At 63.6% G+C, this 60,948-nt stretch overlaps 4 protein-coding genes across 4 annotated transcripts; 1 reads left to right on the plus strand and 3 right to left on the minus strand.

Annotated features, from left to right (window-relative positions):
• The first annotated feature begins 19,913 nt into the window (after positions 1-19,913).
• On the plus strand, positions 19,914-30,521 carry TTLL10 (tubulin tyrosine ligase like 10). The gene is made up of 13 exons (XM_065891544.1): positions 19,914-20,031; positions 20,511-20,595; positions 20,676-20,804; positions 20,920-21,038; positions 21,120-21,249; positions 21,939-22,010; positions 22,508-22,593; positions 22,945-23,116; positions 24,037-24,208; positions 24,725-24,865; positions 29,249-29,365; positions 29,720-29,813; positions 30,106-30,521. Exons 1-13 carry the CDS (start codon positions 19,995-19,997, stop codon positions 30,519-30,521), a joined length of 1,770 nt encoding a protein of 589 aa, XP_065747616.1. The 5' UTR covers positions 19,914-19,994.
• A 5,841-nt stretch (positions 30,522-36,362) lies between these two features.
• Positions 36,363-38,978, minus strand: TNFRSF18 (TNF receptor superfamily member 18). Its single transcript, XM_065895507.1, has 5 exons — positions 38,822-38,978; positions 37,861-37,983; positions 36,937-37,024; positions 36,557-36,756; positions 36,363-36,490 (listed from the first exon to the last, which is right to left on the minus strand). Exons 1-5 carry the CDS (start codon positions 38,976-38,978, stop codon positions 36,363-36,365), a joined length of 696 nt encoding a protein of 231 aa, XP_065751579.1.
• A 4,505-nt stretch (positions 38,979-43,483) lies between these two features.
• On the minus strand, positions 43,484-47,039 carry TNFRSF4 (TNF receptor superfamily member 4). The gene is made up of 7 exons (XM_065896247.1): positions 46,898-47,039; positions 46,526-46,648; positions 45,975-46,082; positions 45,652-45,718; positions 43,945-44,141; positions 43,654-43,782; positions 43,484-43,554 (listed from the first exon to the last, which is right to left on the minus strand). Exons 1-7 carry the CDS (start codon positions 47,037-47,039, stop codon positions 43,484-43,486), a joined length of 837 nt encoding a protein of 278 aa, XP_065752319.1.
• Positions 47,040-50,564: 3,525 nt separating this feature from the next.
• Positions 50,565-59,633, minus strand: SDF4 (stromal cell derived factor 4). Its single transcript, XM_065886522.1, has 6 exons — positions 59,329-59,633; positions 56,416-56,552; positions 55,821-55,934; positions 51,562-51,720; positions 51,183-51,358; positions 50,565-50,741 (listed from the first exon to the last, which is right to left on the minus strand). The coding sequence occupies exons 1-6, from the start codon at positions 59,631-59,633 to the stop codon at positions 50,565-50,567; spliced, it is 1,068 nt and encodes a 355-aa protein (XP_065742594.1).
• Between the last annotated feature and the right edge of the window lie 1,315 nt (positions 59,634-60,948).

A 60,948-nucleotide genomic window follows, 5' to 3' on the forward strand; every position in this document is an offset into this window, starting at 1 on the left:
GGGCGGGGTGATGGGACCTCCTGGGCTCAGCGGCTGTGTTTTGGGGGGGTCCTTGTTCATCGGACAAAGACACAAGTGTCAGGGGTGAGGGGTGTCCGGCTAGCAACTCTCTCTCGAATGTCCTAGCAGAAAGAAACGGTATTTGCTGTGGGCTGTGCCCCCCGAATCCTTGTGTCGAAGCCCTGACCCCCAGCGTGATGTTGTCTGCAGGTGGGGCCTCGGGGAGGTGATCAGGGTGAGGGGGGCGCGTGAGGGGATCGGTGCCCTGATAACAAGAGGAAGACGGAGACCCCCCTCCCTGCTCACACACCAGGCAAGGCCAGGAGGACCGCGAGAAGGCGGCCGTCTGCAGGCCGGGAAGGGCCCTCACCAGAGGCCGGATCTGCCGGCACCCGGACCTTGGGCCTCCCAGCCCCGGTTCTGTGAGGAACAGTGTCTGTCTACACTGCCCGGGCTGTGGCCATTGGCTACAGTCACCCAAGCTGACTGATTTGTATTGTACTTGCCACTTTTCTGTAAGGGTAAAAATGCCAGGAAGGAAAGACTGAACAAAACAAGACCCCAAACAGTGCTGGGCCCTCCCCGGGGCTCAGCAGGCCTGGGCCCGGTGGGGTGGGGAGGTGGGGCGGCGGGGAGCTGCAGGGAGCTCTGAGGTCATCGTCGCCCAGGTAAGGCGTCAGGACCCTTGGCAGGAAGCAGGGAGTGAGAGGTCACCACTGACACCATCCAGGAGTTAAGACCGCGTGGCCGCGAAGGCGCAATGTTCAGTCTGGGCTAAAGGCAACCAGAGATCCGGGGGCGGGCGTGACCCGAGGGCCCCAGAAGCTGAATGGGAGGGGGGAGGGAGGCCCAGGCAGGAGAGGGCCTTGGCGGCTGGGGGGCCGGGCTGCCATGTTGGGGGTCAGGCTGCGGGTGGCCAGGGAGTCTGGGGCTCCGTGTGAAAGAATAAAGACGTTGCTTTGGGGGCTGCAGTGGCCCCCAGGCTGTGAGAAGGGCACCTGGCACTCCCCCACCTGGAACAAGGACGAGGCCTGGGGCCTGGTCTGAGATCCCGAAGGAGGCCAAGCGTGTGCCGGACGGCTGGCGATGGAGCTGGGGCTGCAGGGGCAACCCCCCACCCCCTGCTGCTCCAGGCCCTGCTGAATGGTGGAGAAACAGGGGCCTCGGTGGATCTGTCGAGTGGGAGGGCTGTGGCCCTTCTCCAGAGGGCTCCTGCAGGGCCGGCAGAGGGATATCGGCGGAGGCCTGGGGCTCCCCAGCCAGGCCACCCCTGGGTCTGAGGCCCCTGTTGCACCCGGCAGATGGGGGTCGCTTTCAGTGCCAGCCCCTGGGGAGGGGCTGAGTGGAAAGGGCCACCCCTCCTTTCTTGAGTGCTGGGCTTGGGACTGACACCCATGGAAGTGGGCTCTCTGAGAGACAGTGACGTTCGGAATCTCTGGCTTTGGCCGAGGCTGGGGCAGCTGGGGCTGAGCTTCCGGTCTCCTGAGGCGAGGGCGTGACCTCAGGCTGGCCACACCCGATGGGCAGCGAATGCAGGTGCCCAGGTCATTCCAGCCCCAGCGCCAAGGGCCCCGCTGCCCCCAGGCTCTTTGTTTCTTCCTGGGGTCTGCTGAGTCGCTGGGCCTGCCGCCGCTCTGAGGGCTGGACCCCAGGCCAGGGCGGGCCAAGCATGGGCCCCGCAGGCCAGGAGAGGGCAGGCGGCTGCCTGCCAGGTTCCTGGCATCAGCCTGAAGCCACTCAGTGCTGGCAGGGCAGGCTCGAGCCGTGCCTGTCCCCCCAGGGCCCTGCGCGGCCGTCACCACCCTGCGCGGTCAGGGCCAGAGGAGCCGGAAGGAGGCGTCACTGAGGGCCCAGCAGCCCCTCAGCTTGGCTCCACTTGGGGCCCTCAGTGCCCGGGGCCTGCTGGACACAGCCTTGCCAGACAATGAGAGGCCTCTGGTAGAGGTGGATCTCCCACCTGGCCAGCCAAGCCAGCAGGCAGTTAGAAACAGGGGCCAAGCAGAGAGGAGGCTGGGAAGGGCTGGACGTCACGAGGCTGGGGTCAGCTGGTCTTCCCAGCCGCGGCGTCGGGCCCCACCCCGCCAGGGCCCTGCCCCAGCCTCTCTGGCCTGGGGGCTCCTAGGGGTCCTGAGCTGTGGGGCTATGGGGAAGGTGGGTAGGACGCCCCTTGCCACCCCACCAGCGGGTCCAGACAAGGCCCCAGCTCTGTAGTCAGCTCTCCCAGGACAAAAGGGCCACCCGCAGGCCCTCAGGCCCTGGGCCAGGCTTTGCCCGGAGCCTCTGGGCGAGGGGTGCATGGGAGCCCGTAGGCAGCTGCCCGCATCAGGCCTCGTCTCCAGAGTCCCCTCTGGACCTCCCAGAGGTCAGAGGTGAGAGGAGGCATGCAGGGACCAGGCGGCTGCAGGGGCAGCACTGCCCGTGGAGTTTGCCTGAGTCATTTCCCTCTGTGCCGAGGTTGCCCTGCCAGAGCCCACCCTGCAGCTCTGCTTCTGGCCGGAGCCCCTCAAATGGATGCCTGTGAACCCCTGTGGCCCAGGAGCATTGGCACGCGGCTCTTACTAAGTGCCCACGGCCCTGAGGTCCCTGCGCATCCTTGGACGGGCCCTTGGTTTGGTGTGCAGGTGCCCTGGTCCAGATCCTCATAGCTCACGATGTGTTGGAGGATGGGGCCTGTGGCACCTGGGGTGGGTCCCGGCCCGTCTGCTCCACCGGAATCTGTAGGCAACACCTGTGCGCTCAGCCTGACACCTGGGGCGCCCGGCTGAAGGGCCTTCCGGCTCCCCAGATCTGTCCCCTCCAGGGCCTGCTCCCAGGGCTGGCCCTCCTGCCTGGCCAGCTTTATTTCCAATAGTTTCAGATGTGCAGAGCCACTGCAAATTCCCGTAGGCCTACAGCCAGCTTTCCCCACTGTCAGCGTCACAGTGATCCCACGTACGCACGTTTCCACGAGCTCGAGCCCCACCTCACTTGGGATTCCTCAGTTTGCCCCCGTGTCCTCTTCCCACCCGGGACCCCACATGACATTCAGTCGTCACGTGTCCTCGGGCTCCTCTGGCTGCGACAGGCCTCCGATGCCTTTGGTTTTTGTGACCTCGGCCGTGTGCAGGAGTGCTGGCCAGGTGTGGGTCGACTGCCCCTCTTGTCTGATGTTTGTCTGATGTTTTTCTCACACTTAGACTGGGGTCAGGGGCTTGGGGAGGAGCCACGGAGGCGCCGCCCTTCTCATCACGTCACGTCGGGGCACCTGCTCTCACATCACCAGGTGACGTGGCCTCGCTCACCCGGCTGAGGTTTCTCCACCAGTGGAACTTTTTTATTGCCTTATATTTTAATTTCAAATATTTCTGAACTCCACAGTTCTGGGTCCTCCCTAGCTGTAGACCCCAACAGGGTATACCTGCTCCCTCCATCCCCACAGCACCAGAACCCCACCCACTGGCTCCCAGGGTGCCTTGGTCTCAGGTGGCCGAGTCAGACAGAGGCTCTACGAGCAGAGTGGCCAGCTGCTGACAAGCTGGCCAGGGAGGTCCAAGGGGCTGACCGCTAGATTGGGCCCCTAGCGGCCTCTGGGGGCCTCAATACGTCTAAGAATAATGGACGCAGGGCTTCGGACTTCTGGCCCAGCGTTTTCTGGACACGGTGACCAGGTGTGTGCCTCAGGGAGACAGGCCTTGAGACGACACAGATGCTTCCAGGTCTCAGGCACAGGGGGTCAAGGTCAAGGCCGAATCCGGGTGCGGGAGCGTGCCACAGCATTGGCACGGCCTGCAGGTGTTGCCACCAGGCCCTGCCTGAGCGCTGGGGTCTGAGAGCGTGGCCCAGGGCGGGAACGGGGGGACGAGGCGGCCAGGACACGTCCAGGAGGGCCAGAGAGAAGTCCCAGCACTGGGCTAACCCTAACCCCGCCCGTGGGCACCACCAGGCCCCCAGGGCAGCCCGGCGCAGCTGAGGAGGGACCTGCAGTGAGAGTGGGCCGAGCTTCCTGGCGTGAACCCTCTCGCCCTGAGCTGGGGGCGGCCAACCCTTGGGCCAGGTGGGAGGAGCTGAGGCCAGAAGGGGTGGAGAGATCAAAAGGCCGGTGAAAGAGGGTCCCCCCTCTGTGCAGCAGTTCGTCACGGCAGGGCCCAACCTCCTGCACCAGGCCCAGGCTGTGCTCACCTGTCAGCACAGTGGGAGGGAGCGGCCTGGGCAAGGAGACACCTGGCCCCGCAGATCAGGGGCAGGAAGCGACCGGAGAGCAGGTCCAGGGGTGCAGGTGCTGCAGCCCCACCCCCACCCTGGAGCACAGCGGCCCCTGCACGGCCTTCCTGCCGAGGTGGGAGGGGGTCTCTGCTGCATCAGACCGCTCAGTGTGGGCAGGGGTGGCAACGGGTGCCCCCGAGGAGACAGAGAGGGTGCCCCACGGGGAGAGCCCTTTTCCTGGGCAGAACCTCCAAGTCCGAACCCCGAACACCAGGGTCCTGCCCTGCTGGGCCTGTGACTAGACCATTCTCCCAGTTTCCTGACACGAAGCTGCCTGTCATCTAGGGCAGTGCCAACTGCAGTGGCCAAAGGCAAAATTAGCCACGGCCCCTTCCCAGTCCAGGGCAACACGCTTGACTCGGTGGAGGGCCAAGGACGGGTGAGCGACAGAGCTTGTCCCCCGTCATGGGGGGTGCTGACCCCAGGGACAGCCGCCCAAGCAGGCCCATGTGGGGCTAACAGGCAGCCCCAGCGTCTAGCCACACCTGCCCCAGGTGTTTGCTCTGCTTGCAAGGAGGTGGGCCTGAGGAGCCTGCAGAAAACTCACAGCCTGTCCCAACTGGAAGTGCAGGGACCGGTGAGGCGACTCGGAGCTTGTGTCCCCTAGGAGCCCGGAGCTGGCTGAGAGCTAAGTCCAAGGCTAGGGCGGGATGTGGGGGGGGCAGGGGGCGCTCCAGGGCCCTCCCCCTGCCCCAGCACTGTCCCAGCAGGAAGACCATCCCTTGGCACCGAAGCCTGGCTTCCAGGCCGAGGCTGAACCCTGGGGGGTGTGGAGAGCCTGTGCCCAGATGGCCACCATGCCGGAAGTAGCCGGGAGCCACAGCACAATGGCCCTTTGTCTCGCCTGCCCCGCCCAGGGAGGCCTCAGCCCCAGGCAGGGCTGAGGGGCTGGGGGTTAGCTCACCACGAGCTCTACCACCAGCGTGACTGTGTCTCCAAGTGTGTGTGGGGGGCTTTTGGCACCCCTCCCTGTTCGGGCCTCCCTGTCCCTGGAGAGCCTGTCTCGCTGGCCCCGCACCCTCCTGCTGCCATGACAACATCTGCACCCAGCAGGCGGGCTGGGCTGGTGGCCACCGGTTTCTCTAGTGATCCTGGCACCCAGTGCAGCTGCTGCCCACTGGGCTGGGATGACATGGGCCTGGTGTGCTGCGGGGACAGCCCCACGCTGACCCTTCGGGGCTTGAGTGCCTGCCTCTCCCCAGCCAGTAGGACCAGCACACCTCTCCCCTTGGAGGAGGCCAGAGGCCCCGCCCCGCTGACCCCCTTGACCACATCTATCCTTGCAGGGTCAGGGTGCTGCCTCAGAGGGACCAGGGCCTCTGCACAGGGCAGGAGCCAGGTCCTGCCGCAGCCACAGCTGCTCCGCTAGGAGTGACCCCCCCAGCTCAGGGCCTCGAGGTGGCCATCATCAGAGCTCAGAGGCGCCAGAGCGTCCTTGTACCCAGCCTGGGTGGCAGGGGCTGCCTGCAATGACTATAGGGGCAAAGGGAAGATCTCAACTGACCATTTGCTGGAAACCAAGGGGTGGGACGCATGCAAACCCTGCCAAGACCCCCTCGGTCATCCTTCCGGCACAGGGCCCAGCCTTGCTCTGGCTCATTTTTCTCCTACTCGAGACTTAGGCAGAACAGGCAAGGAGAGTGCTGAGTGGTCACTGCAAGGGCAGGGGTGGGCGGTCAGCCAGACCAGAATCGTCCTCTTCAAAGTGATGCACCAGAGGAGACCGTCAAGATGGCTTTCGCAGGCTTCCCTGGTGGCGCAGTGGTTGGGAGTCCGCCTGCCGATGCAGGGGATGCAGGTTCAGGCCCCGGTCCGGGAGGATCCCACATGCCGCGGAGCGGCTGGGCCCGTGAGCCATGGCCGCTGGGTCTGCGCGTCCGGAGCCTGTGCTCTGCAACGGGAGAGGCCACAGCAGTGAGAGGCCCGTGTACCGCGAAAAAAAAAAAAAAAAAAAAGGCTTTTGCTTCCTGGGGGCACTCGCTCCCGAGCCACGCTGCACATGGGCAAAGCTCAGATGCTTCCTGACCTTTCTGACCCTGGGCTAAGAGCAGGCAGCTTTGGTCAGCTGGGGTGGCCTCCCGCCGGGACCTCAAGTTTCCCGAAATAATTGTCTATGACAGAGGGGTCTCCCTTGCCCCAGGGCGGCTGCCTGGTAGAGCAGTCTTGAGAAAACTCCCACAGAAAACTGTGTGGTCTTTTAACTCTGAGTGAGACAGACACAGACTGTGCCCAGGTGTCTCTGAGTCTGTGTGGAGCGTCTGAACTGGTGGGAAAGTGTCCCCACCTGGTGACAACAGGATCAGAGCCACAGGCAGCCCACGCAGGCCAGAAACTCAGAGGAGGTTTACTTCTGCCTCAGGCCAGGCGATCGGTCAGTTGGCCCCTCGGCCGCCCCCTTCCAGGGGCGGGGCTCCTCCCGCATCCGTCCCCCTTCCTGGCAGAGCTGAGCAGGGCCCCTTTGGTCCCCACCGCATCCCGGCCCTCGGGGCTCAGTGGCCACTGGCCACGGCTCCCTCTGGTGGCCCCTCGTCCTCCTGGGAGCTTCTGAAGTCTGGCGACACTGCGCCCATCAGTCCCAGCCTGACATCTCTGGGCTAAGCCCCGTGGTTCGGATGTGTGCCCCTGCTCCCGCCGGCCCAGGCAGCACGAGGGGGGCAGGGTGTGAGCCTGAGGAGGGGGTCAGCGCCAGCAGCCCCTCTTCCACTCCCAGCCAATGGCAATGCCTCAGGCTGCCCGCAATGTGGCCCCCACCGGAGGCCTGTGCCCTGCCCCACCCCCACACAAATGGGGACACCTGAGTGGGCATTGGGGTGGGTGGGCGTCCTAACAATCCCAAGGAGGGGCTGGGGGCTGGAGGGTTGGGTTAGGGTTAGAGGTCACCGATGCTCCCAGGACTGGCTGCCAGATGCCCTGGCCCTCTCCAGGGGCTCGCGGTGGATTTCTGGTTCCCCCACCGTGACCACAGTGATCCAGGCCCACGGAGGCTCCTGGGGGCCGTACCCTCCTCTGGGTCCCCCATGTGGTGGGCACGGCGCCCCTTGCAGTTGTGCGGCTGCACCCCCCGGAGATTTCTGCAGCGGTGACTCAGCCATCTGGCCTTGTCCATCCTTGGAGGACAGCCTCTGGGTCACAGAGCCCAGCTCCCAGGGTGGAGTGAGGCCAAGTGCCGGGAGCCCAGGGACAGCCCTTGGCGCTGTGAGTTTCCAGCACAGCCGCCGGCTTCGTTACGGAAAGTAGTTGGGCCTTTGGGATCTCTCTGCTGGTCGGGCTAATTACTGGGATCACAGTTATTTCATTACAGGCCCTTTTGTCAGGAGCTGGGAACAAGCATGAAATCCTCAGCATGTGTCCTGCTGGACTGGGGCCCTGTCCCTCCCACCCTGTGGCCACGGGCCCCCAGGCCCTTCCAAACCCCATCACAAAACCTTGCATCCCTAGTCCAGGGATTCCAAAATGGGGGTCCCAGGGGCTGCCAAGGCCTCGGTCGCCAGGCAGGCCCCCAACCCTGCAGCGGGGCCGCCTTCCCAGCAGCCTGGCTCCCCCAGTGCGTGGGTCAGTGTGGCGCACGGCCTGATTTGGGGGCCACCTGCCCATAGGGGCGGGGCTGGGGGCCTCAAGCTGAGGGGTCAGGTCCAGCCTCTGCCCTTTGTCAAGGGGAGGCTGCAGCCCCAAGGGGCAGGGGCGTCGCTGGGGCCACCGGGCGGAAAGCAGGGGTGCAGGGCGTGACCCCATTCCACTCCGTCCCTGGTCCAGCGAGGCCGTGCCCAGCACCTGGACAGGAGCTGCTGCCGGCTGTCCTGGCCAGTGGCTCACACGCTCCACTGCAGCCCCTGCAGACGCTCCCTGCCCTGGTTTTTGTTCAACCTGGCCCGGCGGGCGGGCGAGTCGGGCGAGGCGGGGGCAGGAATGTGTGCAGGCCCGGCGCCCGCCCTGCCGCTGCGTCACCAGCTGCCTCCCTCCCGGCCTATGGGAGCCCGGGGGACACACCTGTCGGCCGCCAGGAGTGGAGATTGGTCGGGCCCAGAGCAGACACCTGCGTGGGGAGGGGGGAGGCCCTACATGTAAGGCGAGCCGGGGCCTCGCTGTCTCTTCCCTGCCCTGCCCCGCACCACCTCCATTGTTCCCAGTCGCTCTCAGAACTTTCCCCAAAGGCCCGGCGAGCCGTCCACTGCACACGCGTGGACCTCGGGTTCCTTTGTGCGGAGCCTCCGAAGAGGGCGGCAGGCCGCGGGTCTTTCCAGGCAGCAGGTGTCCCACCTTGGTTGTGGGCAGGTCGGGCCGAAGCCAGACCTGGGCGCCCAGGCCACGGACCAGGGGCTGACAGGTACTCGGGGCGACCAGCACCAAGGCTTCCCTGGCGTCTGCGCAGAGGCCCGGTGGGTCCCAGGTGCAGGGAAGGGGCTGGGCTCGGGCCGGAGGCAGGGGTGGGAGCGGCCTCCCACCCTCGTCCTGCAGGCCCAGATCCTGTCGGGGCAGGTCAGTGCGGGAGGTGGAGGTGGGGGAGCCTGAGGGCGCCGCCCTGGGCCGAGGGCCTCCCCCGGCACCAGCACCGCGGGCCCCTGCGCCGCCCACCCAGGGAGGACAAGGGCGAGCGATGGTGGCAGTGGCCCATCGGGCCACAGCGTCCGGCGGGGCCAGGGCTCGGGAAAGGGGGGCCCTTCCTCTGTGCGAACGTGGGCCCCGGGGCCGGGTGCGCCAGGGATGCAGGGCGTGGAGCCGCCCCGCGGCCCAGGACGGTCAGGGTGCACAGGCCACGTCCGCAGGGCCAGCACCGGCCGGTGGGGGTCTTCTCACCCGGCCAGAGGGCAGCCTGGGCTTGCCAGCTGAAGGTTCCCGCCTTCCGCCCGCCACAGGACGTTCTGGAAAGCCCTTTCCCGGGTCGGCCACTGAAGTGCCGGGGCTGAGGCGTCTCTTCGCCCGGAGCCGGCTGCCGGGAAGGCCTGAGACGCAGGAGCTCTGGCCGTGGGTCTCCGTGCGTCTGCTCCCGGGCAGGGCTCGGTTTCGCCAGTGGCCACGCTGGTGCCGGCCGGAGCGCGGGCCGGAGCCGGTCTGGCCCGGATTCGCGCTCTTCCTCACCTGCCCCCGTCTGAGGAGGTGCAGGCTGGCCCCCGCCCACGACTTGGCGACTGGGGTCAGGTCCAAAGTCTGTTCTAAAGATCCTCCACCTAAGCTCGAAATAGCAGCCTCTGCAGCAGCCACGCGAGCACCGTCCCAGAAGGGCGGCCGCGCTGCCCTGGCCGAGCACACCCAGCGCTGAGCGAGGTGGCGTGCGAGCTGCTCTCCCAGCCGTCGTTGGCTTTCTTCCGCAGTTTTGAAGCTTAGGAGATGATAACCGCGATGTGACAGAAGGCTAGCTCTCTCTGAGGCATAATATAGGGTTCATTGTTCCTGATGCACGAAGCTTCTAGGGCAGAAGCATAGGCTGTTTTAATTAATCCACTGGGAGCATTTTAGGCCTTTTTAGGCTGAGCATCTAGAAAAATAGGTCGGTTTGGTTTTCTTTTACTTTTGTCTAGTAACTCAGATGAAATGCTTCAAAGTTAGAGCCATTGGCAGCATGCTGAATTAGGCAAAAGAAGTTTTGCATTTATGAAAATGCAAAGCACCGTAAAATATGGACGCAGTCCACTGTGCATTTTCAGACACGTTGATCATCTGCAAATACCTTCTTTGCAAAATCTGTGTGGTGAACCTAGGAGACGGCAAAACAGCCCGTGGAAGCCGCCAGCCTCCTGAGGAGCCTGCTCTGGCCTCCGGTGTGGGGAGGGCGCCCCGAAGGGCCGAGGTGGGGAATGGCGGCCTGGCCTCAGATGCGCCCCAGCGTCGCCCGCTCTGCGCACAGGGGTTGGGTTTCTGTGCTTTGTTCTCTGTGCGGCCTCACCATTGATTAAGGCCCGTCGGGCAGGTTAACCAGCCTGTTGGTTTTTCATGCTGGGATCGTGTTCCCTACCCCACCCTGTCCTGTGCAGGTGGGTCCTGCCGGGCCGGGCAGGCTGGGCACCCTCCAGGTGGGCTGTTTGCTCTCCAGACAGGAGATGCTCTGATTTCTCAATGTCCCCACCCGAGCCTGGTGGGAATGGTGATGGTTAACCAGACCCCGCACCCAGGGGCCACACGCTGGCCTCACTCCTGCCAACAACTGGCTAAGAAAGCACCGTTGGGGGCACTCAGAAACAGGCTACATTTATTTTCACTTTTCATCTCAGCCAGTGAGACTCGCCTGCCTGCCCCAAGCCACACGGCCGCCCAGGCCCTTGACCCACATGTGAGCTGTGCTGGGGCCCGGCTGGGCCTTGGTCTTTCCTTGTGTATGTACAGGTTCTGGGTTCATGAGGAGAGTGGGATTCTGTCCTGGGGCTTAAGAGGGAACACTCCACTGCCCCCAGCCCCAGGCCTCTGCCTCCTAGGGGAGAACGTAACAGCCCATACGCTGGTGGGCAGCGGACAGCGGGACTGGCCTGTCCACCTGGCTTGCAGCTGGGCTGGCCGGGGCCTGTGGGGTCTCCTGGGCCCTCGGGGCTCCCCAAGTAGGGCTGGCACGGTGGGCTGGCTACAAGGAGGGATGCTGGGCCCCTGTCCCAACCCTGTAGCCTGGCAGCCAGGAGTGGAGCTGAAACTGAACTCAGCTCTGAAAGTGAAGTCTAAATGGTTTCACTTAGCTCAGAAAAAAGTGAATTGACTTTACGGGTCTGAAGGATGGACACTGAAAGGCAAGGTTGAGCCAGGAGGGGCCAGAGGGGCAAAGGCCTGGATCCCGGCCATGGGCACCACTCTCTGAGCCTGGACGTGGTCACCTGGAGGGTCCGGGCACCTATGAAGCCCACTCCCCATGCGTGTCCCCCAAGGCCAGGCCTAAGTCAGGTCAGGCCCTGTGAGAAATGTCGCCTGTTCCCGAGCACGAAGCCAGAGGACCGGGTGGACCTGGCTGAGGTCCGGGGCTGGGTGGACGCGGTCCTTGTGGTGGTCAGTCTGGCAGCCTCGGGTCAGGGGGATCAGCACAGGGCCCAGGCCCCCTCCCAGCAGCCTCTGCGGGTGGAAGGTGCCAGAAAGCTTGAGAAGCTGCTCTGGCCAGCTCTCCAGGCCTGCGTGCCGCCTGCACGGGGACAGGAGAGAGGACGGGACACCTCAGTCCCCCAGGGCAGGGGGCCGGGGGTCTGTCAGCTCCCCACAGGGGCCCCAGGTGTGGACCCTGAGAAGGGCAGGGCCCCACCTGTCCTGGGGGTGCCTGCGAGATTGGCTTGGCCGCCGCAGGCACCTGGGGGTTGTTGCCCTGTATTCTGCCTTTGGGGGCTGCTGTCCCACCTGCTCCGGGGCCGGACCCCAGACCAGTGGGCACACAAGCCACAGTGACCGCCAGGTGCAGTCTGGCCCAGGCTACCCCTCTTGCACCCCTCCTGCAGGCCCAGCACCTCCTCGCCCGCCCCTGGACCTCACAGCCAGCAGCAGTCAGAACCCCAGGGCCACGCAACAGTGGGGCGCTGGGGACAGGCTGCTCGGTGAGAGGTGGGGGCCCTGGGCCCCGGCAACACCATCCTGCTGGCTGGTCCCGAAGCTCGTCCACACTCCTGCCAAGGGCGGGAGGGTGGGCACTGGAGACCGTGCTGGGGCTGCGCCGAGAGACAGAGCCTCATACACACTCGTGCTCGCCCAGGACCCCGGGGCCGGGCCTGTCCCTGCGTCGGCTCAGCGGGAGGGTCTCGCTCTGCTCCGGCCCCTGGGCCCCAGCCTCCTGTGGGCAGGACACCCTGCCCCCCACAGGCACCCACCCCACGCCCGGAGCTGGTGGCCCCACTGGGCCGGCCAGGGCTGGCTGGACAGGGGGTCACCCTGTGGTCCTGGCCTCCGGAGGCTTCTAGGTGCTGCAGCCCCGCCTCCCCCCGGGCTGACCCCCCACACATGGCGCCTGCCTGGCACTGTGGCCTCAGGGCACACACTTGCTCCAGCCCCGGCCGTTCCGGGCCCCTCCCCACCTCAGTGCCCTAAGACGCCATGGCTCCACCTCAGGCTGCTGGGCGCCCCTCCATCAAGTCCCCCCTTCACCCCAGACGGGCGGCCCCCAGACCCAATTCGGGACGGCCATCGCCATCTTACTGGGCAGCATTGGATGGTGCCTGGTCTCTAATACTGCCTGGTAATGATGACGGTGGGGCCCTGCTCGCAGCGACGGGGCCGCCCTCCCCCAGCCTGGCCCCGGGCCCCGACCTCTCCCCACGCAGGCCCCACGCCAGCCACAGCCCCTGACACCCACAGTCAGCTCACCCACCCTGTCCTGTCCCAGTGGCTGCCGGGTGGGGCTCTAAGGCAGAAAGTTGACTTCGGGCAGGCCCTTTACCCAGGCCCGGACGTGTCTGCGCCCCTTCTCAGCCTCCAGAATCAAAGACTTCCTGCAGCTGCACCGAGTGCCCCGCCCCCAGTGATCCGGGATTAGGATGCTAGGGTTCCGGGCCCTGCCCATGGCGCCCAAGCAGGTGCTGCCACCACACCTGGCAGGTGTGGGCCAAGCGGAGCGGCAACAAAGGCCTGGGCCCGGGTGGGTGGGCCACTTCACAGGCCAGCAACACCTCCGGCCTTGGTCCTGGGTCCACGGCCCCAGGTGCCCTTGGCTCTGGGAAAACAGGGAGCAGCACGCAGGCCTCCCTGCCTGCACCTGGGCCCTGCCTGCGGGCTGCGGGGCGCCCACGTCCGTCCCGCGTCCTCGGGCCGAGGCACACCTGGGCCTCTGTGGGCATCTTACCGGACAGTGCTGGATTTCTCGGCTCGACTCTAACACTGTCTGGTAACGATGTTCAAAGGTGACCCACCACCTGCCGGGAAGTGGCCCGAGGACACGCGGTCCTGAGCTCCTGGACTCCAGAGCTGGGCCGAGCCCCGGGCCAGCTGGGGGACGGGCAGACGGCCTGTCTCAGCTCTGCAGCCCGGCCCAACCAGGGAGGCCTCTGCCGACCGCTGCGGGGCCGGTTCTGCCACATCGGGGCCCTCGGCAGGCTCCTGTGTATCCGCTGTGGCTGGGCCTGGCTTCTCCCCACGGAGTGGCCGGCAGCCTGTCAGCAGCCACACAGAGAAACGCGCCTTCTGGCTGGAACAGGACTGGCAGCAGGCAGCCCCCACCTTCCCTTCCCGGGCCCTCCCGTCCACCACACAGGGTCAGATGTCCACTACGGCTGTCCAGGGCACCCCAGCTCACCGCTGGGAGGCGGCCTGCCCTTAGAGGTCCCAGTCAGCTGGGGCCGTGGGCGGTCACCCCTCTTACTCCCTCGGTCCACTGGGAACGTGGGGGGGACAAGGGTGTGTCCAGGTGCCTGGAGCAGTGGACGTTCTGTGCTGCTCTCCCGGCCCCCAGCCCCTGCAGTGTCGTAGGCGAGACTGGGAACATTGTCCCAAACCATCAAGGCCAGGATGGTCTTTTGTTTTATCTTTTGGATCTGAAGCCAGGACACCAGCCCCCAGACCTGCCGGCGTAGGCACAGGGGTGACCCTTCTGCCCTGGGCCCCAGTGGCTCTCCCACAGGAGGAGGCTCTGCCCCTGGCCCGGCTGTTACTCATTAACCGGCCGAGGGCCGTTCCGAAAGCTGCGAGGGCGCCGCAGCCACCTTGACCCGGGACCGAGAGCAGGGACGCCAGGCTGCTCCCCAGCTGTGCCCACAAACACGTGTTTGGGCTGCTGCCCAGACGGGGTCTGCAGGAAAGCCCTCCTTGGAGCAGCCCTGGGCCAGGCCACCAGGGCTCTGGGGCCGCTCCACGGACTAGGAAGCTCTGGGGGTCCTGCCGCTGAGCCCTCCCACTTCCTCACGGTGCGGCGGGACAGGTGGTAGGGGAAGCCCCAGGCCCTCCCAGAAGGGCCGCCGCTGAGCCTGCCTGCACCAAAGCCTGCCGATGGGTGTCTTACCAGACACGGTTAGATCTGATCCTTCTGTCTAATACTGTCTGGTAATGCCGTCCATCCATGGCCTGATCGCCACCGGAGGAGGGGCTGCTCACTGGATGCCTGGTGGAGAGGAGGCCGGGGTCCGTGGGTCCCAGCAGTGGGCCTGAGCCGGCTGTACACTCCTGCCCAGGCTCAAGCCCTCGTGTGCCCCCAGGGCACAGGCCATGCCTGACCACCCCCAGCCCCCGTGTCCCTGACTGGGGGAGCCTGTGACGCCCCACAGGGGATTTCTGTCGCAGACACAACAGACTGCTGGTGTTATAGTGGGGGGGCTCCACGGGTGGTGGGCCCCACGCTGAAGGCTGGCGAGCAGTTGGTGCAGCCCCCATGCTGCTGGCATTGCCACTGGGCCGCAGGCAGTCGCATCCCTGGAGCCCCCCAGGAGCCTCTCCAGGAAGGTGCCCTCATCCCTTGCCACCCCACACCCATACCAGGCAGGGGGGGTGGGTAAGGAGGACAGGACAGAAGCAGCCCCGGCCCCCTAAACCCCCAGCCCAGGCCGTGGAAGGGTGCCCGTGGCTGGCAGTGCCCCAAGAGACGCCCCAGGATGCCCTCTCCCCAACCCCAGGTGGCACCAGAACCCTGCAGGGTGCTAGGTGTGGAGACCCCACAGGTGAGACCCCTCTTCTTCCTTCCCCTGTGTCCCCACAGGCCCGACTCGGGACCTGGGCAGTCGGGGGACTCTCCAGGTGCCGGGCCAGGCTGTCACCCATGCACGCTGGGCAGAAGGCCTGGCAGCCCCTGCCCGCTCCCTTCTACCCACAGAGGCTCAGCAGATGTCCTCTGTCTACAGCTGCCTCCCAAACCAAACTTCCGGATGCCGGTCCCACCCCTGGCCTCGTGGGACCAGCCCCTTCTTCCCCTGAGAATTACAAGGAGGTCCTAGGGTCCCAACCCACGGCTTCGCAAAGGACTGTCTGATGCCTCCGACCCAGGGCTCTGCAGCCACAGCCAGGGCGGAGGGGACTGTCCCTCCGTCCTCAGCACCCACTCTTTCCTGAGCGCCCTCTGGGAGCCGGTGCAGTTCCAGACACTGGGGGCTGGGGGGGGATGTCCCTGAGGAGGGGCCACAGGCAGCAAGGAGGCTCCACGCAGGACGAGTCAGCTGCAGGGGCTGCTGGTGCTGTAGAAGCCAGGGCAGTAGAGGTGGCAGCGGGGTGGGGGTGGGGTAAGGGCGGCCCAGAAAGGTCTCTCTGAGCAGGTGGCCAAGCGGGAACCATGCAGGAGCCCAGCAGAGGGGCCCAGAGACCGCACAGGGGCCGGTGAGGAGAGCTTCCTGTTCCAGCCCTGGCAAAGGCACCAACTCCCCGTGGGGAGCCAGGGCCTGAGCTGCCTGGGAGACCCGCACCACAGCTGCAGGAGGGGTGCTGGGCCTTTACCCAGCGGGGCTGGACCTCCTCTTCTGCCTCCAGGCACTGGGGCCAAGCCCAGCCAAGCCCTGTGGCACCCGGGGAGAGGCATCCGCCCTGCGGGGCGGCCGGTTAATGATTGGCTGCCTTGTTCGGGGTTGTAGATGCCACCGATGGCCCAGTCCCAGGCCATCGCGGGAAAGGCTGCCCCTGGGCTGGCACCCACACCAGTGTTTCGGGTTATACGGCAGATTTTGAGTTTGAGCTCTCGCTGTCACCACGTGGGCAGGGGGCTGCCTCCCCAGAACCCATGGGGAGTCATAGGGTAGCAGGGTGGTGGGCTGGCCCAGCTCCTAGGGGTCTAGGCCTCTAGAAGGGATGGGGAGTGGGGCATGGGCTCCGGGGGAGGACGACCTGGGGGTTCCGAAACTCTGTGCTCAGGCCAAGGGGAAGACAAGTGGCCTGCACGTGACCAGGGGATCCACTGCCCGCCCCTGGGTGCTGCACCCAGCAGGCCCAGGCAGGGGGCCACCAGCTCCTGAGGTCAGGCTGCCTGCCCCTCAGTCCAGGACTTGGCTGGAGGAGCTCTCCGCCCCTCCAGACTAACCGACAGCTACCCTCGGGCAAAGGGGTGTCAGACCACAGTCCAGCAGAACGGAGCCCTGCAGGCCCCCAACACCTGGTGCAGGCAGGCACACAGGTGGGAGTGCGTCAGCCTCTGAGCGGGGTCAGGGAGGCCTCCCCACAGTGGGGAATGCCACCCGGGACCCTTAAAGTGAGGGGGCGCTTAAGGGGTGCATTAATTTTCTGGGGCGGCCGTAACAAAGTATGCAACCCGGGGGCTCGGGAGAACGGAAGTGTCTTCTCTCACGGTTCTGGAGGCCACCTACTCCCTCCGGAGGCTCTGGGGCGGGTCCTTCCCGCCCCTCCCAGCCTCTGGGGCTCCAGGCGTCGGGGAGCTTGTGCCGCATCCCTCCGGCCACTGCCGCATCTTCAGTTGGCTTCTCCCCTCTGAGTTTCCTCCGCTCTCCCTCCCTCTCCCGAGGCCACTGGTCGCTGGGTTTAGGGCCCATCAGATAACCACATCTGCAAAGACGATTTTTCCAAGTAAGGTCACACCGCACTTTCTGGGCCTTAGGACGTGGACACACATGGCACGGGGACCACCATCCACCCTACAAGAAGCAAGTGAAGGCTCCCTAAGGAGAGACACCTGGTGACCCATGCAAGAGTCTGGAGGACAGAGGCACGGGGCCACGCAGGGCAGCCAGCGGCCCTCCCACACGCCCTGGCCTCCCAGACCTGGGTGTGAACTCCTCTCAACCCCTTGGAGAGGCATGGGTTTGCTGAGCGCCCACTCTCTGTTCTGTAAAGAGGCCGTGGTAAGGGGAGATGAAATGACACAGGTAAAGCACACGGAGCACAAAAACATAATGGGTCAGGTCTGGGGGCCTGGCACAGATCTGGGGATCCTGAGAAGGCTCAGGAATGTCCCGGGAGGACGGAGGACCCAGGTGGGGGCTGTGCCCATGCCACCCCTCCTCCAGCCTTGGCCGCTGCCCCTGGTGCCCTGCCTCCTGCCCTTCCCCATCCACCTGCTCCCCTCTGGGCCACTGGGTCATGGTTGCTAGGAGACAGTTGCCTGGTCACCACTGCTGTTTCCCTGGCACAGGGCTCACACCACCTTGTCGGGCAGGCAAGAGGGGCAGGTGGGTCACCAGCAGGGGTCCTGGCTGGCCCTGAGGGCCGGGGCCTACCGTCCCTTGCCCCGCCCAGCCCCCTGGCCCCAGGAGCCCTGTGGGTCCTCTCGGGACTCTGCCCAGGAGCGTGAGGGAGGCGAGCGAGGGGAGCGGACGGGTGCCTGGCTGGGCAGAGACCCCCAGGCCAGGCTGAGCAGGGCAGGCCTCCAGGAGTGGCGGCCCCTCAGGACCAGCTCCTTTGCTCAGGACCAGGTCTGTCTCCCAGGACCGACCCCCGGAAGGGACGGGCTCCTAAAGTCTGCGGGGACCCACGTCCCCCCAGGCAGCTCAGCCCTGGCCAGAAGACACCAGCCTGACGAGCAACGTGAGCACCTCCTGAGCCCTGCGTCCCCAGACGTGTATTTGGAGGACGGACCTGGCAGGACACGGGTGTCACCTCGTTTTCCTGGATGTTTCCTTCAGGTTCACGAGGGTCTTCCATTCATCACACCGGAGCGCCATTTCCCGCCAGTCTTTTTACCTGACCAGGTAAAAAGTTTATTTAAAAATTCATTATAAAGTTGTTTCCACCAACCCCTCCCTGCAGTCCTCGCGGAGGGCCTGGTGCCATCATCCCCCCCACCACCCCCAGGCAGGGCCACTGCAACCCGAGCTTCACCACCATTGATAACGGTTCGCGAACACCTTTCAGCACAAAGCTTGCTATTTAGAATGAGTCCGTCAGAGACTCTGAGAAAGGCAATTGCTCGGCAAAGGCTCTGACCCCTGACCCCGCCCGCAGCCCGGGGCACCCGCACCGCGTTCACCACACGCGTGCACGCCCAGAGTAAGGATTCTTTTTCTTAATTTTTGTTAACTTGAATGACAAGAAATAGTCATTCATGGCCTGTTTAATTCTTCGTGGAAGAAATAAGATATACAGAGTTAAGACAGGCAAACAGAGGCACAGGCTTACAAAGCTTGTTCTGAAATCCGGCAACTCCGCGCCCACCTCCCGGCTCCCGTTTCCGGGAGCGCTCGCTGCTGGGTCCGGGTTACCCCGCAGAAGTTACCCTTTGCTGGGCTGTGGGGGCCAGGGGCTCCCTCCCACCCCCCACATTCACGCTGTAACCCCCAGTAACGCTCCTTGCAGGCGGGTCACTGCCCTGCTCGGCACCGGCCTGGCCCTCTCCGGCCTCACCATCGTCACACAGGCCCTCCTCCAACATGGGTGACCAGGCAGCTGTGTGCACTGGTACTCCCAGCCCACTCTGCAGGTGGGGAAACCGAGGCACAGAGCTGATCCACACCACAGCCCCAGCTTCCTTTCCCAGGTCCGGCTCAACTGGGGAACTCCCTGAGGGGGGTCTGGAGACCTCCCACCACGCTGGGTGGGTCACAGGAGCCTTGCCTCCAGCTCTGAGATGTCTCCGGCTCCGCTGGGTGCCTTTCCTTCTTTACATTCTCCTTTCCAGCACACTTCCTCGCCTTGAGCTTCTCACGAGGCTGTACTGCGTGTTTCCATGAGCTCGTCCACCTTGTCTGTCCCTTTGTTCTAACCGTCCAGTCCTGCCCCAGCGTATTCCCAGGGCTGTGTCCCCTGCCTCGGGCTCCGCCACCACCACCACCCCCCCCCCCGGCCCCTCCTCGCAGGGCCCTGTTTCTCTGTCTCTGGGCGTCAACCTGTCGCTCACACCTGGGGGCCTCCATCAGATGTCTGTTGACTCAGTGGCCGCTCACGTGGGAGTGCTGGGGGAGAGTACTGACCGTCATCCTCCTTGGGGGCCCCCATTCCCAGCAAGGTGCGGGTCTCCCAGGCAACGCGGAGACCCACGCACACACGCACGTGCGCACCCTCCCCGTGCTCGGCAGGCTCCTATCCCCCCACCCCCACCCCGCAGTCATGCTGGGCAGGGTCCAGCCGCCACAGAGGAGCCCTCCCGTTCTGGGTGGGGCAGGGCTGGGGAGGAGACGCTTGGCAGGGGGGTGAGAGCCTCCCCGCGCCCCGCCCCGCACCCAGGCCCTGTAACCGTGTTGACAGCTGTTCCCAGTTTACCCTCTTCTGTCCTAAGTGGGGACAAAGGTCTTGGCTAGCATCTCTTGGGTGACCGGCTGGTGTGTTTGCAAAGCGACTGTCCTCTTTGGAGGGCAACCTGCCAGCCCCTGGTATGCAGATGCAGGAGCCCCTCTCTGCCTGCCAGCTCCCAGGGTACTGGCCTTTCCACTGCTTGTGTTTCTTCAATCTTTCGGAAAATCCTAGCCTCCCAAGCAGCCCCCAAACTGGGAAGGACCTGTCAAGGAATGGCTAAAATTCCCTAAAATGTTCCCGAGTTAGCCACACAGGAAAGGAGCCCTAGGGAGGCATCATGCTCATGGCCCTGCCCTGACTCTGGGAGGGGACTGCTCAGGGCTGCCGCCCCCCAACCCCGCAGGCCTGACAGCAGCCCTCCTAACAGCCGGCAGGGAGGTCAAGCGCAGAGATGCCGACACCAGATGGACAGTCCCTGCAGGCCCCACAGTCACCACAGAGACGGGAGCCACCCACGAGAGGAAGCCCAAATCCAGGACGCTGGGCGGCACCCCTCCCCGGGCAGGGCGGGCCTGACTGTGTGCCCAGTTCAAGGGCTAGGACCACGGGCCGCCCGAAGGGCCTGCAGAGGGGTGGGGGCCACGTCTTCCCAGAGGTGCCCCCGCCCCAGTGCCCCAGCGTCTGTGGCCCGCAGCCGCACCCACTTCCTCCACCGCCAGGGACCACCTCCTCGGACCAAGGTTGGCACAAAGAGAGGCAAGCGGTCAAGGATGGCAGGGGTCCGGCGGAGCCGCCCCTGGGCACCAGGTGTATGCAGCCAGGGCCTCCCCAGGGACAGGCACCCCATCCCCAGGAAGGCCTTCTCACGGGGGGACCACACAGCCATGCCCTGGGAGAGGGGCCAGCAGGAGGCCACGTGCCGGGTGTGGGATCTGGGCCAGCCGAGTAGGGCAGAGGACAGCAGAGTCGGGGTCTGAACAGGCGGAGAGGGGTCTCCCTTGACTGCTGTGGGTCACCCATGACGTCATGATGGACATTGTGACCCCCGCCCTCTGGGCACGTCCCTGCGTCACATCTGCCCCCAGCTCCAGCCTCACACCTCAGCCTCTGCCCCACACAAAGCCCCTGCCGTTGGTAAGGAGGGACCCTGCCCCCTTTCTCCTAGGAGGCCCTCTGATTGGGCCTGAGGCTGGGCTGAGATGGGCCAAGATGGCTGGGGGGACTGCACAGGGGTTCCAGTCAGATTCTGAGTGGACGCCCCCTGTCTGACCCCACCTTGTTCACAGGCTGGGCCCATGAGAGATCAATGGGGAGCCACCGAGAGGAGGGGCTCCTACGTCAGCTAAGCCAGCTGGACCAAGACGCAGATGGGCTCGGGCAGGGCCCAGGGAGGGGCAGAAAAGCCACCAGCTGGGCCAGAGCCTCTGACCACCCACTCTGCCCGCAGAGCTGGACGATGCTGACACTGTCAGGCCCCAGGCCGCCCTCCTGGAGAAGCACCCGCTGGAGGGGGAGAAGCAGCGGCCCGGCACAGGGCAGGGCCCCTTCTTCTACATCGGAGGCACCAACGGGGCCGCAATGTGAGTGGGGCCTCAGGCTGGGTCCAGCCCCACCGCCTGCAGGCCCCGGCCCAGCCTCGCTCCGCGGCCCACAGCCCCGCGGCCCCCAGATCACCGCCGCCCCTCGCCCCTGCAGAATCAGCTCCTATTGCAAAAGCAAGGGCTGGCAGCGCATCCAGGACAGCCGGCGGGAAGACTACAAGCTCAAGTGGTGCGAGGTCAAGTGCAGGGACACCTACTGCAGCTTCCGGGAAGGTAGGGGCGGGGCCGGGCTCAGCGGTTGGCCCTCCACGCGCGCATGCGCGGCCGCACGCTGCCCGGGCTCTGTCGCGCCAGGTGAGCAGCTGCTGTACCAGCTCCCCAACAGCCAGCTCCTCACCACCAAGATCGGGCTTCTCAGCGCCCTGAGGGAGCACGCGCGTGTCCTCAGCAAGACCAGCAAGCTGGCCCCCTGCGCACAGGCCAAGTGAGGATGCCCTGGCCCCCCACCCCGGCGGCGCACCCCGCACCCGACGCGTCAATCGCTGCTCCTGACCGCCCTCCACCAAGTCGGTCCGCCTACCCGCCTTCCCACTGACCCAGCCGCGTACCACCCATCTGTCTCCACCCCCAATAACGGCCACCATTCCAGCCACCCAGCCCACGGCCCCCCAGCGGTCCTCACACGCTCACCACAGAGCCGCCCACTGGTGTCCTGCATTCAGTCACCACTGCCTACCACACCCACTGCCGTCCACTGCGCACCCATTCCTGTCCCTTGGCCCGCCCCTCCCCCCGGAGCCGTGCCCGACCCACTCGATGTGCCCACTCCTCTTCCACTCACTTGCCCGGCCATTCACACATCTGCCCGCCCATCCAAACAACCACCTACCATCTGCCTCCCTCGTCCACCCCCCACCAGGCAGGCAGCCACCCACTACCTGGTCATCCACGACACCACCCAATTCTGTCAGCAGTTCTGGTCCAACCCCCTCCAGGCATACGTCTACCCACCAGACCACTTGCCCATCCACCTACTTCCATCCAAAATCCACATATCCACACATCACCAGTCTACCGCCAAGCCCCCACCCACTCCCCACCTCTCGACGCCCCCATCCATTCTCCACACTGAGCAGCCACTCAGGCCAGGTCCTGTGTCCTCCTGGGGTACAGATCTGGAAAGGACACGACACCCGCCCCAGATGAGCTCATGTGGAGCAGCTCAGGACACCTTGGGCCACAGAGGTAGATTCCCCCAGCCATTCTGCCCTCAACTGAAGGATGGCCTGGTGCTCGGTGAAAGGGGTTACAGGGCATCCCAGGACAGGGGATCCATGCCGACCGCTCATTGCATGCTGGGCACTGTCCTGGCCTGGAGACCCAGCTCTGAACTGACCACTCCCGAAGGCCCGAGAGCGGCAGGGGGAAGAGCAGGGAGGTGGGAGGGGTTGGGAGGTGGGTGAGGCAGCCTGCAGAGAAGCCAGGTGTGCAGAGCCGGAAAAGCGTGCTCCTGGCCAGGGAACAGAAGGTGCAAAGGTTCTGCAGAGGAAAGAGCTGGGGGCCGGGGGTGGGGGTGTGTTTCAGAGGAAACCAAAGAGGGCAGGAGTGCCTGCAGCCCAGCGCAGCTTCCTAGCAGACACTCTCCCTCCAGCCTACCCCAGGTCAGACCCCCAGAATGGCTGGCCAAGCTGGGGGAGGGGGACAACCCTCCCAGTGTCTTCCCCACCTCCCTGCTTCCCCAGCGCCCTGAAAATGGAAGATTTTTTCCCAGAGACCTACCGTCTGGACATCAGGGACGAGAGAGAGGCTTTCTTCACCCTCTTTGATGGTGAGAGGCCCCTGGACGCCAGGCCCGCTCTGGGGAGACCGGTGCAGGGCTGGACCAAGGTGGGAGCGAGATTAGGGCGGGGCCAAGGCCCTGGCGAGGCCGAGGTGGGGCGTGGTCAGGGAGTGGAAGGGTGGAGCCACGGGGGGTGAGGTCAGGGCTGGTGCTGAGTAGATGCTGGGTGGGGGGGGGGTCATGGCCGGACCTTAGTGGAGGCCAAAGCCTGCAGGGGCGGGGCCGTGGCTGGGAGCGGTCAGGGCGGGGCGGGGCGGGGCGGGGCTGGGGCCAAGGCGGGGCGAGGCAGGGACGGGCGGGGCGAGGCAGGCTCCCTGGCTCGGGTAGCTCTCTCCGCAGAAACCCGGATGTGGATCTGCAAGCCCACCGCCTCCAACCAGGGCAAAGGCATCTTTCTAATCCGGAACCAGGAGGAAGTCGCCGCCCTCCAAGCCGAGACCCAGAGCATCGAGGACGACCCCATCTACCGCAAGATGCCCTTCCGGGCGCCTCAGGCGCGGGTCGTGCAGAGGTTTTGCGCGTGGGCACCCCGAGGGGCGTCGGCCAGGTGGGGCTGACCCAGGCCCGCTGGTGCCTGTGAGGCTCGTGGGCGTGGCGGGGCCCACAGAGGAGTCCTTGGCGGTGGAAGGCTGCGGTGCCCCCAGCTGGGCCCCTGTGTAGCCAGAAGAGGTGGGGTTTTCACATCCAGTCAGGATCTCAGAGGATATACCCTACCCCCCCCCGCCAAACACAGGAGGCTCCTGGATGGTGTGGGGCAGGGAAGGCTTGGTCAGCTTGTGCCCCAGCCTGGGTCCTGCACCCTCTGACCTGCAGGGAGCCCGGCTTCTCCCCCATCCCCCACGCATCCAGCTGCAGCCTTCAGGCCCACAGGCAGAGCCAACCACCCCGCCTTGCTCCCTCTGCCTCTGGGAGGGGGTCCAGACCCTCAGCCTCACACCAGGGGGCACAGTCGAGCCTGAGAAAGGTCCCTTCGGACTTCCCTATCTGCCAGTGTGGACCTCACTCCTGCCGCAACTGCTGTCTGCCACCCCAAGCAGCTGCTCCCAGCTGCTGGGTCTCTAGACCTACAGCTCTCTCCACTGCGATGTCCCCTCCCTGCCTCTCCTAAGCCACCTGCCCTTCAAGGCCCAAGGTCACCCCTCCCTCCTTCTCCAGGCAGTCTTCCCAGCCCATAGGGCCCAGTCTGCTTCTGCCTCCCAGGCTTCTAGCGAGGGCTGCCCCAGACACACACCAGTGGGCTGAGCTCTAGGGGCCAGGCCCTCCTTCCCAATTCCCTGATGTGTTCAGGCTCGGAAATGTCCCCTGACCAGTGGACACTGCGCCCAGCCAGGGTAGGGGACCCACAGCTCACACCTGAGACAGGTAGCAGGGGTGCTGAGGAACTGGCAGGCCCAGGTGGGGGCACGGGCCAGGCTAACCACGCCTCCCCAGGTACATCCAGAACCCGCTGCTGCTGGATGGGAAGAAGTTCGACGTGCGCTCCTACCTGCTCATCGCCTGCACCATGCCCTATATGGTCTTCTTCGGCCACGGCTATGCTCGCCTCACCCTCGGCCTTTATGATCCCCATTCCAGCGACCTCGGTGGCCATTTAACCAACCAGGTAAATGCCCCACACAGGTGAGGACCCTCCCTGCAGCCTTGAACAAAAATCACTGCTCAAGAATGGGAAAAGAATCCAACTGTAGACATGGCCCAAACCCCGAGGTGGCCTGGGCTGCCCCTGCCTGCAGCCAGCACTGCCTCTCACCTTCAGCCTCAGCTGGGCATCCTGGTGAACAGACTGAGAGCCGTGGCCCCGACCCCCAGCTCAGCTCCCTCTGGGTGTGGATCAGGCCCAGCAGGGGTGGGAGCCAAGGGCAAGGGCCTCCGTGAGGACCTCAGTTCAGGGATGCTGTGGGCAGAGGTCTCTGTGGAAGGGTCTCAAAGGGAGGTGTCTGGGCAGTGGCCCTCCGGGAGGATCTGGGGATACTTCTCAGGGGCAGGAGGTGCTGGGGGAGGGGCTCGGTGTCCCGAAGGAGCGGGACCCCTGTGGGGTCTCTGGTGGCCGCGTCGGGGTGAGGCTCTTGTCGGGGCCCCCCGTGGGGGCCGGGCCTCCAGGCGCTGCCCTGCCTCCCAGTTCATGCAGAAGAAGAGCCCCCTGTACCTGCTGCTCAAGGATGACACGGTGTGGAGCATGGAGCACCTGAACCGCTACATCAACGACAAGTTCCGCAAGGCCAAGCGCCTCCCCCGGGACTGGGTCTTCACCACCTTCACGGTGCGTGCGCGCCCCGCCCACACGGCGTTGGGAGGGGCCGGGGGTCGGGACCGTCCGTCCCTGGGTGGGGCTGCCGTTGGGCGTGCGCGCAGCGGTGGGTTGTTGATCTTTTCAAAGAGCCAGCTTTTGGTTCCATTGATTTTCTCTGTTGCTTTCTATTCTCTATTCCATTAATATCCACTCTGATCTTTATTATTTCCCTCCTTCTTGCTTTGGGTTTAGTTTTGTTTTGGTGTGGTTTGGGTTTTTTGTTTGTTTGTTTTTTGTTTGTTTGTTTTTCTTCTAGTTTCTTAAGGTTGAAGTTTGGGTTATTGATTTGATTTGAGATCTTTCTTCCTGTTTAATGTAGGTGTTTACAGCCATAAATTTCCCTGTGAGCACTGCTTTCACTGCATCCCATAAGATTTTGTGTGTTCCCTTTTCATTTGTTGCTTGTGTGTTAATTTCCACATATTTGTGAATGTTCTAATTTTCTTTCTCTTATTGATTTCTAATTTCATTCCATTGTGGTCAGAAAACATACTTTGTATGATTTCAACCCTTTAAAAAGTATTGGGGGCTTCCCTGATGGCGCAGTGGTTGAGAGTCCGCCTGCCAATGCAGGGGACACAGGTTCGTGCCCCGGTCCGGGAAGATCCCACATGCCGTGGAGCGGCTGGGCCCGTGAGCCATGGCTGCTGAGCCTGAGCGTCTGGAGCCTGTGGTCCACAATGGGAGAGGCCACAACAGTGAGAGGACCACGTACCGCAAAAAAAAAAAAATGTATTGAAACTTGTTTTATGTTCTAACACATTGTCTATCCTGAAAAATGTTCCACACACACTTGAAAAGAATGTGTATTCTACTGTTGGGTGGAGTGTTCTATAGATGTCTTTTAGGTCTAGTTGGTTTATAGTGTTGTTCAAGTCTTCTATTTATTTGTTGATCTTCTGTCTAGTTGTTCTATCATTGAAAATGGGATACTGAAGTCTCCAACTATTATTACTGAATTGTCTATTTCTCCTTTCAATTCTGTCAGTTTTTGCTTCATGCATTTTTAGGCTCTGTTGTTAAGTATATGTATGTTTATGATTATTACATATTCTTGACTTACTAGAAAATGTCCTCTTTTTTCTTAATGTCCTCGATTTTTGTCTTAAACTCTATTTTATCTGCTATCAGTATAGATATTCTAGCTCTCTTTTGGTTACTGTTTGCCTTATATATATTTTTTTTTTTTAATTTTATTTATTTATTTATTTTTGGCTGTGTTTGGTCTTGTTTGCTATGCATGGGCTTTCTCTAGTTGCAGCAAGCGGGGGCTACTCTTCGTTGCCGTGCACAGGCTTCTCATTGCAGTGGCTTCTCTTGTTGCAGAGCATGGGCTCTAGGCACGTGGGCTTCGGTAGTCATGGCATGCAGGCTCAGTAGTTGTGGCTCAGGGGCTCTAGAGCTCAGGCTCAGTAGTTGTGGTGTATAAGTTTAGTTGCTCCGCGGCTGTGGGATCTTCCCGGAAGGGCTTGAGCCTGTGTCCCCTGCATTAGCAGGCGGATTCTTAACCACTGCGCCACCAGGGAAGCCCTGATATATATTTTTTTATCCTTTTACTTTCAACCTATCTGTGTCTTTGAATCTCAAGTGAGTCTCATAGATAGTGTATGGGGGGGAGGGGAATGCATCCTGACAATCTCTGTCTTTTAATTGGAAAGCTGACTCCATTTATATTTAATATAATTACTGATAAGTTCGGATTTACATCTGCTATTTTGCTATTTCTTTTTTTTTTGAATTTTTGAATTTTATGTATTTTTTTATACAGCAGGTTCTTATTAGTCATCCATTTTATACATATTAGTGTATACATGTCAATCCCAATCTCCCAATTCATCACACCACCACCACCCCTGCCACCTTCTCCCCTTCGTGTCCATACGTTTGTTCTCTACATCTGTGTCTTTATTTCTGCCCTGCAAACCGGTTCATCTGTACCATTTTTCTAGGTGCCACATATATGCGTTAATATACAATATTTATTTTTCTCTTTCTGACTTACTTCACTCTGTATGACACACTGTAGGTCCATCCACCTCACTACAAATAACTCAATTTCATGTCTTTTTACGGCTGAGTAATATTCCGTTGTATATATGTGCCACATCTTCTTTATCCATTCCTCTGTTGATGGACATTTCCATGGTTTCTAATGAGAGATTGGTTGTTGGTCTTATGGAGGAGCCTTTATGATGAGTCGCTTCTCTTTGCTGATTTCAACATCGTCTGTCTTTTGAAAGTTCGCTTACGATGTGGTGGATCTTTTTGAGTTTATCCCACTTGCAGCTCACTGGCCTTCCTGAACGTGTAGATTACTTTTCATCAAATTTGAGAAGTCCCACTGCCGTTATTTCTTTAGATATTCTTCCTGACTCTTCCTCTGCCCTCCTTCTGGATCTTCTTATGCATTTTGGTCTGCTTGACGGTGTCCCACGGGTCTCTGTGGCTTTATTTTTCTTCATTCCTTTGACTTTCTGTTCCTTAGACTAGATAGTATCAATTGATCTATCTTTGAACAACTCCAATGGACTGTTGAACCCCTGTAGTGATTTTTTATTTCAGTTCCTATAATTTTCAACTCCAGAATTTCTAGTCAGCTCCCTTTTATAATTTCTATCTCTTCACTGGCATTCTCTATTTGGTAAGACATTGTTCTTGTATTTTCCTTTAGTTCAAGTGAGGTCCGCCATGGAACCATCAGACACATCACAACAAATGACTCCAATTCTTTGCCAGACAGGTCTATTCTGCTATCTCCAGTACCAAGAACACAGGCTTTTTTCAAGGCACTGAGCTGGGATGCCAGGGATAAAATCAGGGCAAGTTAAAATGCTACAAAGCTTGCTGTTCTTACCAAGATTCAAGATTTTACTTGAGTAAACACTCTTCATGTTGCTGGACGCCTTTGGTTAATTTCCAGCATTTTGAGAAGGTTAATTCTGACAGATTTGGCCAGTTTGGGCTGTTTTTATGTCGTCTCTCTTGAACCTGCTCAGCAAAGCTTCTCCCTGTTGTTTCGCTGAAATGCTCACTGGAGTGACCTCTATGCTGTCAAACCCAGGGGTCAGTCCAGCGCTCTTCTCCCTGACCTGTCAGCCAACTTTGGACACAGCTCCTCACTCCCCATGGCTTCCAGGACCTCGTCCACGCCCCCTCCGCCCCCTGTGCTGGCCCCTTGGCTCCACACTGCTGCTCAGGAGGCCCAGGGCTCAGCCTGGCTCTACTCTTTATCCGCTGTACCCACTGTTATCTACTCTTTGTCTTTATCAGACATTGCCTGAGTTTAAATTCCATCCATGTGCTCAAGGCTCCACATTGAAACATCCGGCCCTGACCTCTCCCCTGAACTTGAACCGTGGCCTATCAGCACCGCATCTGTAGGCTCACAGATGTCTCAGACTCCATGGGCCTCCTCTCCTTCTCCGTTGATGGGGGCTCCATCCTTCCAGAGTCTCAGACCAAACACCTAGGGATAACCTTTCATTCCTCTTTTCACAGCTCACCATCCTTTCATCAATCAACCAGCTTGGCTCTACCCCAACACAGACCCAGCATCCATTCCACCACCTCGGCTTACACAAGCCACCCACATTTCTCACCTGGATCTTTGCAACAGGGCCCTTCAGTCTCTCTCAGCATAGCAGCCAGAGGACCCTATTAGAGCGCGGGTCAGATATGCCCTCCTACGCTCCACCCTCCAACAGCTCTGACCTCAGGGTGAAAGGCAAGGTCTTCCCATGTCCCCGAGATGTGACTGGTGCCACTCTGGCCTCATCTCCCACTGCCCTCCTAGCTCACTCGAGCCACAGCAGCCTCACTCTGTTCCTCCAACACCTTGGGCGTGGCTCCTACTTACAGCCGTTGCTCTACCCAGGTGTCCCATCCCCACCCCACAGCTCTCCTTTCAGTCTTCACCCATGGCTCACTCTCTGGCCCACCCAGATCAGACGCCTTTCCACACCACCCAGAACGCCCCACCTCTCACCCTGCTTCATCTTCTCCATCAGCACGTATGGCTTCACGTGCTGTGCAGAGCGCATAACGATTTACACATCACAACTGTCGTCTCTCTCTCCTACGAGTGAGCTGCTCAAGGGCGGAGACTCCTCGTAAGCTCTCTCTACTCTCGACCCCGGTACCTGCCACTCAATAGGAGGTCCACACGTTTGTGAAATGAGTAAAATGAGAGTGAAGGAGTTTCTGGCTGTGAGCCTGTGACCCTGAGAACGTGAAAGTGCGGGCACTGGTGGGAGCGCAGGTGAGGGGTGGGGATGTGGCTCTTCAGGCCTGGAGGGTGTAATCAGGGCCCACAGGTGACATCCTGTCTCCACGCCCCCCCCACCCTACCCACAGAAGCGGATGCAGCAGATCATGGCCCACTGCTTCCTGTCTGTCAAATCCAAGCTCAAGTGCAAGCTGGGCTACTTTGACCTCATGGGTTGTGACTTCTTGATTGATGAAGACTTCAAGGTGCTGCCGAGCATCCCGGGGTGGGGTGGGCGGGGCCCAGCATGCAGGTGCAGGAGGCAGGGGCCCTGTGTGCACACCCTGACCACTCAGGCGGGCCCCTGGAGCAGGCAGTTATGCACCCTCCCTAGCCCTGGGGGTGGTGTGTCCACAAGGCTTCGCTCTTCCTGCAGCTGGGGCAGCCCCCAAGGCCAGACTCTCAGACCCTCAGAGTCTTAGCCCCTTGGGCAAATGGGGGAGTGAGGCCATGGGAAAGAAGTGACCTGCCTGGTCACCTGGCTTAATGGGGACCAGGGCCTCAGCCTCCTGCTGGCCAAGTGGTAGGGAGGGAGGTATGCTGAGCAGTGTTGGGCCCAGGTGTGGCTGCTGGAGATGAACTCCAACCCCGCCCTGCACACCAACTGTGAAGTCCTGAAAGAGGTGATTCCAGGCGTGGTCACGGAGACCCTGGGTGAGGCCCCTACCCAGCCCCCAGGACCCTCAAACCGACCCCTCTGCCTGCCCACCCTCTCCCCAAGTTCAGACATCCACAAACCTAGCTCTCCAGCCCCCGAAAGGCTGCATGGCAACCCCACCCTCTGCTCAGGCCTCCCAGCCAAGGTGTTGCCCGCCCACGCCTCACCCCAACCCCTGGCCCATCCCTCAGCCCCAGGAACGCCATGCCGGGGAGGCTGGGTGCCCGCCCCTCCCTTCCCCCCGCGCCTCCCCCGCCCCAGCGGGGCTCACCCCCAACTCCTCCCCAGACCTGGCACTCGAGACCTTCCAGAAGAGGCTGCGCGGCCAGAAGATGCTGCCGCTGCTGTCCCAGCGCCGCTTCGTGCTCCTGCACAACGGCGAGGCAGACCTGTGGCCGCGCCCCGGGGGCTCCCGCAGCGTCCCCCGCCCGCCGTCGCCGCCGCCCGCCGCGTCCTTCGCTCTCCGCGCCGCCGGCAGGCCGGGCGCGCGCAGGCCCGCACCACGCCGGGGCCCCAGCGGCGCGCCCGGGCGGCCCTCCTCCGCACAGCGGCGCCCCCGGCCTCCGACCCCCAGCCCCGACGGCGCCCAGGGCGGGGACCCCGAGACCCCGGGCGGCGGGGAGCCGGCGCGGGAGCCTTCCCCGGGGTCGTCGGAGGAGGAGCGCAAGAACGCGGGCCACCGGCGCCCTCGCGGGGGCCTATAAAAGCTGCTTTTTTGTTACAAACGCGTCCTCTGCAGCTGGTCCGCGGGTTCCCCGCACACCGGGCCCCGAGACCCCCTCCGGCAGCCTCCCTGCGCCCCGTGAGCCGCTACTCCACTGCTGGGGCCCGTCCCTGGGGGGACACGAGGGTCGAGGGATGGGGGTGTCTGCCCGGCAGGAAAGGGAGATGAGGCCCCCCGCGCCCCTGACTCTGCCCACCGTGGGCTGCTTCCAGTTCCTGGGCCCCCTCACCTACGGCCCTCGTCCACCCGCCCTGCAATCTCACAACCCACCTGACCTCTACTGCCTGGGTCGGTGGTCCCCAGGAAAGGCGCCCAGTGTCCCCCAGTCAAGGGTCTAGAGCCTCACGGACCCCTCTCGATTCCCATAGGAAGGCTTCCTCACACCCAACATGTTCCTCCGAGCTGCGGTCCCCGCTCTGCCCAGGCTCAGCTCCTTTCTGGGCCTTCGGAGCACCAGTGCCCTGAGCTCTCCTCCACCTGCGGCGCCCGGACTCTACAGCAGGCAGAGCCCTGCAGAGGCCGGGAGGACCCAGGCTGTGGGTGACCGGCATATGGTCTTGGCAGGACAGCGCCCTGAGGGAAGTGCTGAGCCAGCAGGTCCCTGTGTGCCCTGTGTGCCCAGCCTCGAGGCTACTAGGAGATTCAGGGCCTCTCATGTGTCCACACCCCCGCCACCAAGCATCCTGGGGCAGCCATAATCCCCTCTCCACCCTGGCCTTCCCCACCCCCTCCCCCAGTCCAGACCCCAGGGTCTGGGCAGCCCCATCCCTAGGCCCACCCTAGCTGTCACACCGTCCCCCTGCCCTCACCTCTCCAAACGGTCACCGCCAAGCCACGTGCCCTCCTCCTGCCCTGCACACCCTCGCTCAGTACTTCAGCGGGCTCCACCAAGGGGGGAGGGGCCGCCGGGACCGCTGCTGTGCCCTGCATTGGCATGCTGGTGGGACCCGAGGGGCAACGACCTGTCCTCCCCCGCTGCCCCCCCACTCCTTTCCCAGGGATGCAACAGCCACAGCACCGCTAGAGGGCGGCGGGCACTGACCGCCGAGCCTCCGGCCAGTCCACTGGAAGTATGCAGCCAGGGAGCCAGGGAGCCAGGGAGAGAAGAGCCAGATGGAAAGCGGGGCTCAGAGAGGTAGAGTCAGTCCTCCCAGGTCACAGAGCCGGTGAGGGGCCCAGGCCAGGGCTCACCTGCCTTGTCACTCACAGCCCACCCACCCTCCCACCACCACTGCACCCCCTCGTCGTCCTGCTGCTGTGGCCCAGAGTGTGGGGTCCCCAGGCCAGGCGCACACTTGTCACTGGGTGACTGGGGTCTGGGAACACTGAGTCCCCTCCCAGTGCGTCTGGTGGTCTCTCCATGAGGGGTCAAGCCCAGCACTGCGTCCTCTGCAGCCTGCTGGCCAGCTCTGTGCCCGAAGACCCATCTCCATCAGGGAGAGGTGGCCTCCTGGTGGGCAGAGCACACCCAGGTCTTTGTAAAACCCACGCCTGTGTCTTTGGGGTCAGGACCACTTTCCTTGCTGGCATCCAGGACACTACACAGCCATGTCACCTTGGTGTCACCCCCTTAACTCGCCCGAGGGGCCTCTAGACTCATGTCTCATCTCTGAGGCCTCTCCCACCCCCTCCTCACATCCTGCCCACGGGGCCTCTGCCCACGCTGTCCTGTGGCTCACGATGTGGCCCGTGGTGGCAGCAGTGCTGCTCCAGGACCTTCCAGCTCTCCTCCAGCCTCTGCGGGACTGTTCCCTGCTGGTCAAGGCGGTGTCTACGGAGGCGACCCGATCCTCAGGGAGCAGCTGTCCCTGCCGCCTCCGTCATCCCTGGGTCCTGAGTGCGTGCAATGGCCCACAGGGACTGTGGTGGGCTAAGAAGTGCATGTCCTGACTGGACCTCCGTCCCCGGGGTCCCCCAAAGCCCTGGACTGTCTGCTGCTCTTGGGCGCCTGGTTACCCCAAGAGCCTGGAGTTCAATAAATGAGGTTTCCTTGCTACTCATTCATCCCCAGGGACGATGGCCACACCCTCACACCCCCATCTGGATCCTCTCCTAGCCCCACCCGGCCCCCCCATCGGGCTCCAAAGTGTCCTTGCCAGAACTGTGTGGGCTGCCAGGGAGAGGCGGGCAGGGAACTGAGTCTGGAGTGCTGTTGGCTACGGGGCACCTGGGCATCTGGAGGTAGAAGGTGCCCCAATATTCAAATGATGTGCTGGGCCCCCTGCAGCAGCTTGAGGAGCAGCCTCAGCGGGGGGGGGGGGGTGGGGGGGAAGCGGGGGGGGGGAGGGGGGCACTCCTAGTGCCTGGGACGGGGCTGCCCAGCACTGCAGCTGGAGCTTGTAATCCAAGGCGAAAGCTGAGGGCCTCTGCCTCCCCTCCCCCTTGTCTGCCTGCTTGGACCCAGCACCACCCAGGGACCCCCACCATCCCTGCAGCCCCCACTGGAGGCCCTCACCCTGGCAGCCACTGGGGCCTCCCTCAGCGCCTGGCAGTCAGGGTTCTGCCCTGGCCAAAGAGCCCACGGAGCCCTGAGGACTCAGAGGACCCCCCTCAAACCCCTCTTCCCTGGAACACGTCTCCAAAAAGAGGGGTCTGGAACAGCCATGGCCCGAATCACTGTCTCTGGAAAGCACCTCAGCCCCAAAGCGTCCTGCGAAGATGTCTGCCTCTCCACCTAGGTGTGGCCACTTCTTGGTGGGAAGGGGGCGTCCAAGGCCCTGCAAACCACGGCGGGGTGGGAGCTCAGCCCAGCTGCTGGAGAAGTGGCCCTGCTGCTGAAACCGTGGCAGGGGAGCAGGGGAGGAGTGATGGCCCAGGTCCTGGTCAGGGCCCTTGAATGGCCAGACTTAGCACCATGGACCTATCTGATCGATGGGTTCGCATCCCAGCACCAGGGGGCAGCCAGGGACCACCTGCCCTTGGAAGGCCCCCTGAAGCTGCCCTAGGACTGGGGCTGGGAGAGGCCGGCAACCAGTTCTGCTAGGGTGGGTTCCCTCCCTATGCCCCTCAGGGGTCTTTCGGTCCGCTTGCGGAGGGGCCGTGTCTCACAATGGCTGAGTCCAGGTCTCAGTAGAGGGAGGGTCAGGGGCCTTTTCCAGCCAGGTGAGGCGGTGTGGCTGCGGCGGAAGCACTTCTGGGAACAGAGGATGGCCTCTAGGCCCTTATCTGAGGCTGAACAGACACTGGATTCCGACCCCAGGGGGAGGAGTTGTGGTTTTCCGGAGCAGCTGGAGGGCCCCTCTGGGCCAACTGGCCCGAGGCAGGGGAACGCAATCAGATTCCCAGGTTGTATCAGACCGAAATTCTCTGGACCACCCAGTTCCAGGAACTGACCTGGGGACTTTGAACCCAGCCCAGCCTTCCCGCCTTTCGAGGGGCGGGACTAACGGTCCCCCAGGATACCTGAAAAGACCACCAAATAAGGAATACCCTGCGCCCTCCCGGATTCACCACACCCCTTTCCCTTCTTCCCCTATAAAATCTTGCCCGACCCTCGCCCGGGCGCGACTTCTCTGGCCCCTTTCTCTCGGACCAGTGAACCTCGCCCGGGAGCGCTCCCTTTTACAGCTCACTTGAAGCTTTCCTCTGTTTCGCGGTGCCGTTTGTTAAGATCCGACCTTACAGCTGGTGGGGGCGGGGGGGGTTCCCGGGGGAAACAGCGAGGGGTGTGGAGCTGGCGTGGGCAGAGTCTCATCTTGGGGGTCCCTCTTGGGCTTGGTGACCCAGGTGGGCACATATCTGCCCCCATTCCAGGAAGCTGGCCTGAGTGGGGGTGGGGAGCCCCTCAGCACCAGCACCCTCCGTCCCCCACGCGCCGGCACCCTTGAGTCCCCTGCGCCTCCTGCCGCCCTGGGGGGGTCTCCCTCCTCCCAGCCTGGACTTGCTCAGGCCACCCGACCAAAGTGCCTGGTGGCAGCCTGTGCGCGCTGGGCCTGGGTACCCCAGCGGAGCCTCCAGCCTTGGCCCTGAAGCCAGCCCCTCCCTGCTCTGTGGGACCCCAGCTGGGGAGGGAGGTGAGTCCAGCAGGGAGGGAGAGGGGAGGGAGCAGATGCAGCGGCGGAGACCAGGGTCCGGGCAGGCCTGGTGGGGCAGAGGCCTCTCTGCTGACAGCAGGCCAGCGTGGAGGGAGGTGGCGGCTCCGGTGGCAGTGGCTCCGCGGAGCCCTTCCGAAGCACTGAGCTCCCTGGGCAGAACCCCCTCCCGGCCCCCCATGAGCCTGGCCTCACTCTCCCAATCCCTCCACTGGGCTGGGCGAGTCCCAGCGTCCCCGCCCCTCCGCGGGGCAGGAATCCCCCGCCCGCTCGCCTCACCCCACTTGCCCCGCACTGACGTTCAGGGAGCTTGTCCCACGCAGGCCGCCCGCGGACTTTCCGCGCTGCGTCAGCAGAACGCACTCGACACCTGACTCACAGCCTCAGCAGGGGGCTGGGCCAGGGCTGGGGACCCCTTTCCCATACGTGGGAGTGGGGCAGTCAAGGGACCCAGAGGTGGGTGGGGGAGGGGTTGGCAGGACAGGAGATCTGGCCCGAGGACAGAGGGGCCAAGGGGTGTGGCAGGCAGGTCCCGGAACACCTGGCTGTCTCCCCTGAGGTCGCTCACTTGGCCCCAGGGGCTGCCCGGAGCCAGGAGCCGAGGGGCTGGGAGAAGGGGCTGAGGGAGGGGTCCTTCCCCTGTGGGTGGTCCCAGAGCCCCCCCCACCCCCGCCTCCTTCCAGGAGTGGGGGGTGGAGGGCGACGCAGAACCCTCTCTCCTCCACCTGCCTTCTGTGAGCTGGGCCCACCTGCCCACTGGGACTGGGTCGGGGTCAAGGGGCTCTCCTGGGCAGCGTGCAGGTGGGAGGGGAGGGCATGGTAGGTGGGGGAGGTGCTGTGCTAGAGCACTGAGCCACAGACAGACAGGTGGCCAGGTGTGCTGGCACCTGGAGAGTACAGCTGCTGAGACTGCCTGCCACGCCCTGGATGCCACAGAGTCCTTATCAGACTCCCCAGGCGTTGTCAGCCCTGTCAGGAGGCTGAAAAACTACTGCTCGCCTCTGCTGGGCAGGACCCCAGGACCGTGCCCCGAGGGAGAGAGTCCCGTGAGGTGACGGAGGCCAGCCAGTAGGAGGGCTTGGAGAGAGGGCGGGAGCCCTGCCAAACGAACCAGGCCATTCTGAGGCTGTCCACATCCTCCAGGAAGTGTTGGGTATAGAAACTGACCTTGCCCCGGATTGGGGACCCCAGTGACGCAAGGGCCGGCGCCCCACAGGGGCCAGCAGGATGTGCGGCCAGCCCGGAACCAGAAGCCGGAGCAGCGGTGGCCCAGAGACCAGACACACACCAAGGACCCCAGTGTCCCAACAAGTGCCAGGCAGGCACAGAGGGCAGGTGTGCGGCACAGCAGGCCGCCCCGTGGTCTCGGCTGAGGGCTTGTGTCTAGGACTGGAATGGCCCTAGCTTCTACCCCCTCCCCCCACCTAGGCTGGGAGGGGGCTGTGAGAACTGGCGGGGGAGACCCCGGAGCCTGTCCCCTCCCCACTCCCAGCACACGGCCACTCAGGCCACCGGACAAGCGTTTATTGAGTGCCACCTGCAGCCAGGTCCTGTGTTCCCACGGCCTCCTGTCCTGGGCACCAAGGAGCCACGGGCCCCACCCCAGCGGGGCCAGCAAGAGAGGCAGGCAGGCACGGTGCGCCTCTGTCCCCCTGGGGTTCAGCCACAGCTGCCTCCTCTCCTGCGTGATCCGGGGCACTGGTCACTGTCACCGTCCCCCACCTGTTTCCGCCATTGAGGGGAGCAGGGCCGGGCCCAGGGCCAGCCTGCGCCAGCTCCGGGGGAGGGCCTCAAACACACAGGTGCTCCAGGCGGCCCTTGCTCTCCGACAGCGGCGCGCCCCACTCCTCCTCGGGGAGCTGGCAGCTGCGGGCGTCCTCGGGCGGGGGGGGCGGGGCCTCTAGGAGCAGCTGCGTCTCTGCAGAGGGGCTGCGGTTAGCAGGCAGGCAGGCGGCCCCCTCCCCGTCCCCAGGGCACAACTGACCTGGGGGTCGCGCTCTCTGCCTCCTCAGCTGCCAGACGTGCAGGCTGAGCTGGGCCACGGTCAGGGCCAGGATGCAGGCGGCCAGGCCGAGGACGGCGGTCAGCCGGCCACGCGGCTCCGTGGGCGGCGGCCTTGGGCTGCACACGGCATCATGCGTCTTGTTCCCGGGGAACACAGTGGGAAACCCAAGCTTGGAGCAGCTGGGACGCACGGACACAGAGCCCTCGGTCAGCCCTTGGCCACGCGAGCAGCCCCTCAGCAAGGCTGCTGCCCTCCGAACCGTTGGGGGGGGCGGTCACTGCACCAGAAGGGACAGCAGAAGCCCCCCCCTCGAGCCCACCTGGACCACCCGGCCACCGGAAGTCCCCACCAGGACTCACTCTGCCCAAGGTTTGCAGCGGCCCTCACGGCCCCCAGAGAAGGTCCCCGCGGCACAGTCAAAGCACTCGAAGCCGAAGTTGAACTTCCCTGGAGACAGACGGACAGACAGACACAGGCTGCGAGGGCAGCTGGTGTGGCCGAGGTGAGACCCACCTGGTGTCCAGGTCCACAGCACAGGGACCCCCACCTCATCTGTTTGACAGGGGCCCCAGGTGGCCACAGGACAAGGGCCTGGGATAAATCAGGTCCCCCATGTGCCCCTTTCCAGGGCAGGCCATGACTCTGGGCTCAGTGGAGGGTCCCTGATGGGGATATGGGGGAGGGGAGGGACCTGCCTGCAGAGGCTGGAGGGTATGTGGCGGGAGGAAGGGGTGGAAGCCGAGGCCAGGCAAGAGCTAGGCTGGGCCTTCGCTCGGTCCGGAGGCCGGAAGGCGGGAGACCGGGGAGGGTCCCGGAGAGAGGGGTGAGGCTCTGCCCCAGCTGCCTCTAGGCCCGGCGCCATCCAACCTCACACAGCCCCCCCTCCGCCCTCACTCTCCCGGCCCACATGTGCTCAGCCAGGCGCCCCCGCATCGGGTCAGGGTGAGTGCAGGGCCTGGGCATAGTCAGAGCCAGGGCCTAAGGGCCAGACAGCCTCTGGATACCCTCACTGTTCCTCACAACCAGCGCTTAGGGCCATGGTCTCCGGCTGGAGAAGCTCAGGCCAAGAGAGAAGGCAAGGCTCCCAGAGCCACACTAACAGGAGGCACTGTGACCCCAGTGTGGGCTGGGATGCTAAAGCCAGAGAGCGCCCCCTACCCCGCCAGGGTACTGCAAGACCCCCAGTGCTGGCGCCCACCTGCCCGGAGGACGTGTCCGTACCCACCACTTGCGAGCTTCCTTGCACACCTGGCCTGCCAGGGCCACCCCCACCTGCCACTTACCTACAGGCCACGCCCCCTGGCCAGGCGGACAGGAGTAGTACTTGCAGCTCTTACACTGGGGGTCTCCACAGTGGAACTCAGGCTGGATACACTGGCAGTCCAGCTCAGGACAGACCCCCTCAGCTGGGCAGGGGACAAGCAGCCCTCTCAGCAGCTGGGCCGAGCCACCCTCCCCTGGACGCCCCCCTCCTGGCCCTCCAGGGAAATGGGGGTGGCAGGGCAGCCCCAGCGGGCAGCACACCTGTCTGGAAGCCAGGACCCTGGCTCGGCCCAGCTGTGTCCCTCCCTCCTGGGCGCCCAGCTCCTCCACTCACCAGGCCTGGCTGCATCCCCCAACCGTCCCAAGCTGCTCCCACCCAGGGTGGCCATGACTTGGCATGTGACCCTGAGCCGTTCCTTCCTGGGAGACCTACTCCGCCTCCCCTGTCCAGGTCCTGCACTGCCCTCAGCTGCCAGGACCCTTGAGGCAGCCTGCCCGTCCCTCCCTGACCGCCGTCCATGGCTCCGCCGCACTGAGACCTGGACTCTCAGAGCCCCCTTCCCACTCCCCAGGTCCTGGCAGGGGGACACTCTGGGTGTTTTCCCTGCAATATCTGTCCCCAAACTGACCCATTTCACCTGCCCCTCACCCACAGATGCAGGTCTGAGGCAGGGAGCTGGGAGAGAGAGGGGTGCAACCCCAAACTGGGCAAGAAGTGGCCTGAGTGATAGCCAAGGGCTCACTTCCCACTCGGAAGGAACGGGGACAGCCCTCCTCCACCTTGGGACGTCAGACCTGCCTTGGGGAAGGCTCCTACACTCCTTGCCCCCGCCCACCCCCCAACCCCCAGGCCACTGGCCCGGTCTGGGCCGCTTCCGCCTCCCCGGATTGCGCTGGGATCAGGGCTCTGGACTCGGAAAACTACGGGGGGACGGGGCGCAGCGCTCTGCCCTCCGCGCAGGGGCTCCCGGCCCGCCTTACCTGGGATGCACGAGCGGCAGCAGCGCGCGCTGGTCCCCGTCCCATGCAGATGGCGGCCGGGGCCGCAGCTCAGACCCCCGGGGGGGTGCTGGGCCAGGCCCAGCGCGCAGAGCAGCGCGACGCCGCACAGGGCCACGCGCGCGACCCTCACCCCCATGGCACCCGCGGCACCCATGGCCGCGCGCGGCTCCGCGGTTTTAGGAGGCTGGCCCCTTCCGAACACGCCCAGACCCCGCCCCGCAGGCCGCCCCGCCTCTGCCACTCCCCAAGGGATCCCGAGGAATTGTTCCCATGGGGGACCCCCCAAGACCCTGCGACTCGGAATCCAGGGCATGGGCAGAGGTTTGGGGCAGTGAGACTGCTCTGGAGATTTCAGCAGTGGGCACGTGTCGTCACGTCTGTCCAAAGCACAGGACACACCGCACGGAGGGACCCTGGTGTCAACTAGGGACTCTGGGTGACATGACCTGTCAGTGCAGGTTCGTCGTGTGTAACAAATGCACACTCTTCGGGGATATTTATGGGGGGTAGGCTTCCCCTCGCTGTTGCCGTGAACCTAAAACTGCTATAAAAGATAAATTCTTTTTTTAAAAACTTCAAGGGATGGGACTTCCCTGGTGGTCCAGTGGTTGGGACTCTGCGCTTTCACTGTCAGGGGCCCAGGTTCGATCCCTGGTCGGGGAACTGAGATCTGGCATGCCCAGAGGGACCCCAAGGGAGAAGAGAAGGTCCCATCACAGGCTGCAGAGCACCTGACCACGGACAAGGGGGCATGCGGGAGACCCACATGGGGGGGGTGACCTTGGGGGATTCCTAAGTGATCATGCCCTTTGGCCCAGGCATTCTTATCCGGAAACTAAATATGACCCAAATGTGTGTGCCTTGTCAGGGGAAACACCGCGCGTATACCCAGCCACATCCTTGGGGAGGGGGGGTGGGGGGGAGGGGGTCAGAAATGTTTTCTATGTAAAACTTGTGGCCTCCGGGCCTGAAGGAACTGGAGTGTGCGTGGGCACCGGATGCGGGGTGGCAGACAGTGCCCTGAGTCATTGGGGGTGGGGTGCACCCCCAACAAGGGTGGATTCAGCAGGGACCATTCCTGGCTGAGCCCCCTCCCCACCTCCAGCTTCTGCAGGGGGACCCCACGGGCTTTTAAAGATCTTCTCTGATGCCCAGAGCAGGTGGGATGAGGCACTTCGTCCTCTGTGACGCCTCCAGACCCCAGACCCCACTCCTACCAGAAGTCCTCGAATCCCAGCACTGAGCAGCCTCAGAACCCATCCAGGGGTCAGGACAAGCCCCCTGCACCCCGCCTTTCTGGAGATTAGAACAAGCTCCCCCCCACCCCACCCCAAATTGGCCAACGGGGCCTGGCTGGGCTCTTGACATGCAAGCCCCCCCATAGCCACACACACACTTGTGGGCTGCAGCCTCGCTGATGCCTGCTGGGAAGAGCTGGCTAGGAGAGACCAGGGCATTGATTGAACCTTGCCGCTGGGGGAAGAGGGGGCTGCCCAGGCTGCAACTCTGCTGGGCAGATGTCAACCCAGATCTCCCCACACAAATCCAGTCATCCTGGAGGATGTGGAAGGCCGGCCCTGACGGAGCTCTTGAGCCACAGAGAACTCAGCCTCCAACTCACCGTGAGACTGTCTCTTGTCTGTCTGAGCCTCAGTTTCCCCACCTGGCACCAAAGGGCTTGGGGGCCCCGGCCTCCCCCAGGAAGCCTCCCCAGATTTCTCGGCCCTCCAGTTGAGGCTTGGTACAGGGACAGCGGGTGGACACTTCTGGGAACGCTGCAGGGGTGGGCAGTGGGGTGCCAGGAATGTGATTCTGGTGGCGCCACCGGCTGGAGGTGTGTTGCTGGCTGTGACCTGGTGACCTGGGCAGACCCAGAAGACTTGGTTTGAGACCCTTTGAGACCTGCAGCTGCCGCCTCGTCTGATGGGGCATCTGTCCTTTTCAGAGGGAAATGACAGGGATTAGCAGTTTTGTGACTCAACTATTGTTTTCAAGTCCCAGGATGCACAGGGCCCTCCTCAGAGAAGCAGCTGGGCCCTGCAGGAGAGGGAGGGGTCTCCAGGACAGCTCTGGCTGCTAGGGGGTAAGGTGAGGCCACCCTGTCTGAGGACCCCCCCAGACCTCGGCTCAGCTCCTAGATGGGGAGGAGGGTCTGAGCCATCCCGGGACCCCAGGGAAAGGTCAGGAGTGGAGAACTCAGCAGTCCTGGCCCTTCTGCCCGTGTTCAAGGCCTGAGCAGTCCGGTCTGTACCAGGATGGCATCACCCCAATTCTGGTTAGCGCCTGAGTGAGAAAATATGATAAATCCCCTACAAATGACATTTGTCTGACAAGATCATATCTGTTGGCCCTTCTGGAAGCTGGGCCAGCCCATCAGGCACCAGGGGGCAGCTGTCTGCCCGAGGGGGCTGCCACCCGCAGCAGCAGGAAACCAGAGGCAGGGTTGTGTGTAACAAGAGGCAAAAGCGCGTCAGGGTTGGGGGCCTGCGTCTGCTCTCCTGTCCCTGAGGCTCTGGAAGGCCCCTCCCACACAGACACAGGGTTACCGCAGAGCTTCTGTAACCCGGCACTGCGGGGGAGCAGATTTCTATCTGCTCACGGTATTTTCCTAGACTCTTTGAGCAGCTCGTCACATTTTTCATCATTTGTCTCAGCTCACAAGTGACGCGCGTTCACGGGGCAGAGAGTCCCAAGCAGAGTCCAGGGGTTAACCTGGAGGGCTGTGGGGGCAGGATGGGGAGCCAGGTGGGGCCCTGGAGCAGGGAGGAGCCAGGGTGGGTGCCTGAGGGCCCCCCGGGGGGTGGGGGGAGCTCTGGCGGGGTTCCACACGGGAGGGGCGGTTGTCAGCAGAGACAGGGAGTGGAGAGCGTGCTTAGTTAGCGGCAGCAGCCGAGGAAAGTGAAGGTGGCCAGCCTCCTTCCACCCACCCGTCAGCTGTTCAGAGGTGGAGCCACCAGGCTGGGGGCAAGGTGGGGGGCTCACAGCTGGGAAGTTTGGGGAGGAAGCCCACGACCTTCGACCTTCCATTCCCCAAGGATCTGGCCCCTCCCCCGGGCCCCTTCATCAGGTCCCTTAGCTTCTCTGCACAGCCTGCACACTGCCCAGGGGCCACAGGCCCCAGGCCAGTGGTGCCTGTTTGCTGCCCGTTTCCAGGGCAGAGAGGACGTATTGTGTTCACTGCTGCAACCCGAGATCTTTCCAAGAACACGTGGATGGTTCGGTCTCCCCTTTGCCCCCGGGAGGTCCGAGGGACCAGCCAGGGTTCAGAGGTTTGAGGAGAGGTGGGAGGGCCTCCAGGGCAGCTGTGCGGAGAAAGCCAGCCTGAGAAACTGGGGGGCGGGGGGGGGGGGCAGCACACGTGTCAGGGGCGGACCTTTGGCCGCTGTGAGGGCGCTGGCCTGTGGGATGATGCCCAGTCCTGGCCCACAGGTGGGTGAAGGGAGGTAGCAGGCTGGGAGCTCAGAGGTGTGCATCTTTGCCAGGTCCACCGGTGGGGGGCCTCGGGCTGTCGCATTTCTCTGCTCCCACCTCCCACCCCCACCCCACGTCTGAGCCCCCGCCCAGCACCTCGGTGGTCTTTTATTTCGGTTAGTAGTAGCTCTTAAATCTATCACAAACCCCGAGGGCGCAAACTGTGGGCGGCCTATGGGCTGTGGAGCGTTTCCGATGAGCCGTTTAACCCGCCCACCTCGCCTGCAGGGAGGGGCGCTGTGGGGGGGGAGGGGTGGCGGCCACAGCCCACGGCTCAGTCCTGTGTCCCCAGGGCGGGCTCGGCCCCAAGTCTGCGCAGCTGCCAGAGCAGGCGCTGCCCCCAGTGCCAGTCAGCGGGCCTGTCCGACCACTCGGCCTCGTACAGCCCACTCTGGTGCCCACGGACGCCTGGGTTTCCCACTTGGGAACATTTTCACATAAAGCTGCAAATTTTGTTCGCGCCCAGGGTGGACGAAGGGTCAGCCCAGTCAGAAGCCTCCAGTTTCCCTGAGGGACTCGGGGGCCCTGAAGGCATCAGTGGGGGTCCCAGGGTCACCACACACTCAGGTCTAACAGGGCGTGGGGCTTGAGAAGAAACAGACGCTCGTGCCCTCTCCTGGGAGGGGCCCCAGAGACCCTGAGGGGTTGTCCTAAAACCCCCTTTGGGACCAGTGCCTCCTCAGGGCTCCCTCCCACCCAGCAACCCCTGCCGGGCCCTCCCAAGTAGCCCCAGAGTGGGTGCGTGGGGTCCGTCGGGCCGGGCTAGCATCGCGCTTGCCAGGCAGGGCTCGCAGCTCCCCATGCACTTATTTTGGCTGCCACGCTCCCCAGAGGCGCTGGGAGGTGCCCAGCGAGCAGGACAGCTGCCCCAGGTCTCTGAGGGAGCCAGAGGAGCCCCTACCCCACAGCCAGCCCCCGTGTGTGCAGCCCTCAGACCACTGGTGCCCAGTCAGAGGCCCACATTTGCCAACGTCGTTTATTGGGGCCACCCTGGGTGGGGAGTACGCACGGCATACATAGCAGGGCCCAGGATGCCAGCCCAGGAGCGCCTAAAACGGCACAGGGCGGGGGGACAGGGCGCCAAGGTCCGGGGGTGACGGGGTGGGACGGCCTGCGTCGGGGGGCCCCCGCCTGGGGAGGGGCACCGGCTCCTACGCCAGCGGACATTGCTCAGATCTTGGCCAGGCTGGAGTTGGCGTCGGCATGCTCCTCTTGGATGGGGGTCCGGAAGCTGTTTGCCCCTGCGGAGGAGGAAGGGGTGAGGGGTGGGGGGCGGGAGGTGGGCGGGGGTCCCAGCCTCCCGCAGGCAGCGCGCTCTGGGGCCCACCGAGAGCACTCACCGGGGGGCTTGGGGGCGTTGGGCGTCGGCCTCCAGGCCCTGTGGTGCAGGAGCAAGGCCAGCGCGGCAGCCACGGGGCCGAGCAGGCCCAGGCCCAGGCCCAGGCCCAGGACAGCGGCCAGCTCGGGGCCTGCGGGGAGGCAGGGCCCGCTGGGATGGGGTCCGCCAGGGAAGGAGTCCACCGCAGGAGGGCCGCCCCCAGGCCAGCGGGCAGCTCCACCCACCCTCCCCGCCACCCCACCCCCCTTGGGTTGGGGGAGGGCCCTGCTGGGGCGAGGCCAGGCCCCCTTACCCTTGGGGGGCTCTGCGTGGGGCGTGGAGGGCCCCTGTGAGGCCCTCGGCCAGGTGGTGGCGGGCTGAGCGGGGGTGGGCCGGGCTGCGGGGCCCTGGGTCTCCCAGGCTGGTGTGAGTCGGGGGCTCCTGTCCTCACAGACAGCGTCCGAGCTGTTGCTGGCCGCCTGCAGTGTCCGCTTTCCGAATGAGGTGCAGCTGAGCGGGGCAAGGGTGTTGGTCGGCCAGAATGTCCGCCACCAGTGGGACGGGCCGAGATTGGTCGGCCAGAATGTCCGCCACCAGTGGGACGGGCCGAGATTGGTCGGCCAGAATGTCCGCCACCAGTGGGACGGGCCGAGATTGGTCGGCCAGAATGTCCGCCACCAGTGGGACGGGCCGAGATTGGTCGGCCAGAATGTCCGCCACCAGTGGGACGGGCCGAGATTGGTCGGCCAGAATGTCCGCCACCAGTGGGACGGGCCGAGATTGGTCGGCCAGAACGTCCGCCACCAGTGGGACGGGCCGAGATTGGTCGGCCAGAATGTCCGCCACCAGTGGGACGGGCCGAGATTGGTCGGCCAGAATGTCCGCCACCAGTGGGACGGGCCGAGATTGGTCGGCCAGAATGTCCGCCACCCCACTCGTCCCCTGGTCGGGCCAGAATGTCCGCCACCCCACTCGTCCCCTGGTCGGGCCAGAATGTCCGCCACCCCACTCGTCCCCCACCAGTGGGACGGGCCGAGATTGGTCGGCCAGAATGTCCGCCACCCCACTCGTCCCCCACCAGTGGGACGGGCCGAGATTGGTCGGCCAGAATGTCCGCCACCCCACTCGTCCCCCACCAGTGGGACGGGCCGAGATTGGTCGGCCAGAATGTCCGCCACCCCACTCGTCCCCCACCAGTGGGACGGGCCGAGATTGGTCGGGCCAGAATGTCCGCCACCCCACTCGTCCCCCACCAGTGGGACGGGCCGAGATTGGTCGGCCAGAATGTCCGCCACCCCACTCGTCCCCCACCAGTGGGACGGGCCGAGATTGGTCGGGCCAGAATGTCCGCCACCCCACTCGTCCCCCACCAGTGGGACGGGCCGAGATTGGTCGGCCAGAATGTCCGCCACCCCACTCGTCCCCCACCAGTGGGACAGGCCGAGAACTGGGGCAGGACCAGGGAGATGTGAGGGGCGACCGGGGTCCACAGCGGGTCACTCAGGCAGCATCAGAGTCCAGCCCAAAGGTGGCGAGGAGAGAGACCAAGGTCCCTGCCAGCCCCCAGGAGCCTGGGCCTCCCCCGGCCTCCCCCGCCTTCGCAGCCTGCTTCCCACACCCGCTCCCCTGACCTGTTCCCGCCTGCACCCCTCTCTCCCAAACCCCTGCCTGCTCTTTTCCTGCCCCCACCAGCTCAGCTCAACAAGGACGGGGGCCTCTCAGCTGTGAATGAGTGAGGGTCTCACACCCTCCCGGGCCTGGGCTGGGGTCTCACGGCCTCCCCACTCCAGCCCAGCAGGAAGGCCAGTGGGAGGAGGCTGGGTCAGGGCCGAGCAGGGGTCGTGGGGGCGGGGCAGGGACCAACGTCGGGGGGGGGGGGGCGGGGGTGCTAACAAGGGGGGGAAGGGGCCACGGGGTGCCAGGCCCCGGAGCTCCCAGCCAGCAGCTTCCTACTCCCAGACCTGACCCCTGGCTCCCAGACCCCAGGCCACCCAAACCCTCCAGCCCCGGGGACACTCACTTGGTCCAGGGCTGGCAGGCCTGGTCGTTGCCCGGGGAGAAGTGTCCTGGTGGGCACGGGGCACAGTCTGCAACAGAGTCAGCAGGCTCTGCCCATCTGCCACCCCTGGGGGGCCCAGACGCTCAGCCCCCAGGGCCTCCAGCAGTCCCTCTCTGCCTACATGCCATCCACTGGCCACGACCTGGGAGTCCCCCAGCCCCTGTCTTGGCCTGACCTGCCGGGGGGAGAGGGCACTCGGCCAAGCCTGGGGTCGGGGTGCTGAGGGGAGGTGACAGCGTGTGAGGGACATGCTCCTTCCACATGGTTCCAGAGGCACCCCTCACCAACTCCACGCTTGTAGCCATAGCCGTCCTGGGGCTGGGTGCCCGGCCTGCAGCCGCAGACCGTGTCTCTCGTGGGTGTGCATCTCTGCTTGGGCTCGCTCCCACTTCCTGGGGGTCGGGTAGGGTGGGCGCAGTCAGTGGGGAGGCCAGAGACACAGAGCAGGCTGGAGGACCGAGGCTGAGGGTCTGCAGCTATCTCCCCCGGGGCCAGCTGCCCCCTCGCAGCCGGGTGGCCTCTGGTCCTCTCCCATCCCCGGATGCCACGTCCCTCTTGGCCACACAGCCCCAGGGGTCACCCCGTGGCAGCTCTGCCCGCTCTTCCCACCCCTCCTCCAGCCTGCTCAGGACCCTCTGTGGTCCTTGACTCTGGGTCTCACCCACTCAGCCACATGGCCCTGGCCCTCTGGGAGGGGGAGGAGCCCCATGGGTGGCCTCAGCTGACTGTGGTACTCTGGGGCAGGGGAGGGCAGGCCCCGGCGTGGTCTGGAGTTTGCTCCGAGGCCCCGTGTGAAGTAGGTACCAGCGGGGCCGGGGCGCCTGGCGGTGCTCACTCTGGTTGCACTGTGTGCAGGGCTTGCAGGCCTCGTAGTTGACCGCCTCGTTGTAGAAGCCGGGCTCACACGGACGGCACACCGTGTCCCGGGCGCGGGTGCAGCGGCTCTCCATCCCATAACCTGCCACGGGAGGCCGGGCTCAGAGCTCCCCACAGCCTGGCTTTCCCCACAGCAGCCCCCGACCGCCTCTGGCTGGCCCACCATCCCATCCCATGCGTGGCTCCAGGTCACCCACTTGCCCTAAGTCCGCTCGCCCCACGGTGCCTCACCACGTGACCCCATCTGTGGGTCCCTGTGTCCCCTGACCCCGTCTCCTCATCCTGGGTCCCTGTAGGCACCCCTCCCCCACTCCACGTCCAGGCCACTCACCTGGCTGGCACTCCTTACAGCACCTGCTGCCACTGGGGTAGGTGTCCCCAACACATCTGAGCCGGGCCGCAGCGCCCAGCGCGAGCCCCAGGAGCAGGAAGGCCGAGCCCGGCGCCCTGGGTGGCTGGGCTCCCACGCGCATTCTCGGCTGCTCTCAGCCCCACAGCTCGGGAGTCTGGGGTTTTTCCTTGCAGGATGTGGCTATAAGGGCTGCGGGGGAGGGGTGGGGAGGGCAGGAGGAGGGGACCAGGAGGAAGGAGGCCCCAGGAAGCACTGGAAGGCAGCCTGTGTCCCGGCCCTGGGCTTCTCTTCTGCCCTGGGCGCCAAGGCCCCCAACCCTGCGATAACGGCCGTAGGCCTCAGGCTTGGCCCAGCCAGCAGCTGCAGTGTGCAGATCCAGGGCCTGAGTGAGGACCCGCAGCCCCCTGACCCCTGCCAGGGCCACCAGCCCAGGTCCTCCAGCCCAGCCGGTCTGCACCGACCCCTCCCCCTGGACCCCTCCCACTCCTGTCTCACAGGAAACTGGAGCCCCTTCGGCCAGGCATCCTGGCTGTCCCCCTGCCCTGCCCAGCCTGGCCAAGCTGCCCAGACCGGGGTGGTCTTGGGATCCCTCCACCTGGCTCACTCCTCCTGGGCGCCTCCCTCTCTGCAGGGCAGAGCCCTAAAGAGGAGCAGGGGGCTCACCCTGAGGCCAGTCCTCACCCCTGCCCCACAAAAGGGTGCCCAGAGCACATGGGTGAGCCAGGGCAGCACACTGGGTCAGGCATCAGGTGCAGGGGGAGGGCTGGTGGTGTCCAGGGCTCCAGAGCATGGTCACTGGTCCAAGTGTCCAAAACTAGCTCGGACCAATGCCAGCAGCCCTGGTGGGTCAGATGCCTCATGACCAGTGCCCACAGTGAGTGCGCAAGCACGTGAGGGTGTGTGCTGGTGTGAGAGGGAGAGAGCAGCTGAGCATCCTTGAACACAGCAGGCATCTGGGACTGAATCCACGTTAGTGCCCTAAACCCACACGTGGAAGCTTGATCCCCGTGCAGCTGTACTGGGAGACCGGGGCCTCTCAGGAGGCCATAAAGCCTGGGTGGGGTCACAGGGTGGGCCTGATCCAGTGTGACTGGTGTCCCTACAAGAGGAAGAGGGCAGGGCACAGACACGAACAGGGCACGACCATGTGAGGACACAGGGAGGAGAAAGGCCTCAGGAAACACCAACCCTGCCCACTCCTCGGTCTCTGGACGTCCAGCCTCCAGGACTAGCAGAGGGTAAACGTCTGTGCTGCAAGCCACCCGAGCAGACCGAACGCGTGCTGCTGGGCAAGCCCTGCCCGGTGCCCTGGGGGTGGCGTGTGCCTGGGAGCGTGCGCCAGCCGTGTGTGCAGCACGCGTGTGTGGCGCTGGCTCCACATGCCGGGATGTGTGTGTGCTGCTCCCATGAGCACCTGGGCATGTGCCTGGGGCGGGGTATCCCGTGAAGACAGACTCTCCGCTCTGCCCCCTGGCCGGGCAGGGGCTATCTCCCTAAAAACTCTGGAGGCCATGCCAGGCTCTCCCTGCGCCACACCCACCCCAGGTTTAGGGTGTTCCTGCAGCACCACTGGGACAGGAAAGAGAGCTCCCGTGTCCTCAGGACAGGTGGGGAGGGCCTTTGTGCCGGCCCTCCGTGGGGCACGAGGGAGGAGCACAGGTGCCCATGCACACACATGCACACGTGCATGCACACACGTGTGTACATGCTCCCTCTCATGCAAAGCTCTGATCCTGGCGGCCCGAGGCAGGGAGGCCGTAAGTCTTTGGTGCTTTTAAATCTGAACCACGAGATAGGATTATCTGCTTAATGGTTAACCTGAAGCTTTGGCGGCGGGGTGGGGGGGTGGGGGGTGCAGGCCTCCCGCAGTGGCTGGAAACCCCCCACCTCCTGGGGGCACAGGTAGGATGTGGGGCTCCCTGCCCACCTGCGGGAAATTCCGCCAGCCAGCTCCGCCTGCGGGCAGGGGCCACCGCAGGGTCGTAGCCCTCAGCCTCCAAAGAGAGGGAGGGTCCATGGGGGAGGGGCAGGGCTCCAGGCAGCCTGCTGTGCACACTTGTGCCTGCACGTGTTGTGCCCCGGCTCCCACTGACGGTGAGAAAAACTATTTTAAGACAAACCATAGCTGCTGAGGTGGAGGTAACTCGGGGTCTGGCGGGCAGCACCCCACGCCTTACGGGGGCCATGGCAGGGGAGGCCGCCCGCCCCCTGCCCAAGGCCCCGACTCCCGGCAGCGCACGGGGGCCGGCCCGCACCTCTGTCCCAGCGTCCCACCTGCTGGTGGCCACCCACCCATACGGCCAGAGCCACGGGCCCCGCCCTCCCACCCCGCCTTCTGGTCGCAGTTCTGAAAAGTCTTTCCTCTTGTTTGTCTGGAAACCAGCCCAGATTCTGCGATGGCCCCTCCCGAAGCTGCTCGGAAGCAGGTCACGTGGGCAGCTCCGGGCAGCCTCTCTGCCCACCCGGCCCGAGCCTCCAACCCCAGCAGGGCCTTCAAAGGCCCGTGCGGACCCCCTGGCCGGGTGAGCCGTCCACCGAGGCACCATGGGCCACGGCTCAGGGCTCTGAGGGGGGCCCGGCGGGGGGCCAGGTTCATGGGTACGTAGAGTGGAAACCCTCCCTTGTCACTTAACTCTCACTGCCCACACCCCCCCAGCCCACACCCCAGCCAAGCCAGCGGGCATGCCAACCCCGGGGGAAGGGCCCGGTGTGGTGGTGGGACCGCGGCCGGAGGGACCAGGTCTCACCCCTCCCGCCAGCGGCTCCTGACCCCCCAGGCCGCTCCTCCCCGCCCCCCCACCACGCCCCAGGCCAGGACTCTGGGTGGCTCTTGGGGACTCCCCCAGTTCTCCGCTCCCAGCCCCGCGCCCTGGGGGCCCAGGGTTTGTCCTCAGAGCCCCCTCCACCCCAAACTCCCATTTCCTCCCAGCCCCTCCCAGGTGGCCTCACCCAGGCCTGGACTCCAGCTCCTGACTTTAAATCTGCAGCCCAGATCCCCAACTCCCGCCCTGCAGACGGCCCCTCCCTGTCCCCCACCAGGACACCGTCCCGCCTGGCGGCCCCGTGTCATCCTCCCCCGTGTCGCAGGTGACCACCGGCGCTAGCAAGCCCCTGCTCTAACCAAACCGCCCACCGCAAAGCTTCAAGTGGAAGCCGCCTGGCCACAGACATCCGAAGTATCGTCTACGTGTTTTTTTTCCCACCAAAAAAATGAAGCTGGGAGAAAAAGGAAACTATATTTCAAAGTAAATTAATGTGATTCCTGTCACCAGTATTAGCGTTTCCTCAGAGACTGAACGCCACAGTGCCGGCGGCTCTCACGGCCCCTTGCCGACCCCCCAGCCGCCGGCTGCTGGTTTCCAGCAAAGCCTTCATCTTTCAGTGTTCAAGGAAACGGCGGGAGCCGCGTATTTCCCACGGTGTGGCCAGCCCGCAGGCCCTGATGCGGCCGGTGCCTCTGGCAGAAGGGCTCCAGTTCTCGGAAGCGAGAAGCAGTGGGTACACGGGAATCGCGGGAATCGCGGGAATTGAGGCGCCGCGGGAGGGGCGGGGCGGGGTGGGGGAGGGGCGGGCGGGGCGGGGTGGGGGAGGGGCGGGCGGGGCGGGGTGGGGGAGGGGCGGGCGCGGCGGCGGCGGCGGCGGCGGCTCAGAACTCCTCGTGCACGCTGCGGGCGTAGTCCACCAGCTTGCTGCCCGTGAAGAACTCGCTGTACTTGAGCACCTCCTCGGGCTCCAGGCAGTGGTTCTGGTTCTCGTCGGCAACGGCGATCATCTGCTTGGCCTCGTTGAGGGCGCTGAACTCGTTCATGGGGTCCATGTAGTCCTGCAAGGACCCCGGCTCAGCCCCGCCACAGCCCATGCCGCCCCGGGCCGGAGGCATCTCCTCACGTTCAGCCCGCATCCGGCCACGCAGCCTTCACCGGCATGGGTAGCACTGCGCCCACGGAAGGGCAGGACAGGGAGAAGGCTGGCCCTGGAGCAGGGCACACGCACACGGACCGGCTCGGCCACCGGGGTGGCAGTGCTGAGGGGAAGGAGCTCCCGAACTGGGGGTCCCGCCGCTATCAGCAGGGATCAGAGAGCTCCGGCTAAAATGAAATGACTCATGCAGCAATGGGGAAAAACAAGCCCCACGCAGCACCTACACGCGACACCAGTGAAGACACTCCCGAGGCAGGAGGCGGGTCCAGCGGCGCGCAGCCTTCCCACCCCAGCGTCCGGCCAGGCCGACCCCGCTTCTCGGAGCAGCGGGCCCCACACCCACCTCCAGCTCCGCCGCGGTCACGATTCCGTCGCGGTTGGCATCGATCAGCTCCTCGAACTCTCTCTTCCTGTCTCGCACCCAGCCGTCGTCCACGTCCTGGCCCTGCTGGTTCTCCACGGTGCCCACGGGCAGAGAGATGAACTCGGACAGCGAGAGCTTCTTGTCACCATCCTGGTCTGCGGGACATGGGGGCAGACGTCAAGACTCCAGCGGGCGCGGGACCACTGAGGCCACTCCGGAGAAAACTCAACTGACGGGGCTTTGCTGCCAGGTTTTCAGTTTGCGCGGTTTCGGCCTGACCCCAAACAGCGGCCGTACAGCCCCCGCGGGCCACCCAGCCCAGGACCGGCCCGTGCTGACCTCCGCGGCTGGGCCTCACCCAGGTCCCGGATGATCTCCTTGACCATGAACTGCAGCATGCCGCGGCTGTGCTCAGGGTGCAGGAACGACAGGAACTCGCTCTCCGTCAGCAGCAGGTCCGGGGGTGGGTTGTCCGCCTGATACCAGCGGTCTTTGAGGTTCTCCAGGACTTCCTGTGCTGAGAGAGAGAGACGCGCATCCGTGAGGACCCACGCACACGGGACCCCTGCATGCATCCAGAAAGTTCCGAGACACGCAGCCCGAGTGCAGGGGGGGCCAGCTCAGGATGTGGTGGCGCGCGGGGCCAAGGGCCTGGCCCTCGGAGGGGTCCTCAGCCCCCTGGGGCGCAGATACACAGGCGCCCCAAGATGCAGGTGCAGACCCTCAACCGAAACAGACCCCCCCCCACCCTGGACACAGACCCCCTTAGACACAGCCCCGCCCCCGCTCGTTCCCGGGAAGCGGGCCGCCGGCTCTGTGGGAACAAAGGCACGACTTGCTTCCCTTCCGTCTCCGCCCGTGCACTGTCCCGTCCCGGGCAGGGCTCTGAGGGAAAACTCAGTTTCCAGATATGACTCACGCGTCCCCTGTGAGATCCCCGCCACCCCTGCCACTGTGGGAAGGCCCGGCATGGGGCCCCTGGGGCCGGTGGTCGCTGACGAGCTGGGTGTCCAGCCAGGGAGCGGGGAGAAGCCGGCGCAGCATCCGCACCCTCACCCGGGGCCCGACTCCAGCTTCCCGCTGGGAACAGGGACGCCGGGCCCGGCCCGGTCGCGACAGGGAGAGCCCCACACAATGCCTGTGGCCTCACACCTCGTGCCTTCTGACAGAAGGACAGAAGAGCCGTGGCAACTACAGGATCGCCCACTGCCTACCTGCCCGGCCACAGGGACAGGAGTGGTGGGACAGGCATAGGCTTGCCTTGCCGTGTCTACCCAGAGCCTGTGAATGCGACCTGATCTGGAAAAAAGGTCTTGGCAGGTGAAATTAGTAAAGGATCTTGAGACGAGACCACCTGGGATTCAGGTGGGTCCTAAGCCCCGGTGTCCTTGTGTAAGAGGAGATGAGATTGGAGAGCAGTGGCCACAAGCAGGGACGCTGGCAGCACCAGAAGCTGGAGGCGGCCTGGAGGGACCCCGCCTGCGGCACAGGGGACAGCGGCCCCGGGGGGCCACATGAGCTCAGCCCTCCCCCACACTCTCCCTCCTCTGGGACCCTCGACAAGCTGCTTTTCATTTCTGATCGCCCAGAGCTGCTCACCCCCCTCCCCCGCCCCAGACTCATGAACACACGGGAGTGAGGTGAGGGCTCGGCGGATGGAGATACCATGAGCTCTAGATCCAGGAAGAACACGTCCTGACCCCACACACACCCAAGGGAAAGGGCGCTGAGGACAGACAAGCAGGCACAGACGGCCGGCAGCTACCCCAGGAGCCAGTGCTAAATCTCCAGTGCTGGCAGGAGGAGGACAGGGGCCCCCACCAGACACCTCTAAAGGACACGTTCAGGGGACAGTCTGAACCCAGGACAAACAGTGGAAACACAAAATGGAGACAAACATAAAAATGGCCAACAACCATTTCAGGAAAAAAATAACATCTTATTTACAGGCTTTGAAAAACAGCAGAGGGGCTTCCCTGGTGGCACAGTGGTTAAGAATCCGCCTGCCAATGCAGAGGACACGGGTTCGAGCCCAGGTCCGGGGAGATCCCAAGTGTCGCAGAGCAGCTAAGCCCGTGCGCCACAACTACTGAAGCCTGCGTGCCTAGAGCCCGCGCTCCGCAACAAGAGAAGCCACCGCAATGAGAAGCCCGCGCACCGCAACGAAGAGCAGCCCCCGCTCACTGCAACTAGAGAAAGCCCGCACGCAACAGCGAAGACCCAACGCAGCCAAAAATAATAAATTAAATAAATAAATAAAACCCAGCAGAATCAAAATCCTGGGTGACACCACACAAACTAGGAAGGAGGCCTCTATACTGCCCAGAACAGAGTAAAATGGTCTTGACTTAGACGGTCAACGATAGACTGAGAAGAAAAAAGTAAAGCTGTAAGATACAAAACCCCTGCCCACAATGGGCAGCCCCCATGGGCACACCTGGAAAGCTGGGTGCCCCATTCACACCTGTCAGGCCACCAGATAGGGTCATGTGACTGCTGAGAAAAGGAAAGTGGGGTCTCTAAATCCCACGCTAGCAGAGGGAAAGATGAAAGGAAAAAAAAGAAATATCAATAGAAACAGAAATGAGCTTAACTCATCTATTACCAAGAAATTCAGACTGGCTCACAATATAAAGCTAACCTCTACGTAGTCCATAAAAAACCAAAATGCTTTGGAAAAACCAAGTCTCAAGGGCGGTTCACAGGTGAATTCTGCCAAACATGTGGGAAGGAGGCCATACCAATCTCCACAATCTCTTCCAGAGGAGAGAAACAGTGAACACTTCCTAACTCATCCTCTGAGGTCCTAACGCTAAAAGCAGGAAGGACACAAGAAAACTACAGACGGATATCTCGCATGATTATAGACACAAAAACATTCAACAAAATATTAGCAGGGGCTTCCCTGGCGGCGCAGTGGTTGAGAGTCCGCCTGCCGATGCAGGGGACACGGGTTCATGCCCTGGCCGCTGAGCCTGCGCGTCTGGAGCCTGTGCTCCACAACGGGAGAGGCCACAGCAGTGAGAGGCCCGCGTACCACACACACACACACACACACAAAATATATATATATATATTAGCAGATCAAATCCAACGACATACAAAAACAATTACATGTTACAACCAAGTGGGATTTATCCCAGGTAGGCAAGGTTGGTTCAACGTCTGAAATTCAACTGATATTCACATCAACAGGCTTATGAAAAGAAATCACGTGGTCGTATCAATAGATGCAAAAAAGCATCTGACAAAATCTAACACCCATTCATGACGAAAACTCTCAGCACGCTAGGAACAGAGGGGACTCGTCACCTTGATATAGAATATCCACTAAAAACCCACAGCTAAGATCATAATGGTGAGAAAGCCAAAGCTTTTCCACTAAACTCAGATTTAAAGCAAGGATGGCCCTTCTCACCACTGCTCTTCAACATCTCACTGGGAAGTCCTAGCTGATGCACTAAGACAAGAAAAGGAATAAAAGAGACACTGATTGGGAAGGAGGAAATAAACCGTTTTTGTTCAACGATGTCACGATCGCCTACGTAGAAAACCCAAAAGAATCGACAAGAAACTCCTGGAGCCACTCAGCAAGCACAGCAAGGCTACAGGACGGAAGGCTGCCATACAGAAGCCAATGGCTTCCCTGCACCACAGCAGGGAACAAGCGAAATTCGGAATTAAAAACTAAAGAACAAGTGCACAGAGAAAGAAGGCGCAGATTGCAACCTTGATGGCAGACGAGAGAGTCCAGTGCTAAAAACACCAACCCTGACAGAGAACCGTGGCGCCCACAGCACATCTACAGACATAACAGTAACGAACATCCCTGGACCAAAAGAACACAGCGGCAGCCGTCACAAAGCAGAGGCGGGAAGGGCCACAGACACCAGCAGGAGGCCATGATGCAACCCTGACGGCCAGGTGCACGTGAGACAAACAGGGTAGCATCGCAGGTACAGAGACGTCCCAGTAAAAATTCGGCACTCACGTGTCCATCAAGAGAAAACGACACACTGGATGACAATGGCAGGGACGACCCGCCCAGTAGAGACCGAACAGGAGAACACAGGAAGCACACGGCGCTCTGACAAAGCCCCCAACGAGCTGAACTCGACACCCGGCTGCGAACGAACCCCCGGGAGGGACGGGATGGCACAGAGCTGGAGACAGTAACCAGTGAAGGTCACGAGAACTCTTCACTGGTGCTTCAGAACTCAGCTAAAAGGTGTCAAATTTTGTACCACGGAGATGGGTTTTTAAAGGAACGTCTCTGAAAAGCTAAGGGGAGAGCCGGCTGGGACTGCGGCCTCCAGGCACCGCAGGCAGGAGCCCCCACCGGCCTTGCCGACTCCCGGGGTCGGACCTCATCTGGCACTGAGGACCTGTCCAAGCCGAGACCTGCTTCCGGTGCTTCGCCACCTCCTCCCCGGAGCTCAAGCCCACCTGAGGCCGCCGGCTGCACCTAACCACCCACAGCACCTGGGGGGTCCTGGGGGCTCTGCCTAGCGGCCCCGCGGGAGCACCCGGCTGTGGCCACACCCGCCTCGCCCCCTTCCCTCCCGGCATCTGTGCTGTCACGCGCGCCACGCTGGCCACGGGAGGCCGAGCCCTTACTCTCTTCGTCGACGTTCAGGTCCCACTTATTCTGTATCTTATCAGCAACTTCTCTCTCATCATGGCCTTTGCTCGCCAGAAACTTCACCTTGTACTCATCCCATGACACGTGGCCTGAAAGAGCAAGACAGCTTCTTAGGAGGTTTAACAACGAACGCTTTTTTTTTTTTTTTGCCCGCGCCGTGGGGCACGTGGGATCTTAGTTCCCCGATCAGGGATCAAACTCGAGCCCCTTGCGTTGGAAGTGAGGAGTCTTAACCACTGGACCGCCAGGGGAGTCCCAACATTGAACGTTTTTAAAAAGACGTATCTAGTTACTTTAAGCCATCAATCCAAAATCCTGGTGCTAAGGACATCTGTAGAGGCAGGGGCAGCAAAACACGGCTCCAAGCTTCACGACAGAGCCTAGCCCCGTGGTCCCCACCTGCACGGCAAGCTGGCGTCTGTCTCCCTGGCAGCACCTGCAGGCCCCTCCTGCCTCTCACCTCCTCATTCCTGGGCCCTCGGCCTGGAGCCCCGCCCCCGCACACACCTCCAGGCACCGCCCTCCGCCAGCAGCCTCAGGCCACCAGGGTCAGGGCGAGGTTGGCCATACCGTCACCATCGGGGTCCACGGCTCGGAAGTGCGCCTTGCTCTCCGCGATGGCCTCCTGGAAGTGCTCGGCCGTCTTCTCCATGATCCAGCGCTGCATCTCCTTGGCACTGATCCTTCTGTCGGTGTTCAAATCCACCCTGCAGGCCCACGAGACGTGTCAGGCGAGGCCTCCAGCACCCCAACAGATGGGTGTACGGACAGAAGGATGGCCACAGGGGTTCTGCAGGCAGCCACAAAACCACCACGAACGGCAACACATCCCACCCAACGGTGACGCAGGAGACGTCGGGGGGATGTGGGGGGCACAGTGGGGGAATCAGGGAGGACACTGGGCAGTGTCACTACCCCATCCGTCTCGGGACCACTGCGAGGGGAACAAATCTCCCCCCTGCCGCAGGACGGGGTCCACAGACCCACACACCTGGGACCCAAGAGGAGTCCCTGGTAACAGGACTGGAGCTCAGACGCTGGAGCACAGTCCTGTCTACTCGCACAAACACAGCCAGCGAGACAAAGGAACAGCTGTAGGTGCAGGTGTGCCGGCAGCTGTACACTCTGCACTCACGTGCATATGTGGGTGTGTGCACGGCTCGTGCACACCAGTGCACACGGGTCAGAACACACGTTCATGCACGGGCTGGCACACACACACATAGCAGAGGACACCCCAGCAGCAACGCCCACACCCACTGCTGGGTCCTGGTTTCTAAATCCCACTCTCCCATGAAATGAACCAGCGCTCCCCGGAGAACTGGGTGATTCTAGGGCTGAGGCGGGAACACAACAAGATGAAGGGAAGCTGGCGTGGCTGGCAGTGCAAGAAAGGAAGGAAGCACTCACAACAAGGGGTGGGGGGTGGGAGGGGTGGGCAACGACAAGGTCCTGGTGGCCAAGGCTGGAACGAGGTGGGCAGCCAAACCGACAGCGCGGAGCTGCGTCCCCACCAAAGTGCAGACGACACCCACGCGTCCATCCTCCTTACAGGATTCCAGACCACACGGCGGGTCTTCCCCGGAGCTTCGCTCCCACCCCCGGGAGGGTGGGCTGCCCCTCTGAGGGCTGCCAAAGAGACGGGAGGACAGGACAAGGAGTGACACTCCTTGGCAGATCCCCCCTGAGCCAGGTGACCAGGCCGACAGCCCCCGTGATGTCGTGCGGACGTCAGGTGCCCTGATGTGATGTGACGAGAGCGCCACCTCACCTCTGGGGTCTTCTTTCCATAAACCACAACCCCTGTCTAACCAGGAGAAAACACAGCAGACAAAGCCCAAATCAGGGACACGCTACAGAACACCTGAGTGGTCCTCCCCCAAACCGTCAAGGTCACGAAAAAGTAGGCTCCCAGATGGGACCCCGGGCAGAAAGAGGACCCTGCGGCAGCGCGTGACCTGCAGCCTGGAGCGCAGGGAACAGTAACAGAGCACCGTCGTGTCTCAGTTTCCACAGTGTGCCTCGGTCTGCATCTTTCTGTTAACCTAAAACCACTCCAGAATAAAAAGCTCACTCGAGAGGTGCTGCGCAACATTACTTCTATCTGTTCAGAACTAGGTCTTGAGGCACGTGTTTGATCTGCCCCGGGCGGGGTGCAGGGGAGGCAACAGCAGCTGGCAGGGGGCCCCACAGGGCCCACGGTGGCACCTCCAAGTGGGACGGCTCTGGGGGGGTCTGACTGAGAAGGTGAACACGGGTTAGACGCTCCCCGATGACAAACCTGCTAGACACGGGACGTATAAGGAAGACACGTGACATGGGCGGATGCAGCCGAGCGCAGCTGCAACGGGCCCGGGACGCCCTGCCCCTCAGGGCCCGGTTTTCTGCGTTTCCCGGTGATCTGCTCTCCACACCTGAACCCCACTCCCACTGCCAGAGCAGCTGTGAGGGAGGCTCTGTCGCCACTCCTCCCCACTCCGGGGGTCCCCTCGGCCTGGTGCAGGCGGCTGCCCTGCTGATCCCTGGAAGAAGCCACGTGCCCTGTGGCCCCGCTCACAGCTTCCTTCCCGGCTTCACGGGACAGTGAGGTCTGGGCACCGGACGAGGTTTCGGTCACTTCAGCCGCTGACAACGATCAGTTCCTCAAACTGAAGAGGGCGCATCCAGGGGGCCAGGCGGCCGGCTAGGCGCCTCGGGGGGCCGCCGCCCCGCCCGTGGTCCCCCACTTCACCGACGGGGACGCTGCCAGAGCTGGTCCCCCGGCCGCGTGACCCCTGTGTGCACGCACAGCCCCCCACGAGAGAGTCAGTCTCCTTTCTAGAACCAAGAGCCACCCATCGTGCATCCTGGCACATGACCCTGGCGGCCACCGTATCGCCAGTACCAAGCCTGGGACCTGCCAGGCCGGCGCTGAGGCAGAGCCCCGGACCAGCCCACGGCCTGCGGGCGCCTAACCCACAAGGCGTGCAGAGAGCAGACCCATCAGGCCCGCCTGGTGTCCCCGGGCCAAACCCCTCACCCTCCCCACCACCTGCCCCATGGGCCCTGTCCGCCCATCACCTCAACCTGTCGTGGCTCCAGGCCAGCAGAACAGTACAGCCCCGTCTGCACACGCTCACTGGAGCGCTGATGGCGGCACGGAGCCGACGGCCGACCATGCCCAGCAGCAGCTCCGCGCCCACGGGCCCTGCCTCTAACTGGCACTGCGACCAGTCCCACGGGCAGCAAGGTGCTGGCACCTCTGCCCCACACAGCCCTCCCCACGCCCTCTGAGCCCCCGCCGGACACAGGGCGCAGGTCAGGGCTGCCGCCTCGCGGCTCCCACGCTGCCAACTTCCCAGGAGTACGTGTCACGGCACCACCTCCACAGCACGTCACCGAGGGGGGCCTCGTCACCTCGGCGCCACGCAGAGCCAGGACTGGACCAACAGGGAGGCCGAGGCCAGCCCCCCACACCCCCCTGCAGGCCCCAGCAGCACCTACTTGGAGAAGATGGCCATCAGCTTCCTCCGGCTCCTCCGGGGCTCCGCGTCCTGTTCAAAGCCGTCCGTGTCCTTGCCCAGGAAGACCTCCTGGTGGAAATCCCTGTTGAGGTGCCCATCCATCTCTAGCTTCACCCCGTTCAGGTGGTCCGGAGGCAGGATCTCGTTTTCCTCCCTGCTACCCACTCTCTCCCGAGCGGACGAGTGGTTGGCGGGCCGGGCGGACGCGTCCATCAGAAGGACAGCCCCCAGGAGCCAGAGGCAGCGAGGGGCCAGGCCACAGAGGGGAGCCTGCCTGGAGGTCATGGCTGCCGGGGTCTGTGCTGCAGGATGGCCTGCGAGTGTGGCCGGGAGCTGGGGAAGGGGGGTGGCAGGTGAGGAGGTGGTGATCACAGCCTGCCTACCACCCAGGGCAACGCGGGAGGCCCCACGGCCGGCACACTGCCTGCGGCCAGCCTGAGGCTGCCCGGTCCCAGCCAGCACCTAACGGCCCACGAAGAGGGCGCAGAGCCACGAGATGGTGGAGCCCCAGCAAACACTCCTCTAAAGAGACGTTTACTTTGCAACACGAAATAGAAGTCCTTGGTTTCCAGGACCTACGCTGGGCATCCTGTTTTCTCCTTCTTCCACTCCCTCCTCCAACCACGATGAGGTGGCCCTGCCTCAAGGTACGCCCCGCACCGCTAACCCTGCCCCTTCTCCAGGCCCACCGCAGCTGCCCCCAGCACGGCTGTCCTTGGAGGCTGGCCCCAGAGTCACCGTAACTCACTCTCCAGATGCCAGCCCAGCACTCACGAGCTCCGGGACCTTGACGAAGGCACCTGCCCGCCTCAGCTTCGGCCTCCCCACCCCAAGGCTTTGTGAGGGCCTGGTGCCAGCGAAGCCCAAACCCACGGGGCAAGGCACCACCCCTCCCCCTCCCCCCCTCCACGACCCTTGTGCACACACATGTACACACGTAAACACAGCATGTACACACAGGCACACATCCACAAGTGCACTCATGCACGTATACACGAATGCACACACATCCACGGGCACGCACCCACACGTACACACACATCCACACGTACGCCCACGTGTGCTCACACACACACACAGGCATCCTTGCTCACGTTCACACACGAACACCGAGAAGGCCAGAGTGCCCAGGAAGTCTGTGACCCTGGGCGTGCCCGGGCTTGGCGGTGAAGGAACGAGGCCACCCTCTGTCCACGTCAGGGACCCCAGGGCCACAGGCGCTCACACCCAGCACTCGGCCACCCGGCCTCTCCCACATCTGCTGCCCACCCGGGGCCGCCTGCCTTCCCGCCCCCACGGCTCCTCCTCCAGCCCCCCCTCCCCCCACTTCCCCACTGCGCTCCTCAGGACCTTCTTGCCCTTAACGTGTTCCTCTTGGAGCCTGTCCACCCAGCAAACGCCTGCCGGCCCTCCCAGGTGCCGTGGAGGCCCCCCTCCAGCAGGCCTGACAGGGAGCAGCAGAGGGAAGCCCCCCAGGCCAGGGTGGTGTCCAAGGTGAGGCACAAGGGGTTCGAACCACGGTGCCCTCCGTCAGGCCAAGCAGGCACCCGTGCTGGCTGGCAGCGCAGCCCAAGGCCAGGGCCACAGGCCCTCCCCGGCT

The sequence above is a fragment of the Phocoena phocoena genome, chromosome 1 (assembly GCF_963924675.1).
Source record: "Phocoena phocoena chromosome 1, mPhoPho1.1, whole genome shotgun sequence".
In the NCBI taxonomy this organism is placed as follows: domain Eukaryota; kingdom Metazoa; phylum Chordata; class Mammalia; order Artiodactyla; family Phocoenidae; genus Phocoena; species Phocoena phocoena.

Bases quoted from the DNA above. Each gene is read 5' to 3' on its own strand.
- TTLL10 (XM_065891544.1), top strand. From the start codon at position 19,995: ATGGCAGGGGTCCGGCGGAGCCGCCCCTGGGCACCAG. The intron at 20,596-20,675 runs GCTCGGGCAGGG...GCCCGCAGAGCT, and splicing joins CTGGACCAAGACGCAGATGG to GGACGATGCTGACACTGTCA. The intron at 22,011-22,507 runs GTAGATTCCCCC...CTGCTTCCCCAG, and splicing joins GGACACCTTGGGCCACAGAG to CGCCCTGAAAATGGAAGATT.
- TNFRSF18 (XM_065895507.1), bottom strand. From the start codon at position 38,978: ATGGGGGTGAGGGTCGCGCGCGTGGCCCTGTGCGGCGTCGCGCTGCTC. The intron at 37,984-38,821 runs GTAAGGCGGGCC...TCCCCTGCCCAG, and splicing joins CTGCCGCTCGTGCATCCCAG to CTGAGGGGGTCTGTCCTGAG. The intron at 36,757-36,936 runs GTGAGTCCTGGT...CGTGCGTCCCAG, and splicing joins CGCTGCAAACCTTGGGCAGA to CTGCTCCAAGCTTGGGTTTC.
- TNFRSF4 (XM_065896247.1), bottom strand. From the start codon at position 47,039: ATGCGCGTGGGAGCCCAGCCACCCAGGGCGCCGGGCTCGGCCTTCCTG. The intron at 46,649-46,897 runs GTGAGTGGCCTG...CTCCCGTGGCAG, and splicing joins CTGTAAGGAGTGCCAGCCAG to GTTATGGGATGGAGAGCCGC. The intron at 44,142-45,651 runs GTGAGTGTCCCC...TGCCCCGCTCAG, and splicing joins GCCTGCCAGCCCTGGACCAA to CTGCACCTCATTCGGAAAGC.
- SDF4 (XM_065886522.1), bottom strand. From the start codon at position 59,633: ATGACCTCCAGGCAGGCTCCCCTCTGTGGCCTGGCCCCTCGCTGCCTC. The intron at 56,553-59,328 runs GTAGGTGCTGCT...GTGGGCCTGCAG, and splicing joins CTGATGGCCATCTTCTCCAA to GGTGGATTTGAACACCGACA. The intron at 51,721-55,820 runs GTAAGGGCTCGG...TCTCTCTCTCAG, and splicing joins CCTGAACGTCGACGAAGAGA to CACAGGAAGTCCTGGAGAAC.